Source organism: Acinonyx jubatus, chromosome A1, assembly GCF_027475565.1.
Source record: "Acinonyx jubatus isolate Ajub_Pintada_27869175 chromosome A1, VMU_Ajub_asm_v1.0, whole genome shotgun sequence".
NCBI classification, from domain to species: Eukaryota; Metazoa; Chordata; class Mammalia; order Carnivora; family Felidae; genus Acinonyx; species Acinonyx jubatus.
In genome coordinates, this window is record NC_069380.1 from 123,480,516 (window position 1) to 123,552,604 (window position 72,089).

A 72,089-nucleotide genomic window follows, 5' to 3' on the forward strand; every position below is an offset into this window, starting at 1 on the left:
GAATAATATATAGATTTCCCCCTTTTTAATGTAACTTTGGACCATTTGTATTTGATTGCACTCACTTTTAATGCACTTCTCCATTGTTTTTCAAGATCAGACACTTTAAGTGCAGCCAATTAAGTTGAAAACACTTAACAACATCAGGAAAGATTTATTGACAGTATAATACTAAAGATACCTAAGCCATCAGTATTTCTCACAACAGCTCTGTATTTTACAGTCAAATAAAGTTTATCTCCTATGAACTGTTTGTTTCTTCTGATTTTAAGTGTTACAATGGCTGGCTTAGTTGTGTTGTGACTTGTGATGGCACTGTATCCCCAGCTATCGGCTAGTCATTTGCAAGTATCTGAACCCTTTTATCCCATTAGGTGGCATTTTATTAGCATCACACCATCCAGTTGTTCAGAAAAATTTGGATAACTGACTGTATTATCAGTAGGACTTAACTTTGTTTTAATAGCTATTCTTCCCAACATCTGGTTTCAAACTGGTTGTCTGGAGCTCTCAGAAAATATTCTCCCAAAAAGACAAGCTCTAAGTGGTAAATAGCTGACAAGGACCTGAGGCACAGTAGGCCCTGCCAGGAGCACCAGGTAACACTATCACAGTGATACTGGGGGAGGATGAATTCAGGCTACAGTTGTGGGATCAGTGCCTTTTGTTCTCACCTTTCACCTCCGCTACCCAGAAGCAGGAGTAAAGATTCCAAAGGGCAACTTTGGGGCACTCAAAGAAGCAGAGTGGTGACAGGAAGGCTCAAGGGCTCCAGGGAAAGAGGGCTCCACTCTTTCTCAGTGTGTGTCAGGTTTCAGACACTCTGCACTGTGCACCTGCTTCAACTTTCTACCATCACCATCTTTTGACACCCTCAAGTTTTGCCCACTTCCCAAATTCTCTCAAGCCTTCCTTTTCCTATAGCAAGTTCAAAATCCTTTTTGAGGTTTTCTAAGAGTATGTGTTGCTAGGGCTACTAAGAAAGTTAAAAGCTCTCTCCTAAATTTACCCCATAATTTTTATATTCTATAGTGAAAGACTATATAGGGAATAGGGTGGCATCAGAGTACACAGAAGCCTAATAGAAAAACAGACATCTACATTTCAGAGTAACATTCCATGCTAATGACTCCCTTGATCACTGCCCCTGCCTCTTCCCACCCCCACCCCCACCCCCACCACCCGAGTGAGGAGGGAGATTTAGAGGATTAGGTAGAGGTAAGGATTCCTATATGTGAATAGCAAAGGGAGAACACCTACAAAAGAATCAGCTTCCAGTCTTCTTTTCCTCCTTTTTGCTATTTTCATTTCCACCACTTGTGTGGGAATAGGGTGTATTAAACAAGGAATGAGCATTTCTTAAATTCTTATCAGGGTTCAGGCACTGGACAATTTTACAAATGAGAAAACTGAGACTCAGGGAAGTTACTTGAGAAATAAGAACAAAGGGAAGCAGGAAGAGGGTGCAGTTTTTAGCAGAAGCAAAGCCAACAAAAGATAGGGAAGGCCAATGGAAGTCCCAAAGAGTGTCAACTGGGAGGGAAAAATAGCCCTCTGTACCCTGAGTGCCATTTCCTGATCCCTGACTGGAATGAGGCTGCCACTCTGAAGACTATTCCTACATATGGATGTAAGGCATGCATCTGTATTCTAATTTTCATTTAGATGTTCTGGCATCATGTACACACCACCATGGCATGTTTCAGTTTCTACCAAAACAAAAGAGACTCACAAGAAATTATTTACAGTTTAATGTTTCCAACCAGAGAGCCACGCCTCCCTTTCCAGCCTGCACTGTCAAGCTCTGAATTTGGTTCCAAGACCCTATTCTAGTCTAACAGTCTTCAATGCTGAAAATAAATTGCAATTTAAGCATGAATTCTATCATTTTCAAATAGGATGGTGCTTGGCTTACTTTCAACTGTTCTTACATGAACAGGATTTTATTTCCTTTTTGCAGATCATTCAATTCTAAATTTCTTCTTTCTTTTCTCTTTAGTCGGTTATATCAGTTTTTTCAATGTTTTAACCTATTTCAATGTTTTAACCTAAAGCTTTCCAATAAATCAAAGTTAGAGACACTTTCTATATGATCTGTGAAAAAGCAATCTTTCCCACAGTAATTTAGAAGTTAATCTTTTCATTTTACTAAATCTCTTAGCATTTGTTGTTATTCTCAGGGACAAATAACATTAGCAACAAAGACAGCAACCACAAAACCATTCCTAAGTAAAGGAGATGGATTAGAAAGTTCAGGCAAGAATTGATAATATCCTCTCATACTTAGCAAATTTCATGTGACTGCTCAGTTCAGAATGTGGCATTACAAGCGTTGTGGAAACAAAAATATAAGCATTCCTGGGAGACTCTTGTTTAAAAAAAATTTTTTTTAATGTTTATTTATTTTTGCAGGAGAGAGAGACAGAACATGAGTGGGGAAGGGGCAGAGCGAGGGAGACACAGAATACATAAGCATTCCTGGGAGAATCTTGTGTAAAAAAAAATTCTTCTTAATGTTTATTTATTTTTGCAGGAGAGAGAGAGAGACAGAGCATGAGCGGGGGAGGGGTACAGAGAGGGAGACACAGAATCTGAAACCGGCTCAAGACTCTGAGCTGTCAGCACAAAGCTGTACCTGGGGCTTGAACTCACAAACTGTGAGATCATGTCCTGAGCCAAAGTCAGATGCTTAACCAACTGAGCCACCCAGGGACTCCAAGAGAATCCTATTTTAAAAGCACAAGAAAACATGTGACAACCAAGCAGGAAAGGTCTAGAGCCTTCAGCAGTGAAACAGGAGGAAGGTGAATTACCAGCAGCAAAGCCAACAACAAGGGATACCTCAGAAGAGTCCTTGGACTAATATAAAGCAAAAATTTTTTGGGCTTCTTCTTGTGCCTAACAGTCCGCTCGGTGTGGAATATAAGCAAGTACTTCATTAGCACCACCATCAGTTAGAGGTTCTTGGCAATCTAAGCGCAGTGGACGACTTTACTGCTGAAGAGAAGTGGGATCTAGGTCCCTGGTAATAGCCATGCCAAATCTCAGAAGCAAAACAAGATTTTCTTCCTTGTTCTGATGAGACACAAGATGTTTCTGAGGTTAGAGTTCAACTTTTACAGGCACTTCCCTTTTGCCTGCAGAACTAGTTTACATTTACCTGTCAAATACCCTATGATTTCATTTATATGTGGAATTAAAAAAAAAATGAACAAGCAAACAGAAAGAGACATAAATATAGAGAACAAACCAGAGCACAGGGAGTGGGGGAATGGCAAAATAGGTGAAGGAGATTAAGAGGTACAAAATTCTAGTTATAAAATAAGTAAGTAGTGATGAAATGTACAGCATAGGAATATAGGCAATAATATTGTAATAACTTTGTATGGTGCCAGACGGTAACTATACTTAATGCAGTGAGCACTTCATAATGTGCATAATTGTTTAATCACTATGTTGTACACCCGAAACTAACAGAACACTGTATGTTAACTATACTTCAATAAAAAAATACATAAATAATTAGGTGAACAGGAAATCTTACAAGTATTTATAGCATACTAGTAATAGCCTAATATGGACCATTGCTTTAGTTTCACTATTTAATCACTAATAATTATATCTTAAAATAATAAATCCAACCTTACATCATGTATGTTATTTACAAAGCACAATTTCAATTTCAATAACTATAGTTTTCCCTTCTAAAGTTTTATGTGATATTTTTCAAAAGAACCTGCTCTCTATTAGCGTTCATTCCATTTTTATGATTTTCCCCTTATTTTATTTTTCATTATTTTATTTCTTTCTTACGCCATAGATTTTTTGATAACTTTTTTTTATTGAAATATATTGAAACACAATGTTACATTAGTTGCAGATGTATGAAATAGTGATTTGACAAGTCTACGCATATGCTATGTTCACCACAGTAAGTGTAGCTACCATCTGTTACCATACAATGGTATTACAATACCATTGACTATATTCCCTATGCTGTACATTTATCCCCATGACTTATTCATTCCATAACTGGAAGTCTGTATGTTCCACCGCCCTTCACCCATGTTACCCAGCCCCCACTTCCCATTTCTTTCATTCTTTTACATTTTTTTAATGTTTATTTATTTCTGACAGAGAGAGAGAGAGAGAACAAACAGGGGAAGGGCAGAGAGAGGGAGGGAGACATAGAATCAGAAGCAGGCTCCAAGCACTAAGCTGTCAGCACAGAGCCCAACCTGGGGCTCGAACTCACGAACTAAAAGATCATGACCTGAGCCAAAGTCACATGCTCAATCTTTCACTCTTTTAAGCATACTTCTTTTATAGTATCCTAAATTTCATATTGCTTTAAGTTCCGGGAATATAAATCTTCACACGAGGCAGTGGGGGGGGGGGGGGGTGTCTGTGTGTCTGTCTAAGTGTGTGTGAATTTTGTATGCTGTGAACTGAAGAAATGTACTTAGAGAATGAGTTCTTCTATAAAGGAAACCCCAGAGATTTCATTACTCCACAATCAGTTTCCATATTAATTCAGTTTGACATTCCTCAAGATGCAGGTAAAGTAAATTTGGATTCTATACCCATGCACAGCACACTCATGGTGATGTTATTTTTTCCACCAGAACCCAGGTACTCATGAGCTTTTTTAGAGCTTTGCTGGGCCAGTGGAGAGTTTTTAAAGTTCACCTTTTATTGAAAGAGCAGACATTGTCCTAGCCTTAAGCTAGGATCTCAGGAGCCTTGAGTAAGCCAAGGACAGATCTTTGGGCATTAAAACCCCACCATCTACCAAGGCATTTGAGGCATATATCAAAGTCTAATTCTCTTCTGGGCCATGGAAACATCTGTTCATTAGCTTACCATTCTGGGTTTGTGTTCCCTCTTTGTTTCTGGGACTTGGAGATTTCACTTTCTTCCTTTTGAGTACAACTTTCTATTTTTATTATTTTTTTTTAATTTTTTTTAACGTTTATTTATTTTTGAGACAGAGAGAGACAGAGCATGAACAGGGGAGGGGCAGAGAGAGAGGGAGACACAGAATCCGAAACAGGCTCCAGACTGTGAGCTGTCAGCACAGAGCCTGACGCGGGGCTCGAACTCACGGACCGTGAGATCATGACCTGAGCCGAAGTCGGATGCTTAACCGACCGAGCCACCCAGGCGCCCCACAACTTTCTATTTTTAATATTTTATGAGGTTTTTTTTAATTATTCTTATGTGTTTCTTGCATGTAGTGCTGCTACAATAGACTGTCATGATCCTGGGACCAAAAATCCAAAGAACTTTTACGTAATTTTCTCATTTGCTCATCATGACACTGAGGTAAACAGAATTTTTTTTCACAGTTTTACAGATGAGGGAATAAAAAGATACTCAGACCTATTAAGTCACATAGCCAGTGCATGAATCAAAATCTACTACAGCTAGACTTATATTCTTTCCACTCTGCTAGAGATTCCTAAACAGGGGTCCTTCAATCCTTTTGGGTCTAGGCATTGTTTTCTGGCTGAAAAAACAATGCCTAACATATATATTCTACTACACTTCAAATATACCTAGATTTTGTGATTAATAAATATAACTTCATTCATTTTTTTTTAATTTTTTTTTTAACGTTTATTTATTTTTGGGACAGAGAGAGACAGAGCATGAACGGGGGAGGGGCAGAGAAAGAGGGAGACACAGAATCGGAAACAGGCTCCAGGCTCTGAGCCATCAGCCCAGAGCCTGACACGGGGCTCGAACTCACGGACCGCGAGATCGTGACCTGGCTGAAGTCGGACGCTTAACCGACTGCGCCACCCAGGCGCCCCAAATATAACTTCATTTAAAAGGAAAACGCCCAGCAAGTCCATTTCTTGGTACCTACCCCCAAAGAACCGCGGACTACACAGTCCTAAGGTGGCATATATACACAAGGATTTTTTTTGCAACAGTTTTCAGAGTAACAAAATGTGAGGAAAGATAGAAATGATCAACAGCTGGGGAATGGATAAATAAACAATGGTATTGGGACGCCTGGGTGGCTCAGTCAGTTGAGCGTCCGACTTCGGCTCAGGTCATGATCTCACAGTTCGTGAGTTCAAGCCCCGCGTCAGGTTCTGTGCTGACAGCTCTGAGCCTGGAGCCTGCTTCCGATTCTGTGTCTCCCTCTCTCTGCCCCTTCCCCACTCATGTTCTGTCTCTCTCTGTCTCTCAAAGATGAATAAACTTTTTTCAAAAATTAAAAAAAAAAATGGTAGTACACATGGGTTAAAAAGAATAAGTGGGGTTCTTTATGAACTGACATGAAATAACTTCCAAGACATAGGGTTGAGTTGCAGCATAATACATACAGTACGGTACAGTGTGTGTTAGAGAACACATGTACCATACATAAAAAGCAGCACCAAATATAGAGATTTTTATATATTAATAAGATAGCAGAGAAAAGGCATGGATAGATACAAACTATACAGCTAATAGCAGTTTCCTCCAGGGAGAGGCCTGGAATTGGGGCTCAGGTCAAGAAATGAGAAAGAAGGTACAGTTTTGTGGGTTGTATCTAATTTATTCAATGAAAATATAGACATATGTTAATTATATAACTAAAAATTAATAAAGTTATATTTAAATGCATTTAAACAAATACCATGTACCTCATTTCTCAATAGCTTTTTTTTTTATTTACATTTTGTAATTTCTCAATCAACAGACACTAAAAGATATATGTTAATGAAAACTGTTGAAGTATGATGGGCCTCACAATCACATAACTGGGGATATCTGTCCTTAGCCACATGCCTCTTTTAAGTAATAATGGCTATGCTGGTAGCATAGCATTATGCATTATTGTGAATATGGCATTATTGTGAACCGGTAAATCCTGGATGTGTCAAATCCATGACTAAGGCCAGTAGATGACAATGAGGTGTACATTAAGTGAGAAAGTGTCATATGCACCTGCCATTGCCACACATGCTAATGTAAGAAAGGTAATATATCAGAGGCCTTTACTGTGAAAGCTGTGTTTACTTGCACATCAAGCAATAAAATGGACCAATTGCAAAGATCAAACAACCAAAAAAATACATATATTTCTTATGTCTTTGGAGATTCTTGTTACCTGATGTGGGTTAGGCATGCTGGGTATTTCTCTTACTACTGAAAACACAGCACCTATCTTGTTTTTCCCTTAGCTTCTTGAAGTTTTTGTTTAAAAAAGGGGTGGGTAGCCCAAACCTATTGAAATCTGGCTCTCCTTCTGGGAAAAATTCTTACAAATACAGGTTGAAAACCTTTAATTTCAAATATTTTGTAGCTACTAAAGATTCATTGATACTCCAGGAGGGCTCATGGTAAAGAGGCCCAAGAAAGCACAACAGAAGAAATGCACAGCCTTAAACAATCAGACATTGCTGTGAAACAGCAATACATGAGCCTATGTATACTCACTGCTGACAAACGGGTTCAGCCTCCCTCATTCCAATAAAGTTTTTCAGACCACTATCAATGCACCTTTGTCACGAGTATAAAAGGAATCCTGGCCAACACATACTTTTAAAATGGGAAATGCCAGAGTGTCTGGGTGATTCAGTTGATTAAGCCTCATCTCAGATCATGATCTCATGATTCATGAGTTCGAGCCCTACATGGAGCTCCTCGCTGACAGTGTGGAGCCTGCTTGGGATTCTCTCATGCCTTCTCTCTCCCACTCTGCCCCTCCCACATGTGCTCTCTCGCTCTCTCTCTCAAAAATAAATAAACTTAAAAAAATAAAATAAAATGGGAAATGTCTTTAAAATGGAAAGGTCAAATTCTCCCATAAATACAAATCCATTTATAGATCTGCAATTAGACAGAAGGAAGTTATGCAACACTAAGCTAAAGCACTAGGGTAAAATTTGACTCTTGGAATGATCTGCCAGCTCCTCTCCAGAGTATCAAGAGGACTCAGAAGCATACAAGAGTCTGGCCTATCTGACAAGGCCTCACAGAGAACCACTCTTCACTTTGAATCAAACCCGCTAAAAAACAAAACAAAACAGATCTATCATGTCAATGGGCAAGTCAAAACATTCGTGGATATCAATGTCTTTCAGTGAGGTTTAGATCCATGTTTCTAAGCAAATCCCCAACGCACAGGATTTAGAGAAAGCAGTTCTTATCAAAAGAAAGAAACGCATTCAGAAATCATGGGAGCAATTCTCTAAATGCTTGTTTTAGAAGATTATTTCCCATCACTTAAAAAAAGAAAAAACATATTTCCTGGTACATGAAACATTTGCATACAGATTTAAGTACTTTATTCAATTTGCAAATGTAGTCAAAGTCATTTCTCAGACCTGTGTCTATGAACACAGACTTCAGAACCTTGCAGGACCATGGATATGCAAAATCCCTGTTTTTTAAGTAAGATGCATTAACTGTAGAAATGCCAACAAGGCAAAGCTCTTAGCTGTTTTTTACAGTTCTGCCATATTAAGCACCACTGTACTCAAACTTTAATGAGTTTTAATACTATCCCTTCAAGCAAGGGCAAGTCTTATATCCACAGAAATATCCTTATGAATCTGAAGAGAAGTCTCTCATTTACTTTCGCCCGCCCACTAGAGAGCATCTTGGTTCAAAGGTGACAGTGAAAAGTTGTATTGCATAGGGATTTCAACCTTGAGTTCTCATCCCTTCAACATGGCTTAGCTGTTCTCAGTTGTGCATAAGATCTCCACCTGATGTCAAATGGGTTGGCAGTTTTGGCAGATATAGCTAAGTATAAACAGGGAGTAAAAATTAGGTCCAAGATTCCATCAAAAGCATGTGTCATTATACAAGTCAGACTGCTCATCACAGGAGTGTTATTCCTGCAGAGGTCCTTACAGATCGACCTAATTTTTTCCATTTGACAAAGAAGGAAACAAATTATAATAACTATAGCTATCATCAGTGGAGCATTTTGCTTTAGTGCATTCTCTCATTGAATTTTCAATGCTACCTTGTGAGAATATCATTATCTGAGACTAGAGATACTATCATTACCCCTTTGTAGATGAGGAAACTATGGCTGGGAAAAACTAAGGGCTTCCTTTGGATTTCCACTGAAGTGTCATCTTATCAGGGAAGCGCTCCTTTTGTAAAACAGCAATCTTTCTGTGGCACTCCCTCTCCCTCTCAGATTTATTTTTCTCCCTGTCACTTATTTCCAACCAATACATTTACATTTTCAATTGTCTATATGCCCTTCTAGAATTTAAGCCTCACTGGGAGTAGGCTTTGCTTTGTTCACTGCTATATTCATAGCACAGAGAGTACCTGGAACATAGTTGGTAGTCAATAAATATGGGGTGAGTAAAAAGTTATTAAAGAAAACTGCCCAAGGCCACAGAACTAGTAACCAGTAGAGCTAGAATTTGGGCCCAAAACTGTAACTCTGAAGCACACACTTTTAACCATTTTGCTCTTACTCTAAGCAATCAGCTTACTTCACAGTAAGATATTTTGCAGGAGTTCCAGGCCATCTTTAATTTTCTCTGGTTACCTCCCTCACCTCACTGTGGCTATGCTATTAGGATATTTATTTGAAGGAAAGAGGACACATGGGCTGAGGGTCCTAGAGGACAGTTTTTGCCCAGCTAACTGGTTACTGAATCTTTCTACATCTCATTTCTTCATCAACAAGGAGTATTCTTTCTGCTTGAGCTCTAACTCTATTATTCTAAATTCTTAGAATAAAATACTTACAATGTGCTAAAGAATCCCCAGTGACTCCAAATGATGGCAGAAGCCTCCTAATCCAAATTAATTTTATTGAATTAAAATTTTAAAATAACAGTGTGTATTATATCCACATTCTGCCTGCCCAAACCCCTCTGTGCCAAAAAATAAACAAATTTTTTTAAAAACTCTTGATAGAAAAGTCTACAAGAAAATGTAAAAAATATTAACAGCAGTTAATATACCTTATTTTAAAAATAAATCTAAAAACAAAATAAAGGTATATCCAGTATAACTTGTAAGACAAGTAGCTTTATCAAGGATGTAACAATTCATTTACTCCATAATTTATTAAGTACCATTATGGGATAGGCAATATATTATTCCTCCAAAAAATGACTATCAGGCTTTATTTTATAAAGTTTAGTAACAGCAAGATTCCAGGATAAAAGATTTTGTTAGATTTTTTTTTCACTTTACAAAAAGATTTTGTTAGATTTTTTTTTTTCACTGTTAGATTTAATGAGAAGATAGGAAGAAGAGAGACTTGGCCACCTACTCTGATCCTTTAACATTTACCTTTGCATAGACACCCTAGAACTGCCTCAAGTTTCATTCTAATTCAGGTGAGTCAATGGAATCTAATTCATGTTAAGAATCAACTTAATATTGATTCAGTGCTAGAGAAAGTCATGGATCTTAATCAGAAGGTGGACATCTTTCTAATATCGGGTGGAATTCTCAGTTTGGAATCTTTCCCCTTTCTTTTTTCACATTTTGGTGGTCCCCCTGACCCTCTCATTCTCCTAGTCCCTGGAGTCTCTGCTCACTCTGATATTTTTTTTTTATCCACCAGTGCTCTCAGCCATATCAACAGCTGACTTCACAGTGCCCATCCTCTCAGATTTGGCCAAAGCAGAACAATGTGACTAACAAGAGAAGGAGCAAGAAGAAAGTAGTCAGGCTTTTCTGTAGCCCCAATTTATTGAGTCATTAATGGTCTTGGTGTCACCTAGTCTTCCACAAACAACAGGGCAGTAATTAGCTTGGCTTGGCCAGTTAGCAGCCCTCAATAAAAGGCAATAAAATGGAAAGACAAAAAATAATATAGGTTTACAAGCAACATACCTTTAGACATTTTATTATCATTTAAAATGAAAAGGTTTAGACTTTTAATTATATAATTAATAGCCCAAGAAGCTACTTGTCTGAACAGAAAGCATACCAACTTCAAGAACCAGAGTGAGGGTGCCTGGGAGCAACCTGGGCACAGGAAGGTGCAAATTATAAATTCTTTTACAGACAGCAACAATTTCGAAAATCCTCTGATCTTCCTCATGAATCTTATTCCAGAGAGAAGCAAGTGGTCTGCTGTTCCTGAAAGAGCCGCCAGGACTGGCAGCCTAGGAAACTCACAGGGCACTTAGCAGATAGTCTTTTACCTTCAGTAAAACAACATTTTATTTCTGGAGTTGGCGCCCACTTCACAAACACCCCTGTTGTATTTTCAGTAAACATATATAATTTACGTACATATGTATTTACTTATATATGTAATTTATATATGTATTATATACATGTTATATATATGCTCTATATACATACAATACACACAAATACAAATACATGAACCAATGAGCAAGCCAACATAAATGTCACTTCAGGTTAGCATCAGTGCTGAATTTCCATTTAGTTATTCAGATTTTTTTCTGTGGGTCATCTTGACTTGAAAAGTTAAGATACAGAACTAAAGTCTTAGATGTTTCAAGCTGTAAGTGAGACAGTTAGGTCTTCTCACAACCACTGTCTAGTTCATCTCCAAATCCATTTCCTCATCATCAAAAAATAATGTTACTATTGTTATTGAGAATGGTGATGGTCCTGGCAACACTGTCTCCATAGTCATATTTGAGTGGGTACTGCTACTACAGTACCTTGAGCGAGGGTAGAAGTAGGGAGTTGTGCTGAGACCCTAAGGCCAAACCAAAGGGAAAAGAAAGAAAACCAAAAAAGTGAGGGAGCCAATGCTAGGGAACATGACCAAGTAAGATATGAGCCCTTAAAGAGAGTGGCCAGCAGTCTAAACCACAGTGTGCAAAAGGACCAGGTGATCTCAAGCTCAGTGCAGAGCAATATGTACGGCAGTCTGAGATGCTGAGTGGAAACCCCAGACAGACAAGTATCAACACACTAAATCTAGAATACCTTAGTTCAAAGCAGGATCCAGTCCAGGAAAAAAGTCACTAGAAAGCGTTAAGGAGCATGTGTACACTCCAGCTAAGTAGGCTGCACTTCAAACCTAGTTCTAAGAGGACAAAAAATCAGGAATGGGAAGAAAGGCTATGCTCATACAGCAGTGCTTAGGCTCATGGCCATAGCAAGGGCAGGGTAAGTCAGGTGCAAGGCAAGAAGAACCCTAGTTGCGAATACCCTCGAAGACTTGACCGAGATTGGCTCAAGACTGGAATCTGTTCATAGAAATTTCCTGGTATTATAGCAGAGTTGGAGGACTAAGGGAAATCAGAGACTATCTTGAGACTCACTTAAATTCATGGGTGAAGTTTCTCAGCACTCTGGTATTGACTTAAAAGGCCCTAATGGGGAAAAAAATGTGTTGAAGTAACTATAAAATAGTTATCAAAATCCGACATCTACCCTAGCCTAAGGATTGGTGGACACTGCTTTTAAACCCTTTTGTCTTTCCTAAAAGTGAGCATTTGTGTGACAATCAATACTATGAATTCCTCAGTGCATTTCTGCTCTAAAATACAAGGAACATGACTCTTCAGGGTACAGGCCTGGGTACCTCTACTTGGACATCAAAAAGATTAGGGGCAAGGTCAACCATCTTCCCAGTTCTACCTGGAGCCACCCTCCAAAGCCAGAAAAAAATACTTACGACTAGGAATTTTAACAATCTGTCTTCTTAACACTTACAAGTGAATCCAATGGTTACATCTGGTCTTGGCCAGGATTTCTAACCAGCTTCTGGATAAATGCTTAATTAACATTATTTTAACTTTGTCTACATCTGTGGCTAAAAGGTTAGTCATGTTTTGTTTTACAACATGAGGGGAATTTGGTGCCTTGGAAACAGAATGGCTAACCCAGACTATAATCCAGTGGTTTTCAACTCAGGCAGCACACAGAATCATCTGGAAACTTTTTTTTTTAATGTTTATATATTTTTGAGAGAGAGAGAGAGACAGAGAGACAGAGCGTGAACAGGGGTGGGGCAGAAAGTGAAAGGGAGACACAGAATCAAAAGCAGGCTCCAAGCTCCGAGCTGTCAGCACAGAGCCCAATGTGGCACTTGAACTCACAAACCACAAGATCATGACCTGACCCAAAGTCGGACATTTAACTGAGCTACCCAGGTGCTCCTAGAAACTTAACAAAAACAAAAACTAAAACAGTGCTAGGGCTCCACCCCTAGAGATTCTGACTTAATTTATCTTGGCTATACAATATGCTAGGGAATGTTTTAAAAGCTCCAAAGGTGATCCTTCCATCCAGCAAGGTTAAAAGCAGCTCTTCTCAAACTAATGGGCATATGAATCCCACAATATGTGGCAAAACCAGCAGATCTTGATCCAGTAGGTCTGGTGTGGAGCTTTCCAGGTGATACCTAAGGTGTTTGCAGGCCACACATTGAGATGTTAAAAAAACAGATGGAAAAGTATGAGGAAAGAGAGTCCACACTCGTGTCCTCCCAGGAGTGTTAATAGGTGAGCCCTCCTTAACCAAGGCAAAACACACCCCCACTCTGCCTTAACCGTCAAGTTGAGGAGATGTTCCCAGAGCTCAGAGATGACCTTCTGAGTTATGAAAATAAGCAATTATCCAAATGTCCAGAAAAGGCCTCAAATCAACCAGGACAACACTAATGGGAATCCCAGAGTGAGCAAATAGGAGTCGAAGCAGTGAACTTTAAAAAAATGAATCTGCCTTTGTTTCACTTTGGCTCTGTGTTTGCAGGGAAACTCCATAAGCAGAAGCTTATGTGACCCTACTTTAGCCACATGGCAAGCAGGGGCTGTAAAGGAGGAAGAGAGACATCAAGGAAGGAGGGCTCTGTTTACACAGGGTGGCTTAACAGAATACACCACACAGTCCACTAAATTCCACAGACCTAAGCTTTGGTCACTGTGAGATTGTACCCTGTGAGGTCCTCTTGCAGTGACTGCCACTCTCTTCTGTCTTCACTTTCCTGATATACTGCTTTCCTCATCTCCCTTCCCTAATCAGAAATGTCCAGCAAGATGAACTCCAAACTCTGTGTGACCTCTAATCTGTGTAATTCCTCAGCCTTACCTGCCAAGACATTCTTCTTTTCTCTCCTCCCAAACACAGAGGCCATCTCTTCGTCAGGGCTATCAGCATGACATTTCCCCACCTGGAATACTCTCCTTTGCACATTTCCTGTTACTGAAATTCTCCTGCTCTTCTCAAGGCCCAGTTCCAGCCCTATCTTTCTCGTCAAGGCTTCTCTCACCCTCCAGCCACCACACCTTCGTGGGCACTTCTAGAGCTTTCCCTTGTAGTCCATGAATTTTACTTACCCTGCTACTCCCAGACTTACTATTTTTTCACAAGAATATAGTGTGTCTTTCTAACCACATCATAAACTTTTAGCTGGCAGTACTATACCTATACTTTCTTGTACCTCCTGTACCCAGTATGGTTCTATGTAAATAATAGATGCTACAGCAAAGGTTGTCACACATTTACCAGAGAGCTCACCACAGCTGATGAAACTGAGATTCCCAGAGGCAAGATTCTCAGGAGTTTCCACTCACAGACAAGACTTCCCACAACTAACAAAAGTGTCAGTTGCTTCAATGCCTCAGATCCCTTTCTACTCCAGTTATGTTTGCCATTATGTGGCACCAAACAGTCCCTGTTCTGGATTCCTGCAAAGCCCAATGCTTTATACTCCAGGAGCCCTCACACCCAGCCAACCCTTGTGCTAGGGTGAGCATTCAATTCAATAACATAATCTTTAGGCCTGTCCAGTTTTCAGTCCTTGTATGGAAGTCAAAATTCCTTTCAGGATCAGGCTCTCAGTCTGTTCCTCTGAAGAGAAAAACAATAGGGTGTGGTCAGGAGAAAAGTAGAGACCTAGCCAAACTGTCTCCTGGAAAAACTACTCGTATAGCTACAACAAACAGGTATGGCCACTCCACTAGCTCGGAGCGGAACTATGCCAATGCAAGACAGCAGATACATATGAAGGAATGCTATCCAATACCATCCATACAGGAACCATTAAACTTTTCTAGTCTGGGGGGGGGAGGGGGGAATCCTGTCCAAAAAATAAATAAAAACAATGAAAACTATGGATGTGATCATTACAATGGACCATGAGATTACTCCAAAAGTAGACTTTGCCTAGGGGTCTTAGAAATGTCCTAGGGTACTGGCAGCCTTGACAAACAGCAAAAGAAAAATGAGATTCATTTGCTGCATATTATGGATTCTCCCCCAGGGCTCAGTGCACAAAGACCCTGCTCCTTTCTCCCCTAAGACACACAGCCGAAAATGCTAGTCTCAGTGGCACACCAGACTTGCTTTAGCTAGGTTCTGTGTTGGCCATGGGCACTAAATGCTGCTCTGAATCCTCCCCCACTGCCCTCAGGCTCCTCTTTTGTTTCGATCATACTTCTCACAGGTCTCTGTCCTCCTACATTTCAGACAAGAGAGTTAAGTTCAGTCAATGTTGAGGAGGGAGAAGAAGACTTTGCAATTAAATTGCTAATTAAGGAAGTACCAACCTGAAGAAGCTAATTTGCACTGACCTATTTAAAATATCTAGCAGCAGATCAGGCATGAATTGAGGTACAGCCCTTTTATGCATCAGCCAACTGGCCTTCTTTCAGAGCAGCAGCTATCAATAATTCCATGCTGAGGACCATCTGATAGGAAATCAACCATGGGCCCCTGGAATGCCAGCATTCCCCACTGCTCTGTTTTCCCAGTTGTCAGATCTGTTTATAAATTGTCCATTTATAGCAAATCCAGCACCTGCTATGAACACCTCATCCTGCCAAGTGTTGGAGTGCATCTCAGAAAGAACCACTATAGACTTTTCCAGTTCCTTTTAACCTTTCCCAACCCAGGAGTTTGAATATTTGCCTAGGAATTCTGAGGGAGGACATATTCTATACGGAAAAAGCTAGTCTATTATAAGTTAGCATTCTGCTCCACTTTTAAAAAAAAGAAAGAAAGAAAAGAAAAAGAAAGAAAATCATCATTCTCTTGGGAGACACAATGCTCTCTTTCTGAACAAGTCTGACATTGGGACACATTTAAAATAACCCCGAAAAAATTCAGCAGGGTACAAATGCTCTGGGGGAAAGTTAAGGGAGGCTTTCTTTTTAACTCTATTATGTAGTTTTTTAGCTCACTGTCAATACTTCCACTTAGCAGACAATGCTGTCTGCTGCTCAAAACCATTATGTAAAATGTATTTAAAGACACCTTCCCAGGGCTGAAAACCCTACATATGACCTAGATTTGGGTTTTTTCTTGCCCATTATCCATTTGCAAAGTGCCTAGAATTAATTCTCAAAATTCCATCCCTCCTCCAATCCCAGTATGCTTCCGTTCATTTTATTCTTTGCAAAACAAAATAAAATCAATGGCATACATATAATATTTTTGAAGTGAGGGTTCATGGTTTCTAGAGAATTATGAAGTTCAAACTAGATGCTGTGGTAGACAGAAATGTGTGGGTAACCTCCAGGAGGTGTGGTGACCCCTTGATGCTTCAGTTTACACCTTCCCTCAATAATCCTTCTCAAGCATAAAACTGTCACTTTTTTTTTTTAAGCCACAGAGGGAGACCCTAATTAAGAGCACGTGGCAGAGGCCGCTGGTGTGAGGGGGTGGCATTTCTCACCTCCAGCTCTGCATTCAGCCAAGGGGGTAGCCACATATTTTTACTGGAGGACTTGAGCGTTTAATATTTCTTTTTGAAAAATGTTGAGGTATTTGGAGACAAGACAGCCTTTGTAAGGTAACTGTTATTAGTGGGCCAGTAAAGTTAGGCAGTCACGAGTTTGGGCAAAACAGAAGCGACTCAAGAAATAGAATCAGAGAGCATGGAATTAAACACCTATAAAATTAAAAATGCTTGCTCTCAGCTATGGGTTATCCTTTGCAGGGGCCAGGGCTTCAGCATTCCAGTCTGGGATAGTTTATAGCTTTTTGTTGGAGTTTATACAGATTAAGCTTATCTTAGATTACATACGCATCCATTATTTCTTTCCAAAATGGAACTGTGTTTAATCCGTTACATGTTACTCCAGTGCAAATCATCTTTGCTTACTTTTTGGTCATTTGATGGCCATCTGTTTTACCAACCTGGATTCTTTCACTCATCACAGAAGTCAGGCCCCATTACTTGAGATGATCTCTGAGATGCCCCTGCTGGAGAAAGGAATGTGCAAATTAGGAGACTACAAATCAGTTTGAAAACTCAATGACTCCTTCCCATAAATCTGTGTCCTTAATATTAAAAATCATTTGGAGGTGCTGAAAAGAGAACTGATAGCTAACAGAACACAGCAGCCCTACTCTCTTCAGGGCATGGATTAGCAGTTGAGAGGGACTATGCAGATCTAAATCCATATTCTGCTACCAAAAATAGAAAAGAGGAAACCTTTGAAGCCAAAGAAGGCCTAAGAATAACTGTCAGCAAAGAGTTAGAGCTCCATGGGCAGGAAGCAATGCTCAAGTGGCCGTTTTGTGCTTCTTTTTTTCCCCCCTCCCCAGTGGCTTTCACATTTATCCTGTTAGAAAGATAGCTTTCAAAGACTTCCCTTTAACACAGACACATGGGCCTTCACAACCCGCCTTTCTACAGCGGCTCAGGGGCCTGGCGCTGCACATCACTTCCACACAGCCCCTGGGTTTGGTGTGATTTCCCCCCACGATCACTTCAATCTGTTTAAGGCTGAACAGAGAACTCTTCATAGACCACATTACACAGAGAGCCTCAGTAGGAAATGGCTGACCAAGAAACACTTGTTTCCTGTTTTGCTTTTGACAATTTTACATTTCAACTCAACCTGGGTTTCATCCTTTTAATTTTTTTATAGTCACAAAAATCAATGCACCAAACCAGTGAAATTTGTTTTATGACACTATAAAATATACACTTGAATCTATCTTATAAAAGGTTTTCGAGTTAGAAGAGGTTTTCTGGAAACAAGACAGTGAGGATGCTTTAAAGAGGCCTGTGGGACAACTGGAGAGGCACAGAGGCTGACAGGGTTACTAGAAGGAGATCTGGCAGATGTATGGCGATAAGCAGCTTAAAGGCCAAGGGATAGAAAACACGATATGAAGGGGAACAGAGAGAAACAAGACACTGAGGAAGATGGCAGAGTTTCCTCTAGCCATGCAACACCTTATGCAAATAAGGAAAAGGCACCCCTTGTGAGCACACACAAACTGATGCGAAGGCGCATGGCTTGATTTCAGCTCTCACTCTTCCCTTTGATCAGATGCCCTTCTGCAAGGCACAGCCTACACCATACCACACCTGGGGTTTGTGAAAAATGCAGGCAAGAGACTGAAAGTCTCAAATGGGGAACTTTAGATAAACTGTCAAAAAAAAAAAAGTCACAGATGCTTATGGTAGCATACAGGAAATCCTGTTTTGAATCAAAGAATTTTGCTGGTGACTGAGGTTGGGGGAGGATAGCTGGAAAAATTTATTTCTCCAAACTAGCTATATCAAAACATCCCAATGGAACATTTTATCTTTTGTCATGTTTCATATGATGCATGTATTTGTTCATTTTTTAAAAAACATTTATTTATTTTTGAGAGAGAAAAAGAGTGCAAACAGGGGAAGGGCAGAGAGAGGGAGACACAGAATCCTAAGCAGGTTCCACACCATCAGCACGGAGCCTGACACGGGGCTCAAACCCATGAACCGCAAGATCATGACCTGAGCCAAAATTAAGAGTGGACACTCAACTGACTGAGCCATCCAGGCACCCTGTATTGTTCATTTTATGAGAGGTTTTTGGGTTTTTTGGGGGTTAATTTTTTTTAATGTTTATTTATTTTTGAGAGAGAGGAAGAGAGAGAGAGCAAGCAGAGGAGGGGCAGAGAGAAAGTAAGACACAGAATCCGAAGCAGGCCCCAGGATCTGACCTGTCACCACAGAGCCCAATGCAGGGCTGGAACCCACGAACCTTGACATCATGACCTGAGCCACCCAGGCACCCCTAAGAGAGCTTTTTGTTCATCACATCACTATATTTGTCAGGATCACAATCTGTGCCTAGACACAAAATGCTAGAACTAGTTATAATCTGAGCACAGCTCATAGGATGAACCATTGGGGATTCTTAATTGCCTTTATCTCAAAGTTCTTGAATGTTTTATTGAAACAACTCGTTAAACTTCAGCCAAAATAAAAAATAAAATAACCCCCACCACTCAGACAGATTGTTTTTTCAAGGTCATGGCCTTAGTTTGTAATATAATATTTTATCAATCTGCTTTAGTTAGGTCCATGAGTTGCATCAGTCAGCAAAACTAAAATGGGCAAAAATCATAATCGCACAGAAAAGAGGGAATCAAGAGAAGAAAGAGTAAAACATGACATCACATACCTATTATTAAAACACAATCAGTATGTAAGAAATGGTACCACTCTTGCTTTTGCTCAGGACCTGGGCATTCAGTGACTATGAGGGAACAATGAACATTTATAACAATGTACAGGTTTTACAGTTCTTCAACAACTGTTACATGCATCATCTCATCAAATCCTCAGAATCCTTACAAGTAAGTATGGTTTTGTCATCACCTTTGGGTAGGTGAAAAAATTGTAAATCAGACAAGCTGAGAGACTTACTCAAGACCAACCAAAATAGTATGTGACAGAACCAAGACTCAATCCCAAGCCTTCTGGCTCAAAGCAAGGACTTACTAGTATACCGGTTCTCTGGTTCAAATGGAGACATCTCCTGATAGCTTTTTGTATAATGGATAGGTCTACCTATTTCTAGGATGACAAACAGCCTGAGAGGTGATGAGATCAGCCATTATTTATTCTAGCAATCTGAATGACTTAGCTTTTTAATATCTATTTTACTTTCAAAAGATTTTTTCTTCATGCACTCCCTCTGCCAAACACATTTTTGGAGAAGTTAGAATGTTAACTGATTTCAGTTAATAACAGCCTCTGCATTATCTGCTTTTATAACACTCTCTCAATTCTAATGCAGATTCCTGATTAAAAATGAGAAACTATTTTTAAAAATTAAGGATGTCTTTGTACTTATAATTGTATGTTTCTGAAACCAACTTGATTAGCTTCAGAGTATCAGGGTTTCAAGTTGTCTAACAGTGACAAAATAATTTGGGAGGTTTTAAGGTCAAAGCTGGCAGTGATCCATTAGAAGACCTGCTTCCTAAAAGACTTCAGCCATGTGACCAAGTGATGACACCAGATGGTCAAACTCATCCATCATCACATTTTTACAGTAAAAACAGCAACCCTTAGAATAAACTTATTGGAAATAACACATATAATCTAACCAATTAACTAGTGATAGTTTAAAAAATAGCCTCTAATGGCTTATATCCACCTAAGTCCTAAATGTTTAGGTTATACTGGTAAAAGTTATCATTTCCCAACATATTCTATAACACCAAAAATTCTACTTCTAGTTTTCTACCCTAGAAAAATTCTTTTTTTTTCAATATATGAAATTTATTGTCAAATTGGTTTCCATACAACACCCAGTGCTCATCCCAAAAGGTGCCCTCCTCACTACCCATCACCCACCCTCCCCTCCCTCCCACCCCCATCAACCCTCAGTTTGTTCTCAGTTTTTAAGAGTCTCTTATGCTTTGGCTCTCTTCCACTCTAACCTCTTTCCTTTTTTTTTTTTTTCCTTCCCCTCCCCCATGGGATTCTGTTAAGTTTCTCAGGATCCACATAAGAGTGAAAACATATGGTATCTGTCTTTCTCTGTATGGCTTATTTCACTTAGCGTCACACTCTCCAGTTCCATCCACGTTGCTACAAAAGGCCATATTTCATTCTTTCTCATTGCCACGTAGTACTCCATTGTGTATATAAACCAGAATTTCTTTATCCATTCATCAGTTGATGGACATTTAGGCTCTTTCCATAATTTGGCTATTGTTGAGAGTGCTGCTATAAACATTGGGGTACAAGTGCCCCTATGCATCAGTACTCCTGTATCCCTTTACCCTAGAAAAATTCTTACACATGTACAAAAATGTTTGTGGCAATGCTGTTTGACATTTTTCAAAAGTTACAAATAACTGCCCCTCACCAGAGAAATGGGTTTAAGTACTTACAATCAATGTAAATACAGCAAAATGCTATACAACAAATAAAATGAATGAATTGAATGTACATATTTTAAGATTAGATAAATCTCAAAATATATTGTTGAAAGAGAAAAGCAAACTGCAAAAGTTTATTTAGTACGCTAATTGTCTAAGTCTGTTTGGTCTGCTACCACAGACTGGGTAGCTTATAAACAGAAATTTCTTGCAGTTCTGGAAGCTGGAAAGCCCAACATCATGGTCAGGTTCTGGTGAAGGCATTCTTTCCAGTACAGACTACAAACCTCTTGCTGTGCTCTCACTTGGTAGAGGAGCAGGTGATCTCTCCGGGGTCTCTTCTAATCTCATTCATGAGAGCCCTCATGACTTAATTACCTCTAAAGGCCCCACTTCCTAATACAATCACCCTAGGGGTTAGAATTTCAACATATAAATGGAAGGGGGGGCACATACATTCTAATCATAGCACCAGTATTTAAGTAAAAACTTTAAACATACAAAATAAGTTATAAATGGGTCCATACAAAGATATAATAAATAAATGTATGAAAATATTCATGGAAATTACACATATCAACTTCACAAATGGTTACCTCTAGAGATGGAAAGAGACAGAAAAAAAGAGCTTTGCTCTACCTGTAATTCTTTTAAACCTTTAGATAGATTTATGTTTTCTTTCAGTTATCAAAATAGTATAGCACTCACATTAAAACAGGCATACAGACCAGTAGTATAGAACAGGGAGCCCAGAAACAAACCTTTGCATACATTGTCAAGTGATTTTTGACAAGGGTGACAAAACCACCCAACAGTCTTTTCAGCAAATAATGCTGGGAAAACTGAATATCCACATGGAAAGGAATGACTCATAAAGTTGGACTCGTACCTTATACCACATATTAAAATTAGTTCAAAATGGACCAAAGACATAAACATAAAAACTAAAATCCTAAAACTCTCAGAAGAAAATATAAGGGAATAGCTTCATGGCATTGGATTTGGTAAGGATTTCTTAAATATGACTCCAAAGACATAGGCAACAAAAGAAAAAATAGATAAATCAGATTAGAAAATTTACATTTTGTGTATCAAACACTATTGACAGAGTAAAAAGACAACCCATAGAATGGAAGAAAATATTTGCAAGTCATATATCTGATAAGGGATTAATATCCAAAATATATACAGAACACCTACAACTCAATAACAAAAAACAAAAAAACAAAAAAACAAAAAAACAACCCAGGGCACCTGATTGGCTCAGTCAGTTAAGCATCCCACTCTGGATCTCCATTCTGGTCATGATCTCACAGTTTGTGGGACTGAGCCCCACATCAGGCTCTGTGCTAACAGTCAGAGACTGGTTAGGATTCTCTCTCTCCCTCTCTCTGCCCCTCCCCTGCTGGCATGTATGCTCTCTCTCTCTCTTTCTTTCAAAAAATAAATAAACTTTAAAAATAAATATATTTAAAAAAAAACTTAAAAATGGGTAAAGGACTTGAACAAATAATTTCCCAAAGAAGATACACAAATGGGCAACAATCACATGAAAAGATGTTCAACATCACTAATTGTTAAAGAAATGCAAATCAAAACCACAATGAGACACCACATCCATCAGGATGGTTATTATATAAAACAAACAAACAAAAATATGTATTATTAAGTATGTGGAGAAACTGGAACTCTTGGGCAATGCTATTGGGAATATAAAATGATGCAGCCACTGTGGAAGACAATATGATGGTTTCTGAAAAAAATTAAACATGAAGTTACTATCTGATCCAGCAATTCCACTTTTATGTATATACTCAAAAAAAGTTAAAGGAGGGACTTAAACAGATATTTGTAGACCAACAAATAGCAGCATTATTCACAATAGCCAAAAGACAGAAACAACCCCATGTCTGTTGACAGACAAATGAATAAACAAAATGTAATATATACATGCAATGTAAGTCTTAAAAAAGGAATGAAATTCTGATGCACGCTACAGTCATGGCTAAAGGCAGACTCTTGAAAACTTTATGCTAAGTGAAATAAGCCAGACACGAAATGACAAATATTGTATGGTTTCACTTATACAAGTTACCTAGAATAGCCAAATCATAAAGTAGAATAGTGGTTACCAAGGTCTGGTGAAAGGGGGATTTAAGAGTTATTGTTTAATGGATACAGGATCTCAGTTTGGAATGATGAAAAAGCTCTGCTGATGAATAGTGGTAGTGTTGTACAACATGGGTGTATTTAATCTTACTGAATTGTACACTCAAAAGGAGTTAAAATGGTAATTTTTACGTTATGTAGCTTCCATCTCAATAAAAATGTTTCTTCAGTAGGGGGAGAAGGAGGCGAATCAAAATTGGCAAAATGCCAAAATTGCTATCTCTTTAAACCCAGTGGTAGGTTTACAGATAGTCTATTAGTTTCTGCATTTTTTTGTGTTTTTGAAATACCTCAGCTTAATTTTGTTAATTTATGGTAAGTTTTGAAGAAAAGTTTTCATAAAATTATTCTGACCCTGTCAAGCAGAATGATGAGACTCTGGGATAAGATACTGAAGGCTGAAGCACCTTTCACATTATTTGATTAGTTTCTCCTGCTCTATAACAGAGCTCCTCAAATATAAAGTGAATACAAATTACCCAGAGATCTTATTTAAAAAGCAGATTCTGATTCAGTTGGTCTAGAGAGAGCCTGAGAGTCTCCATTTCTAACAGGCTCCCAGGTGATGCCTATGCTGCCAGGCCACAGACACACTTTGAGTAACAAGGATCTGAAGAATGACAGCATTCTACATATACTATCTTTCATCTGAAATTGTCTTAAATGTGTATTTCTAGATGATAAAGGGCTAAAGCCAGTCTTGAGTACTCTTAAATGAAAAATTCATCATCTTATAATTTGTTTGATAAAAACTATCATAAAGCAAAATAACAATTAAAGCCTAACCATTATTGAAAATATTTCACAAAGGGGCACCTGGGTGGCTCAGTCGGTTGAGCGGCCGACTTCGGCTCAGGTCACGATCTCGCAGTCCGTGAGTTCGAGCCCCGCGTCGGGCTCTGTGCTGACAGCTCGGAGCCTGGAGCCTGTTTCAGATTCTGTGTCTCCCTCTCTCTGACCCTCCCCCATTCATGCTCTGTCTCTCTCTGTCTCAAAAATAAATAAATGTTAAAAAAAAAAAAGAAAAGAAAATATTTCACAAAGACTACACCTCTTTTGAAAATCCTAAATTAGAAACTTTGACTCAGCTATCAAAAAATATAAAAAATGCCTAGTTTAAGACATATTAATGCCTCTTCCCCAAATGAGTTGTGAAATAGGAATTGCTATAGCACAATTTTCCACTGATGGCAAGTTATTTCACTTAATTATACAGTCCTTAAATAGTCTCTTTTTACTTTGTAAATTCCAGGATAATCCTAGGTTGGGAGCTAATAATTTCACCTACTATAAAATCACTGATTAATTGCCTAAAATTAAAAAAGCCTCTAGGACAAGATTTCTTGCCAGAATGGTTTAGAATCTGGTCTGTCTGGTGGGCCTCAAGGGGCCATTCTAGTTAACTGAATTAAAGCTTCAGGAGATACAGGGGCATCTGGATGGCTCAGTCAGTTGTGCATCCAACTTTTGATTTCAGCTCAGGTCATGATTCCAGGGTCATGGGGTCGAGCCCCTCACTGAGCATGGAACCTGCCTGGGATCCACTATCTGCCCCTCTCTCTGTCTCAAAATAAATAAATTAAAAAAAAAAAAAAAAAAGCTTCAGGAGATATAGTGCTCCCAGAATTGGTATAAATGTGATCCACCCCATTGCCAAAAAGTAAGAAATCCTCTATATCCCCCAGTTAACCACCAAATCATCAAATTCCTCCTTGGACTCAAACAGTATGATTCCCTAAATAAGTATAGTTGATTAAGAATAAGCAGACTTCAGGCATAATTATCCCACTGCTGAGCTTGTTTTAAATAACATAATACTACAGAATTCACATGATTCACTAATCTTTCACCAGTCTATCATTTCAGAGGCATGAATTGTCTTCAGTCCAAACAGAAAATTTTGACACATTTTCTAGGTCAATGGTTGTTTAGAATCTGTATCATACTCTTCCAGAGTAATAGTTACATCAATAATACATACACAGATAGCGCTAACTTTTATGGTGCCTTAACTCTGTGTCAAGGCCCATTCTACATGCTGTATTTACATGGATTATCTCCTTGAATCCTTGTAACAACCCTATGAGACACATATTATCATCTCCAACTCACAGTTAAGAAAACAGACTCAGAAAATTAACAGGTCCAAAGTCACAAAGTAAGTGGCAGTTTCTGACTCCAGAATACTGTTCTTCACCATGATGCTCACTTGCTAACTTTGTTACTACTACTCCCCTTTGTAAATGGCATCAAACAGGGCTATTCCAAACTGCTTCGTAAAACTACGGTAAATTCAAAGAATGTCTCTTGCTTATAACAAGTATCCTCCTCTATGTCTTTACTCAATCTCATTTAGAGGAGTCATTAGAAACATATGGGCCTACTGGCTAATACTGTCAAGACAAAGGTATCATTATACTTGGCAGAATGTCTGCAATATTTAAGTGGAAGATCACTAATGCCTCTAATAAATCACTCAGTTCAGTTTGCCCACTTAGAGTAGTTAGCAGCAGAGCTAAAACCTAGGGGTGTCCTGAGATTTCATTCTGAAGGATGGCTAGTTGTAATACAAGCCTGAAAAATAAAAAGCTGCGTTTGGGAAAATATCAGCACATTTTCATTTCTAACGCAATTGAATTCCCTCCCAAATGACTTATTTCCCTCCACAAAAACTAGGCTCTTAATTCCTAGGCTTGATATTTCATCACAGATAGAAAGACTATATATACGTACAAAATATTAATAGCCCCAAAGGAGGTCACATTGATTCAAGAATTATCTATTTACTGTGCCAGTGTCAGAGAGCTCACACTCTGGGTGGGTCAGATGAAGGAAAGGCTGAGGATACTGACAATATGTCAGAAAACAGAAAGCCCAATCTATTTCAATCCCATTTGCAGTCTTAAATCACGACTTTTACTGACAAAGTCAGTATTTAAGACAGATATTTCTCAATAAAATATAATTCAAAGGTAATTTGTTTGCCAGAAGCCAAATGGCTATCTTTTTCTTCCAGATTGGCATAGCATATTTTCCTCAGGACCTGAAGGCATTTAAGATATATTTAACTTGAGAGAGGAAATCAAGAGACCACGAGGCTTCCTAAAGATACAGAAGAATGAGTGATGGTTCTTTCAAAATTAATAATTGCAAATCAAACTACCAAAGAATGGAAGAGAAGAAAAGCAATTATTACATCAATCAAGGCGATTACTTATAAAGGACCTAAAATACATTTCTTTTATTTATCTTCTTTCACCTCACAAACATAGGGAGTTATGGCAAAGCTAAAGGTTGCATCATGAGTGGGGTCAGAACTACAGGATGGCCAATTAAGTATGAAACATACTTCTTTCCCCCATAGGTTGAACCCCCTCGATTACTTCTTTTGGGTTGTGCTAAAGGCACAGGTGTACTTAGTGAAAAGCAGAGTCACAAATCATTTGAGACTACTTATCTGAGATGCATGTGCAAAGATTTATGTAAGTATTTGGTTAATGCATAGGTTCTTTTTAATTTTGCACAGAGCACTAAACTATGTGTTGCTGACGAGAACACAAAGAACACATCACGTATCATAATATAATACAAACATCATTTATTATGTATACTTGACATATGTCCAACTTTATGATTACCCTACAGAATTCAACCAATTATTCTAACAGACTAGTGCCTTTGAAATATTTCAGTCTTGGGAGATTTTCACACTGTTAAAAACTAATGAAGACCTTAAATAACTTTTTTTATGTAGGTTATATCTATCAATATTTACTGTATTGGAAACTTAAAAAATGAGAAAATTTTAAAATATTTATTCATTAAAAACCATATGTTAATGTATTTTAACAAAAAGTAACTATATTTTCCAAAACAAACAAAAATTAGTGAGAAGAGTGGCACTGTTTAAATTTCGTCAATCTTTTTAATGTCTGCCTTAATAGAAGATAACGGAGTCTTCCTTTTGCATTCAATCTATTCTGATATGTTGTTTTGGTTAAAGTATATGAAAAAGATCCACTCTCAGACACATATGCAGTTGAAAAGAGAGGAGCATTTTAATAAACTTTGCGGATAATTGTGAATATTCTTTTTTGATGCTATACCAAAACACAATAAATAGGTTTTTAAAAATTAGTTGCAATGTGGAATCTAAAACAAAACCCTAACAACAAATTTTTCATAGTTACATTACAATCCATTGATTTTTTGCATTTTAATGGATCTTTTACCCATGTTATAATGTAAAACCATGCACTATCATTTGGAAACGGTTAGTTCACTAGTTATGAAAATCTTCCAAACAACAGAAGTTTGTTTGGAAGTTTGTTGATTATAATAATGCTAGCATAAAATATTTATTAAGGTAACACTAATCTCATAAAAAATCTCCAAAAAAATCTCATAAAAAAATCCCATTAAACATTGGGAAACTATCAAACTCACAGTGATAGACACAAGTATTTTAGAATTTCAATTTTTGTTTGAAATCTCAGGTTTTAACACTGGCAAAGATACTGCCAGTTGTTTTTCCGAAAGTAGCAGTCCTCCTTTTTGTTAATTTGGTTAATTAACAAAGAAAGAAAATGTCTGCCAAATACCTAAACTTAAATATCTATTATTTGCCAGTCATTCCTTAGGTAAAAACAGGGTTCAAAATTTTAAAACTTATGTAACTTCCTCTTTTCAAGATGACATACTTCAATTTATAGCAGAAGGGTTTCATGAAGCAGACATCCATTTCATCACAAAGAATATTTAAAAATTGTGCCAACTGCAGAGTGGTGAAGAATAAATACCATTACAACTAGTCCAATTTTGTACTACTGCCTTTATTTCTGTTGAGGCACTAGCAGCTTTTGTGCCATCTGTGCAAATGTCAACACAGATAAAAAGTAAGCTCTTACTATAATAAACATTGTTTTCACCTTGCTGGCTGCAGAAAAAGTCTTAGAGACCCCAGTGGTCTGTGGCTCACACCTTGATAACCAATGGAGGATACTACAGCTCACATAAAAACATCATCTGTAAACTGTGTTCTCTAGGAGACAATAGCTATGCAATTCTGTAGTGTGGTTACTGAGCAGAAGGCCTACCAGAATGAAGACTCTTGACTGAGGATCAAATGTTATGTGTTGAAATGCCATTTTCATTTGAAAATATTTCGCTTTGTACATCATCATATGGTGGTTGATAGTAGCCATGAGAATGGAGAGGGGGTAGTTGCAGAAGAAGGTTAGGAAAATGAGACTGGAAGAACCCAGGAATCCCAATGACTACCCTGACCTAGTTGATTCACAGCCGGTGCTTAATCACTCAATCGCCCAATTACCACATCTGGCAGGCAGTGGAAATGCCAGAAGCCCCAAGAAGAAAGAGAGGCCTGGTATCTTGCATTCCAGATAGCCTCAGGTGAAAGGGAACTTGGGCAAAATATTGCTGGCATCTGTGAGTTAGGTTTTTCCAATGAAGACACTGCAATGCCAGATATCACAGGGGGTCCCCTCCTTGTCCCTGTGGCTTACTTGGCAAGACTTCTTTGGAGCACATATTTCCATGCTCTAGTCCCATATTTACAAGGAAGTTTCAAGAGAGGAGCTGAGTAGCTCCTTACCTCCCCACATTCCAAAATTGGACCCCTAGATCTTGAATAAATATCTCATGGTATGGCTCCAAGAATTCATGTTTGTAGTATATATAACTTTGCACTTTTCATTTTTGGTATGAATTTTTTTTGTTATCTTGTATTTTTAAAACCCTCGTTCTTATTACTCAGAAGTGGCATCTCTCATTCCACTGATGCTGATGAGATTATTGGTGCTGTTTGGGTAACAAGAAGGAACAACTGGGGTAAAGGGTATATACACAAGGTCTTTTCTTGTTGTGTACAGAAAATACTGAAGAGGCACTGTAATAGTTTCCCCACATACCCTACATGATTTATCTACCAGCAGTTCCTGTGGTATTAGTAATATCTCTAAGTAATTCTACTTTACAGATGGAGAAATGGAGGTACCCAAGGTTTAGCTAATTTAGTTAAATCAGTAGACAAATTTAAGATTTGAATACTCTTAACCTGATGTGTTTTCTAGGCCAGTGGTTCTGGGGGATTTCAGGATCCAGGCTCATATTCCATCTCTGTACCCACCACTAACCTTGCACTCTACCCCCACCAAAAAAAAATTTTTTTTTCATTCCAATTTGTTATCCATATTGTTGATATATCTGAAGAGTTAATTAGGAGAGTGATAATGACAGTGAATATTAAGTGAATATTAAGTGACAGTGAATATTAAGTAAATATCAGCAGCTAGCAAGAAAAGTTTACTAGAAAAGCTTTTCCATGGTGGCTTTTACTTATAAAAATATGTTCTTAACATGTGTTTCATTGCTTTTTTACTTCTTTAAATTTTTTAATTTTTTTTTTTTTTATTTTTGAGAGAGACAGAGACAAAGTATAAGCAGGGAGGACCAGAGAGAGGGGGAGACACAGAATCTGAAGCAGGCTCCAAGCTCTGAGCTGTCAGCTCAGACCCCGATGCGGGTCTCAAACCCACAAACCATGAGATCATAACCTGAGCCAAAGTCGGACACTTAACCACCTGAGCCACCCAGGTGCCCCACTTGGTTGGTTTTTTAAAATAAATTTTGAATACTGATTCACTTGCCCATTTTACCCTACCCAGCAGTATACTCATTTCACCTATAATTAATGTCTGCAAGTAGAACTCTTAACTTCTTTCAATTTGATTGTTAGGTCTGTATTTATATTATAGAAAGTACTCTATAATTTAATACTTACTTTTTTAACTGTGCTACTTTGAATTGATTTGTAACCTCAGTTGCCTTGTTTTCCTTGTCTTTGTTCTATAAGAAAAACTTCTGTTGGATTTCGATTTATAGAACTAAATATACTCTGACAGAAGTATGGGGCAAGCCCCACTGTTATTAAGGCTTCATTCAATTATAGGTAGAAATGAAATTTAAAAACTTTCTGCAGTACAGAGAGCATTCACATTGAGTGAACCATTTTATTAGAACAGTGATAGTTTCTGCTATTGCTTATTTCTACTTTTGTCACTGGACCCTCCATCTCTGGCTCAGGCAATTAGCTCATTATGGATACTTGAATTATTGATAATAACTACTTGGCACTTAATTAGGGCACTGTGCTAATGAGGCCAAATTGCAGCTGCGTGTCTGTGGCTGTCATTGGTTTCACTCCATTCGCCCCAACCTCAGCTCACTATCTTGCATCATGCTTTCTACCAAGTTCACAAAGGAGACTTAGCAAGCAGTCAAGAGTTGAGTCAATAAAAAACCAACAATGCTGCCAAATAACGTTCAAAATGCTTATTCTACTGATAGGGAATAAAAAGCATGATTTAAATTAGTACGTACGTAATTCTTATTACATCCTGAATTTGTACAAGGCATTTTGACTAATGGAAACTGAAGTATTACTGAAGTCACTTTAAATTATCTTAACAAAGATTCAGTGTCTATAATGTTCATGACATTATGCTAGCCATGGTGAGTGATTAAAAAAAGGCCTTGTCCCTACCTTATTATAGCCTAAAATAGAGGTGGGAAGATAATTATAATGTGTATGTCATTATTAAACAGTTATGTTGAAGATAATGTTCTAAGTACTGTATATATATTACCTTATTTTCTCCCCAACCATTTAGGTAGGTATTATTATCCCCATTTTGTTAACAAAGAAACTAGGCTCAGGAAGGGTAAATCATTTACTGAAAGACATTAAGTGCCTGAGCTATGATTCAACTCATGCCTCTTTGATTCCAAAATCTTAACAGTTAACTACAATACTATAAAGTACAAAGACTTAAAATGATAAAACAAGACACCAAAAAAAAATTTAATATACTTCAAATGTTACTACACTTAACCAAACCACTAATACAAAAAAAAGTCACAGAAAAGTCAAGAATAATACACAAATCCTGCTTTTGCTTCATCTGTTCCCATGGAGTATTTGGTTGCCTTTGTGAAATACACATCCCTCTCCAGTTATTTTGGGGAAACCACAAAGGAGGTGCAGTCTCATATGTTCTCACAAACAATTTTTTCAGCTACAGTCCTCAGGAGGCACCTAAGTGAGGGTTTATGGAACATGAAGAGTTAGCACTAGACTTTGTAGACACAGAGTCTTACCCTAAGTAGAATGGAGGAAACAGTCTCAACTGGCTACCACAGTGGTGTTTAGAAAACACACAAATAATTCTTTTAATCTGTACTTAGTTTTGGGATCCCTCAGAGATGGTCACCCACATATACACTCACAGATTGAACCTGGTCCCCCAAATCTCTTAGTCATTATTAAGGGCATTCAAAGGGTCATGTCTGGAGCTTGAATCAAAAACAAGCATATGCAAATGTGGACTTGAAGAAGTCGCTTTTGGGAGAGGGGGACAGGGAATTTGGGGTTTGATTTCTGTTACAAAGACAGTATTATATGCTCACTACACCATTTTTTGTGAGCACACAGAATATATGGCCCAGCTTTCTCTGCACATAGGTTGGAAATTAGTGGAATATAGATGAATGTACTGAAACCACTTGTTACAATGGTCATCAAAAACATCTCCCTCAATAGTCTAGCATTCTCTTCCCACTTCGTGGTGACCTGGGAAATCATGTATCCAGATAACATAGTTAGATGAGGAAAGTCCAACTGCATCCTTAAGTCATAGCTTTAAGATGAGCTGCTAAAAAAAAAAAACTACCTGACCTGAGTCAGACTCTGATATGAGCAACAAATAAATCTGTGTTCCATTAAGCAAGGAGATTTGGAGGGTTATGTTACCTAGGCATGACTTAATCTATCTTCACTGACATGACCCCTGAGTGGAAGCTCCAGGACTCTTAGTATATATCAGCAAATTTTCCTCCCCCCAGGGATATCACTGTGTTTGATATTTAGGATAACAAACAACAGGTTAGGGATTATGGGAAACAAGTAGTTGTGCCATCCAAATATTCCTTGGTGACAAACTAATAAAGGAGGAAAGGGACTATAGGAACCATACCACAAAAGACTGCCAAAAACTAGCTATATGTACCAGCAGGTCTGGGGGAAGATATGTAGGACTGGATTCTGAGGGTACTTGATCAAGGGCCTGAAACATAAAAATGGGTAGTAAATAGTGTGTGCACTTGGGGTTGTTTTTCTCAGATCTAGGATTTAACACCTTGGAGAAGATCCTAGGAAATGGTAAACTCACTACTCCAATAACTCCCAGAAGTTTGGAAAAAGGGATGGACATGCTGAGTGAAGTTGAAATGACAGAATTACCATGGTGGATAGTGGACAAAGGGATTAAGAGCTCAGGGAAGTGGCCATACTGGAATAGATATACTATTTATGGCCAGAAGACCATCAGAAGATAGTGCTCCATAGGAAACCCAAAGGACGCACCATTTGTAAAGCCATAAGGTATACACCAGTGAGAAGAGTAAATAAATAAATAAACAAACAAACAAACACAGTGTTGGCTCCCCTTTGTAGGCCAGGGCAGACCAGGGTAAGAGATACCATTACAAAACTGGACTGACTGACAGCAAAGGAAATCATAGGGCTCCAGAACACACAGTCCAAAACCCAGCAGTTTACAGTCATTACAGGGATCAGCAGAACTGATGTGGCAGTCTAGACTGCCTAACTCAAAGCACAGCATCCAAAGGATGCTGCCAAAATAATAAATGGCAGACAAAAATACTATTCAACTTGTACTAGTAGAAAGTTAAGGACAGATACCTGGCAGGTTGAGAGCACTCCTCCCAATAAATTGTCATAGTTCTTGCCCAATTTCTGGGCCTGAGCCAGTTTTCGGCTCCAAACCCATTGCCTGAAGATGTAGACAAATTCCTAGGAGAAAGGACTATACTACACCATTAATAAGGAAGCACAAACCTGGTGAGCCTCTTGAGGTTCTAGAGACAACATATCCACATGCAAGGATACTTTGCCAGCCCACATACTGGGTGATACAAAAGGCTGCTAGAGCCACTCTGGAAAACAGTGTGGAGGTTCCTCAAAAAATTAAGAATAGATCTACCCTATGACCCAACAATAGGCACTGCTAGGAATTTACCCAAGAGATACAGGAGCACTGATGCATAGGAGCACTTGTACCCCAATGTTTATAGCAGCACTCTCAACAATAGCCAAATTATGGAAAGAGCCTAAATGTCCATCAACTGATGAATGGATAAAGAAATTCTGGTTTATATACACAATGGAGTACTACGTAGCAATGAGAAAGAATGAAATATGGCCCTGTGTAGCAACGTGGATGCAACTGGAGAGTGTGATGCTAAGTGAAATAAGCCATACAGAGAAAGACAGATACCATATGTGTTCACTCTTATGTGGATCCTGAGAAACTTAACAGAAACCCATGGGGGAGGGGAAGGAAAAAAAAAAAGAAAAGAAAAGAGGTTAGAGTGGGAGAGAGCCAAAGCATAAGAGACTCTTAAAAACTGAGAACAAACTGAGGGTTGATGGGGGGTGGGAAGGAGGGAGAGTGGGTGACGGGTAGTGAGGAGGGCACTTTTGGGATGAGCACTGGGTGTTGTATGGAAACCAATTTGACAATGAATTTCATATATTGAAAAAAATTAAAATTAAAATTAAAAAAAAAAAAAAGGCTGCTAGATTTCTGGGTGGCCTAGAATAGAAAAGACTGTAAAGCAGGTCCAAGTTATGGTAAAAATAGTCCTGCCACTAAGGCCATATGATCTGCAGACACTATGGTTTTTAAACTGTCAGTAATAAGAAAACATGCCATTTGGAATTGATTGCAAGTCTCAGTAAAAGAATTATATACTATGGAAAACTACAGGTTTTAGTACCTGTCTCAGTGTCTGCTTCCAGAGAACCAATCTATGATCGGGTAAATTGGATATTTCCAACTTTGCCACATGATGAGGATGCATTACAGAAGGAAATAAGGAAAAAATATGAACTTCATGGGAAGCATATACTGAGTGTATCTGTATGTTTCTATATTTTTACAAAGGGAAATTAGCCCCCCAAACAGGCAATTCATTATGTCCTCCATGAAAAATTTTCTGAAGAGTACTGCCAAGATCCACTCCATGTACCTTTCATAGGAGGAAGAGGCCACTGTCCTTCCAAAGTCATGCAAGACCCAACACTCAAGTAGCAGTGTCAGAGTCTTATCCTTGTATTCACTGAAGAATAACATCAAGAAATGTTGGAAATTGAAAGGATTTTTCAGGTCTTTACCCTCATTGATAGAGCCTGACATCATTCTATGGAGGCTTCAAATGTCTGACAGTCACTTTCCTACCTTCCTTTGGGACTATGGCATGGAACCTAAAGAGAAGTCTGCTGAAGTCTTCTATGAAAGGTTTCCTACCTGATTTAAAAAAAAAACAAAAAAAACCAACCTCACAAGGAAGTAATGCTCTTGAGGCCTCAAACCATGGCACCCATATGCAACCATTAGGAGACACACCAAACTAAAGATGACAGCAGAGTAAGACAAAAGAGCTTGTGTCCTTGATAATAACATGGAGCTGTTGAACCAATTCATGAAATAATCTTAAGTCCAAAATTTTTATTTTGACATAATGCGCCCCTTATTTTTAAGGTCATTTTTACTTGGATATTATGATTTTCAGCCAAAAGTATTGTGTTCAAGCATTTTCTAATCCAGTAACTTTGTTTCACAGATAAAGAAACTGATATTCCAAGTAAGTAACTTGTTCAACACTTACAGTGATTAAGTGAAAGAGCTACAACTCAAATGCAGATGTCCTGATTATTGGACTAAAGCACTTTCTGCCAACCCTTGGAGAACATTCTAGTTGGAATCAAAAGGAAGTAGGAAGACCAGAGAGAGGCCTGGTAGGCTCTGAGGGGAAGCAATCTCAGGCACTCAGGGACAAGAGGATTTGTGATAGAGTACAGACCAAAGGGATAGGATTCCAGCCAATTGTGAGTGACTTCCCTGCCTTGTTCCTGACCTCATACCCCACCCTTGTGTCCCCAGAAAGCCAATTAAAAATAAGCACTGACCATGTCACTGTCCTAGATACATAAAAATAACATTACTGTACATGACCAAAAGTGAACCAGATTCTCTGAATTTTTTTCCAACTTCCAAAAATAGTTAGGACTTTCTGCCAAAGAGAGTGGGGTTTGAATTCCCATGAAAAAAAAAAAAAATCAGTTGATGGCATTTGCTCCAGTGTAGAGATAATTAAACACACACTCAAGAATGGAATTCTCCATGCTCTCTCACTGTATCAGCCTGTTTTCTGAAAATAAATAATGGAAAAAAAGAAACAACCAAGATGTAGTGAAGAAAGCACTGGACTTGGAATCAGGAAAACTGGATTCTAGATTTTAGGAAACAGATGCCATTCTTTTTAGTGACCCAGCATCTAACCCTTCCTTTACAGGTTAGAGGAATCTCTCATTTTAAGACACAGAGCCCATCCTTCATTGTATCAGCTTAAAAGGCCAGATATTTATTATTCCAGGCTCCCTTGCAGCTAGAATTTGGGTACTTGATGGCTCACTGTAATGGCTTATTTGATGTGTTAACTTACCGAGTCACAGGCTGCCAGATATTTGGTTAAACAATATTCTGGGTATGTGTGTGATAGTGTGCCTGTGAGGATGTTTCTAGATGTGATTAACATTTCAATCTATGAACTGAGTAAGACAGATTGCCCTTTCCAATGTGGTGGCTCTTGTCCAATCCATGGAAGGACTAAATAAAAAAATTTAAAAAAAAAAGGCAGAGTAGAAAAAATGTGTTCTTTGTGCCTAACCTTCCTCAAGCTGAGATATCTGTCTTCTCCCACCTTTAGACTCAGACTGGAACTTATGCCATTGGCTTTCCTAGTTCTTAGGACTTTGACGTGGAATGAAACTATACCATCAGCATTCTTTGGTCTCCAGGCTTGCCAACTGCAGATCTTGACACTTCTCAACTTCTACAACTATATGACACATTCCTCATAATAAATATTATTGCTTATTATGTAATTCTTACAATAAATCCTATATATCCTACTAATTCTGTTTCTCTGGAGAATCCAGACTAAAACATCCACCAATCAAAGGCACTATCCCCAGATTTTGAACAGGATGTCAAAAGAAGGATGTGGCAAAGAAGGATACAGAAATAGGGACTGATGAAGAAAAGGGTAAGGAAAAGAGAGTTGATTAGACCTTCTTAGTTGAGATATGACTTAGAATCATAGGAAATAACCCAGGGGCTTCACAAAAAAATATTTAGGGTATGGGGCTTTTATTTTATCTCTTACTGTTGAGGCACTGAACATTATTGATTCAGGGTCAGTCTTTGACTCTTGGCCAGACTGCAAACTCCATGAAGAGAGAAATGTTCATTGGCCTGTTCAACACTGTACCCTTGGACCTATCCTAGTGCCTAGAGACAGCAACTACTCAAAACTGTTTGTTGAATGAAGTCATTTTTGTAAAGGAACACATCAGTCATTATTTGCAAATAGGACCATTTTGTTTTGAGCTTTATCCTGACCAAATTAAGCATTGCTCAGTGTAGGAACTTAGAGGAAACCCCAGGCTAAGAGAAGCATTATAATAACCAAAGAGGACTTAACTTCAGGTTTGACTGCAATTGGAATAATTCACAACACTGGACATTTCTCTAACAATGAAGGATCTAGTGACTGACATTTTGGCTATGAGAGTGATAACCTCCAATCATAGAAATTCTCATACACCATGCCAAGGTAAGCTGGGATATAGGTTGATAAGACCTGCCTGGACCTTCTCTGACTAGACAATTTCAGCAATGGCTCAACTCACATTCTGGTTTTATTACATCTTGCTGTTGCCATTAAAGGGCAAAGGGGGGATCGAAGGAGCAATCTGTAACTCTAATAAAATAATTACACTTAACGTCTTTATTATATTTTAAGAGATTTAGTTCAAAAGGTAACAGAAGCCTACAGTTAAATTTGTATTAAAATGGAAAATGCAGCTTCGTTTGTCAGAAATGTACTTCCTGAGGCCACTGTATGCTGTGGCAGTGTGTAGGACAGGGCACAAAGGTATCCTTGACAGGGCTTAACTGGAAGAGAAACTTCTCTGGGATAATCCTGGGTACCCTAACAAGCTGTAGAGTTATCACTTACAAGCAGATATTACGAGCTGGTCACTGTCTAAGCGCTTAACATGCTCTAACTCAGATAATCCTCACAAATCCCAGTGAGTATGTTACCATCATTTCACCCATTTTACAGATGAGGCAAAGCAGGCACAGAGAAGTAAATAACTTGTACAAATTCACAAGCTACAATGTGAGGAACTGAGATACAGACCTAAGCATTTGGGTCTGGAGTCTGTGCCCTTAACAATTATACAAGTGAATACTAAATAAAAACTCAGTACTTCCCGCCACAGATAACATGGTTGGTGCTCACTGCCAAAGATGAGTCAGGGCTAAGAATTAGTGAGGGGCCGATGAACAAAGAACAAATTTAAGGCCTTTAAGACACACACACACACACACACACACACAAGTTACCTTTGGTGTTATTTACTAACTATAGGGGCGTCTGGGTGGCTCAGTTGGTTGAGCATCGGACTTCAGCTCAGGTCATGATCTCATGGGTCATGAGTTCAAGCCCTGCATTAGGCTCTGTGCTGACAGCTCAGAGCCTAGAGCCTGTTCCAGATTCTGTCTCCCTCTCTCTCTGCCCCTCCTCTGCCCACGCTCTTTCTTTCTCTCAAAAATAAAATAAACTTTAAAAAAAATGCATTTACTGACTATAAAAATAATATGTTTGGGGCGCCTGGAAGGCTTAGTCGGTTAAATGTCCAACTCTTGACCTCAGCTCAGGTCATGACCTCACGGTTCATGAGTTCAAGCCCCATGTAGGGCTCTGCGCTGACAGTGTGGAGCCTGCTTGGGATTCTCTCTCTCCGTCTTGCTCTCTGCCCCTCCCCCGATTGTGTGTGTGCACTCACACAGTCTTTTTCTCTCTCAAAATAAACTTTGAAAAATAAATAAAAATAAAATTAATATGTTCACAGGAGAAAATGTGGGAAATATTAAGTATTTAAAAAATTAAAATCTCAGGGCTCCTGGGTGGCTCAATCGGTTAAGCATCCAACTTCGGTTCAGGTCATGATCTCATGCCTTGTTAGTTCAAGTCCCACATCAGGCTCTATGCTGACAGCTTGGAGCCTGGAGTCTGCTTGGGATTCTATGTCTCCCTCTCTCTCTGCCCCTCCCCTGCTCATGCTCATGCTCATGCTCTCTCAGAAATAAATAAACATTAAAAAAAATTTTTTTAATTAAAATCTCATGTCAGTTTGAGCCTTTTATACCCATCCACAGATCTTGTTCATCTGCCCAAGTGTCCTATCAATTATTCAGTATACTTTTGCACTGTGCTGTACCTGGCTTTGTGAAGCAATTATACACATCATATAAACTAACTCAGCTTTGGTTTACAAGAAGAAACAAAACATACCTAAGAAATGTCCATTATCTACAATTTTAGGCAAGTTGTTATTAAAAGTGATGGAGCACCAAGGGTTTTAAGGCAGCAAAACTAGGCTGCATGATACTATACTAGACATTTGTTAAAACCCTCAGAATGTGCAATACCAAGCATGAACCCTAATGTAAACTATGAGCTCTGGGTGATAATGATATATCAATTGTAGATTCATCAATTATAACAAATGTGCCACTCCAGAGAGGGAGGGTGATAGTGAGGGAGGCCATACATACCTGGAAATCTCTGTACCTTCTGCTCAATTCTGTTGGAAACCTAAAACTGCTCTAAAACAATAAAGTCTATTTAAAATTTTTTAAAAAAAATTAAGTTTGAAAAATTGATACAAAGTTAAAATAACTAAGGCATGGTATTTATTGTGTGCCACACATAGTTCTAAGAAGCTACATGAATTACCTCGTTCAGTCCTCACTATAACTAAATTGATGAGACTATCCTTAAATAGCCTTCTTATAGATGAGGGAGCCAAGGTGCAGAGAAACTACCCAAGTTACCAAAACTCATAGCTATTAAGTGGCAGAGGCAGACTTTGAATCTGAGCAGTGAGCTCCAGAAGCTCCTAATCACTATTGTCCCCTGTCTTCATGAAGGTTTGAGACAGCTAAGGACGGTAGGATTGCTTCGGTGGAGGGCAGGGGTGAAGGGAACGGGGGAGCTCTAGAGGGATACGAGCAGGGAAGAGGAACATTTGAGGCAGATGAAGGAGTCCTCATTTCTCCTGTTCCTGAAGTATTTCAGAGCCTCCGAACATCTTGTGGGTGCATTTCCACCAATGCAGAATGCTAGATTTCTGATCCTTCTGTGGAGGGTGCACACCAAGCAAAATGACCACCATTTCCAGAAAGACAGTCATAGTGGACATATGCCCAGCACTACTAAGCACTGTAGATAAATTGTATCTTCAGGCCAGAGTAAAGTATCTCTGTCTCTGTCACCCTGCCCTATACCTCCCTCCTCCCTCCCCTCACAGCCCTCTCTATCTCAAATCTCTTCCCAGTGACAGTTTGCCCTTGTCCCTCTAGGGCTGCCCCAGGACACTGCCCTGCCAGCATTACCCCACCCTCTCTCCTGGCAAATCTGCTCAGGTTGTGGTTTGGCCCTGGAGGTCTACACTGGCCAGGAACAGCCTGAAACAAACTTCAGATAATGAGAAAGTTCCATGTTTGCCTGAGGCATGACAAGTCATTCAAGACAATCTCATACTATTTAGTACTCCATCCCAGCTGTGCCCTCACTGTCCTGTATATTTAGGCCTGCTGAGGAGAGCCAATCTTGATAGGCCTATTTCTCTCCCTCATCCTTCCTGAAGGGGCATTACTAAGATTTCTTTCTGACAGAAATTTCTTTCTGTGGAATTTTGTAAGTATTCAAAGTATTCAACCATTTCACAAGTTTGCTTAAAACTGTATCAAACTAGAGAGCCTGGGTGGCTCAGTAGGTTAAGCGGTTAAACATACAACTTCGGCTCAGTCATGATCTCACGATTTGTGAATTTGGGCCCTGCACTGTGCTCTGTGCTGACAACAGCACTGACACCACAGAGCCCACTTGGGATTCTCTCTCTCTCCCTCTCTCTCTCTCTCTCTCAATTTGCCATTGATGCTTGCTATAAAAGAGTAGAAAAAGTATAATACAATGGTCAAGTAAACTATATATACAATTTATTATGTAGCCATTTAAATAATGCCTAAGAAGGGTTTTTAGTATCACAAAATGCTTAAAATATATTTATCCAAAAAAAAGGAAAGAAACTGAGTGCCCCAAATTATAAGTAGTATATATATATATATATATATATATATATATATATATATATATATGTATATTCACTTAATAGACATATAGAAAGATGACTGGCCAAAATGTTAGCATTTTTAGCTGAGTGGTAGCTATTGGATGATTGTTACTTTCTTCTTTATGCTTCTCTGGATTTTCCAAGTTTTCTATGTTGGACATGATTATGAGAGTAACTAATGCCTATTTTGTAAACAATACAAAAAAATCATCAAAATAAAGTGATAGTCAACCCAAGCCCACTTTATAGAAGATAACCACTGTCAACATTTTGGTGTTAACATTTAGGATTTGTTTTCCTCTGTACATTTCCATGTATAAATGTCCATTTTAAAATAGGCAATGATATTATACATGGTGTCTTATACTCTGATTTTTGTGCCGGTTTTATACTAAGAAAACAAATCTCAAAACATAAAATTGATATTATTTTTCTCAGGACTTCTCACTGCCTTTTTATCCTTCTTCTTTCATACAGGTTTGCAGAAATGTGAAGATATACATAAATAATGTAGCCACAGGAACATAACATACCATGCCCAAAAATAACAGTATAAAAAGTGTACCAATAATTAATGTATGAGGAAAATTTATATTTAGCAACTTGGAGAAAAGGGCTTCTTGGTACTCCCCCTTCCCTTAGAGTTGCCTTGGAGGACCTTGAACCTGACAGTGACCCATAGCAAGTGAGGCCTATTTAGCAAAGAGGTTACAGGCAGAGTTATGTCTGAGTTAGTTAAAATTCCTCCTCCTCCATCTCACGCGGGCTCTCTGACCTTGGGCAAATGACTTGACTTCTGTAAACCTTCATTTCCTTATCGAAAAAAAACAGAGGTAATTCTATTAATGACCTCAAAGGGATGCTGTAAAGATTGAATTGGGCAGTCCATGTGAGGTGCTTAGCATAGTCAGTTATTATCTAAGTGGTGGTGATGTCATTATTCTTTCTTCCCAGAAAGGGCTGTCACACTTCATCTGGCTTAAACCACACCCAGACAAACAGCATTTAGTCCTTACACTATTCTGTCCACATCAAGAAAAAGAAAAAAAATCAACAGGCAGCAGACATTATACCTTATATGCATATCACATATATGGATATCATAATAAAATAATGTTCCACAGTCTTTTACTATCCCATAATTAGCATTAACTAATAGAGTTTAGAAATGGAAAGAAAGTTTAACATTTAGGTTTTTATACATTTTGTTAGGCATTAGATATAATAAGAGTAACAATAAGAGGTGGGGGGAAGGAAAAGAATAGCTACAATTTTTGCACGCTTTCCATATGTCAAATAGCATCCTCAGGGTGGTTACAGAACTAAATGTTACCAACAAGTATTTTTTGTCCCCATTTTACAAATAGGGAAACTGAGGCTTAAGGAAATTAAACAATTTGCCTAAGAATACACACCTGGTAATTAGACTTGAATCCAGTGTATTTAATTACAAACTTCTGAGCTTAACCACAAGGATAATCTTCCCAACAATTCCACAAAGTAGGCATTACCTCAAGTGTTACCCAAGGTTAACACCTAAGAGTCTTTCCATGCTGGAATTTACAAAATCTTTTCTGGAATAGTCACTCCCTCAAACCCTACGTGTTATTTCCATGATCAGAAGCTGATTTCATGTTTGCACATTAAAATTACCAGGACAGGCTTTTAAATACAGCAAACCTCCCTACAGAGATTCTAATGTACTGCATCTGAGCAGCTTCAAGCCCAACTCAGTCCAATTCAACCAGCATGGAGAAGCATTGCACTAAATGGTGCTGGGAGCACCCACTGCTTCTGAAAGGACTCTCAAGTGGTTTCTCCATCCTCTCAGTTCCCCAGAATTTCTACTCCATCCAGCAGCACCTACAGCTCTTTTCCTAGGTTTGCTCTTCTCCCTCTCTCATTCATTCTCTGCTCTGCCACGAAAGACCTTAAGTCACTCCTGGATGATCCACCTCCCCCGCCCTCACCCTTTCAAAGTTTCCTAGAAAGCTTTGGTGAAAGCATGATCTATTCCTTCCTTTCAGTGAGTTTGGGAAACCACTCTTTCTGTGGTTTCAACAAAAAAGGGAGGAGGGGGATAAACAACAACAACAACAAACAAAAAACAAAAACAACAAGAAAAAGGATGCTCACAAATTACCATTCATTGTTCCTGGGAACCAATCCTTTGATTTTTAAGAATTAAGAAATGAGGGGCACCTTGGTGGCTCAGTTGGTTAAGCGACTGACTTCAGCTTAGGTCATGATCTCATAGTCTGTGGGTCTGAGCCCCACATCAGGCTCCACACACTAGCAGTGTGGAGCCCGCTTGGGATTCTCTCTCTTTCCCTCTCTTGCTGCCCATCCCCAACTCACATTTCCTCTCTCTCAAAAATAAATTAAAAAAAAAAAAAAGAATAAAGTAAGGAAGACTTGTCAGACCCCTCCTGCCCCAAAACTGCCTGAGAGGAATTTTGCTGAGTGTGTTCTTCTGAATACAGGGTCATCTGTATCTTGGGGACCAAATGACCACAAGAAGTTGCAGCTTCTGTTTTCTAAAAGTTACATTACATAGTCTGTGGAAGACTTTTATTACATGGATCTTACTGTTCAAAGAGTGCTCAGTTCTTAAAAATCTCAGACCTTCTAACTGCTAAAAGGAAAACGACACTGATTTTGTTCACCAGCAAAAACATATTAACATATGGCCCCAAACAGACATATCTAGGGTTTTTGCTTAAAATGATATACCACTGTTCTTTCTACTGACTACTCCCTTATTCTTGTTGTATACTCACATATGGAATACAATTCTGAAAATACTTCTTTTAAACTATTTAAATCTTTATCTTTCCATGTTAGTTGTTTATCTCCACTGCAAATAGTTCACAGAGACATGAGTCAATGTAAAACTTGCACTAGTTTTCACTGATAAATCCACAGAAAAGGACTTTTGAGATGAAATGACTGTTCTCTCTCCCCATATTTGAGTTGAACAATTATGTGGCCACAAGAAAAAGCTTTAAGTAGCTCAACCTTCACCTCTGTTTCTGGTGAGAATCAAGAATGAGACTAATGATCTTGTCTGAACTACCTGAAACCAATTCCAACGTCTACTTTTGCAGTTTTACACCCAAAAAGAATCTGAGACTTTAAGCAGAATGTAAGAACTGAAACCATGATATTGCTGTACAGTCTCCTCTTGAAAGGACTTTGGCTTGATTCATGAGCACCTCATTATTAATTTACCTTTTGCTGCAGAGATGGAAAGAAAAATGCACAAGAACCAAATCTAAAAAAAGAGGCCTTACTGAATGAAATGGACATGGTTTACCCTGCTGTTTCTCAAAAGGAATCCCAGAAGAGTACAGAATTAAGAACAAATTGTTTCAGCAACACAAGGCTGCTTCTTATCCAAAGTGGTCTTCAAAAAAAATCAATAAATATACACATAAAAATGAGTTAAACAGTTCACAAAGTTACTAAATTAAACAAAAGCATCTAAACTGGGATAAGTAGTCATTTAGGGATAACTTACTGACTGAGAATTCTGAAATCCTAATTTATAAGTTATATAAATTATTTATAAAAAGTCATCAAAATGATGCTTATTATAATTATTATCACCTTCTGGAAAAGATACAATAAAATGAGTGAGATGTACTCAGTTTTACAGGTGAGGTGGAATAAAGTGAAATCAGAATCAGACAATAAAAAGGTAGACAAGGTCTGTTTCAGTATTTTAATACACTTGTTTAAAACTTCTCCATGGGTACAGATATATCTGCATGTGTGTAAGATACACATGCACAAATTTTTCCTGGACTGATTGATAATCATGAACAATTATGCTTAGTTTTAATTTCATGTTCAGTTTAAAGCTGTCCAATTGAGTTTCTAACCATATACTAGTGACAGTTTCTTTTTAAAAAATTTTTTTAATGTTTATTTTTGAGAGAGAGAGAGAGACAGAGAGAGAGAGTGTGAGCAGGGGAGAGGCAGAGAGAGAGGGAGACACAGAATCCAAAGCAGGCTCCAGGCTCTGAGCTGTCAGCACACAGCCCGACATGGGGTCCGAACCCACAGACTGTGAGATCATGGCCTGAGCCCAAGTCAGACTCTCAACCTACTGAGCGACCCAGGCACCCGACGACAGTTTATTTTTAATAAAACAAGTGTCACCTGGGCAGTGAGGATATAGCCATTCTAATTTTTTTTCTGTTTTCTTATATTAAAAACTGAATATATGCTATTCTAAAATTAAATATCATTACCTGTTCTATTTTTAAAAATTGGGGGGCTCCTGGGCGGCTCAGTCAGTTAAGCATCTGACTTCAGCTCAGGTCATGATCTCGCAGTTCATGGGTTTGAGCCCCACATCAGGCTCTGTGCTGACAGCTCAGAGCCTGGAGCCTGCTTTGGATTCTGTGTCTCCCTTGCTCACTGCCCCTCCCCTGCTCATCCTCTCTCTCTTTCTCTCTCTCTCAACAATAAACATTTAAAAAAAATTTTTTTTAATTGGAGAAGGAGACAAAGTCATCACATTAAAGTTAGAGCTGGTTTTAAAAAGCATTATGCAAGATATTCTCTAGGAATTCAAACAGATTTTTTCCTGTTCACATATTTATTTCACCACTCATTCATGACCAGATTTTAGTTTTGTATTATATTCTATTAAAAAAAAATCTGAAAAAAGCACCCCAAGACCCACCAGAATACACAGTTTTTATCTTATTTTCTTTTGTTTCCAATGCTAACAAGTTATTATATGGTCTTATTTTAAGTAGAGCCATGAAAGTGTCAAGGGTTTGGGGGGGGGGGGGGATCTACATTTTCATGAACTGTACTCAGATTTTGAGTATAGTATGCTGTTCCTCACAACTATGGGTACTTTTGTACTTCCTTATTCCTCACAAAGTATAATTGTTTCATGTTTTCCATTGTCCAGTCCCCAAGAACCTTGACTGAAGAACCAGCATTCTGTGCTGGGTTTGAATTCATCATTAGCACCCAGGGTAACCTCAGTCCACAGAATGTAAGAAGACAAGTGAGGCAATGTTTGTGGAGTCCAGCGGCTGAACCCGCTCCACAACAGAAGAAATGCCCCAATTGTCCTTCCTAAGCAAAAATTGCCATGATTCCCCATAAATAAGCAGTTGTCCGTTGACTGTTATAAATAGACTTTAATATACAACCAGCTGTCTCAGAAAGTTTATAACTGTTGACCAAAGACACAGTTGGGAAGAGAAATGGGATGTTTCCACATAGCAGGAGAATAGCCTGTCTGCAGTGAGTGAGGTTGCACACAGATTCCCCATTTAAAACATGTTAGCATGCCTGAATTCAAACTAAAATTAGGGGATAGCACAATGGGCTTCATGTGGGAGTCTTTTCAATAGAGACTGTATTCTTTTCTGATGGGCACCCTTGAATTCAGGATTGTGAAATAAGTAGCAGTTACCAGCAGACATCCTACAAAGTGCTGGTCAGAGAAGATATTTTAGAAGATACAGAGCAAGATGCACCAGTTTGGCTGTGATAAGAACTAACCTCTGTCCCTGTCTCTTACCCATTTCCTGTACTGTTTTCTTTATCGTTTTCAAAATAATTCTCCTTCCTTGCCTTCTTTCTCAACCTCCCCAGATAACGACTCTATGAGCAAGTGTTTTGAACAGTTTATTTTAACCAGATCCAATCCCTGGGGCAAGATGTAGTCTCAAAAATCTGATGGGGTATGACAGAGAACAAGGCCCAGAGCAGCCAGCCAGGGCACATGCCTCTCTGTACTGCAGAAGGATCCCACCCACGGCTGCTGTGAGTTCTAACCAGCCAGCCAGAGATAATTGGATGTGGCTGAGACTAAAGGTAGATGTGCTACTGTTGCAAAGCTCAGTAAAACAACTCAGGGAAGGACAAACATGCCTCAGAGAAATATGGAAATAGAAGGGTGAGGACAAAAGACAGACAAAGGAAACCAGAATCTAGAAGGAAAGACATATCAGAATGTTTCTCCCTCTACTAAAATAAATAGGGATGAAAAAGAATAGGATATTTTAATACAAAATAGTATACTGTGTACTTTTTTAAATGTACATCTTCCCAAATATCTCTGAAATATGCTCTGAGGATGATTTTCCTTTCCAAATGGGTTCCTAGTTTGATCCCCACCCTCTAAAAAATTTTAAGAGGATTATAATTTTCTAAAATCACTTAGATTAAAAAAAAAAATAATAAAGACTACCATGATTGCTTTTGAACTATCCAGAGCTAGCAGATAATCCTATGATCCCAACTCACCCTGAAATTTACATGAGTGAGAAAGTTTATGTTTAGTTTAAATTGGAGATTTTTTTTTCCTTCTGGTTGAGACACATGTAATTTAACACCGAGTCTTATTTAAGAATTACAAGTTCTATTTTAAAGACTGAAACACTTTAAACTGAGTAGACAAGAAAATGTACCCTTAGAGATGTACACCCAGAAGATTTGAGATATTTGAGATCTCCTACTACAAACTTGTAAATAATTACTTTTTCCTTGGAAACTGCTGTTCCTCAATATCCTTTCATAAAGCAGCACCTCCCTCAGAGTGTTGTAATAGAGCTAAGTGAGTGGGAGTTGCCTTACACATGGCACTCAGTAGTTTACTCTAGCACAAATTAAAGCACTTCATAACTTGACGTTGCTTTCTTTTTCTTCCACGGTAACTTTGCACTGTAGTATACAGACACAAGTGCATGTCAGTATACAGCTTGATGAATTTTCATGAACTGAACATACCAATAGGACCACCACCCAAATTAAGAACATTCCGCACACCTAAAGGAGCTCCCTTCATGCTCCACTGTGGTCACTATTGACCAACCTGCCAGCTCACAGTAACTACTATCCTAACAGTATCAGTTTTGCTTTTTTGAAGATATATATTTTTATTTTTGCTAAATAGACAAAGTAAATTTACCATCTTAACCATTTTTAAGTGTACAGTTCTGTGGCACAGAAGTATGTTCACATTACTGTGCTAATACTACCAGTTTCCATCTCCAGAACTCTTCATCATCCCAAACTGAAACTCTAATTCCAATTAAACAGTTTCTCCCCACTCCCTTCCTTGACCAGGCCCTATCAATGACAATTATATTTTCCATGTCTATGAATCTGACTATTCTAGGTACCTCATATAAGTGGAATAATATATTATTTATGCCAGTTTTGCCTAGGAGATACATATCCAACATAAGGGACTACAACCTTGGTACTACGGTTAAAGAATGTTATTAATGATAATTAAAAATCTTAGTAAATGATGCTGACATGTTTTCCATACCTCATCAGTTTCATTCAACAAATAAAATTAAAATAGCTAATATAAATAATATTAAATAATTAAATAGCTAATAATAGAAGTTAAGCAGTCATTAGTCAGAAAGCTCCTTAAATGGTGAGAAACTTAACCTTTCTGTGAGACCAAAGGTCCACCCCTCAACCAGTGGTCATTCTCTAGCAATGTCCTCCAAACCTGGGGATTCCCAGGCTCTCACCTGACAGTGACCAGTAGCTAAGGCCTTAGTGTCCTATACCCAAGCTAGCCAGTGACAGAATATTCCAAAGAGGCTGGGAATGCTAAGGGTGACGAACTGACATCCCAAAGTCCAGGTCAGCTTTGGAGCAGCCCTAAGGCAGATGATACAAAGAAGGTCAACAACAGGGGAATAGGTTGTATCCCAACCAGAGACCTGTTCAACAATACAAGTTTGCCCAAGGGCAAACATACGCCCATTCCAGCTCCCCCTTCCTCACTTAAGTGACCTCGAAGGTGGCACTAATCCTGGCCAACACACAATCTAGGGCACAGCAGTATTCAGACATTCAGACAGAACAAGGCCCAGCTCCCCTCCGTGAGGAGGAGGATGAGAATAGCGGTAGAGGGGCCGCCATCGTGTGAGACAAGCATCACTCCCATAAACCCATCCTTCTGACTGCTTTGAGAAACAGAAACCAAATTTCACCCTCCCTCCAACGCTCTCTTGTCACTGTCAGAACTAATGCCGATCCCTCACTGGAGTCCTGAGACTTGAGTGGCTGCGGGGCCAGCAGGAGCCTCCAGAGTATTTCCAAAGCAGCCACACTTTTCTATCAGGGATGTGTTCACGTGTTACACACACATCTCGAGTTTATCTTGATCCTGGACCATCAAGGAGAAAAGTCTGAGTTAAGGGATGACAGGCCTGGAGGAGCCAGGAGCAGGTAGAAGCAGCCCTTGAAGGAACACAGAACAGGAGGGCGGACACTGACAGCCACAGCCCATACTTACGGGCATCAGTAGACTTAGGTGCTTGTTTCCACGATTTCCCACCCCCATCCTCACGAAATGCTACCAGAACGCTTCTGGAGCATTCCTTCCCTGACAGGAACCAGAGCACCAGCTACTTACTTGTGCACCTGAGAGTAAAGCCATGTCACCTGACAGAAAAGATCTCATTCACGTGTGAAGGCAGACTCCAGCTGGGATCATCCAACGGCTCTACCCAGCAAAAATGCATAACCAAAAACCCAGAGCCATTCGCTCACGGTCAACCTCCATTGCGTGGTGCTGCTTCAGACACGTCTGCGCTGACGCTGCGTGCTGCCTGAGAAGGCGGCTTACGCATGCGCGGCTGCTGCAGCGCCCAACGTTGTGCTAGACCAGGACCTGCTTGAGGAGAGAGACGATGTGGGCGTGCTGCGCTCCTCACTTGTCACCTGGCTTCCCGTTGGCCCGCCGGTGTACCTCCTCCTTTGGGAGGCTTTCTTTCTTTCTTTTTTTTTTAATTTTTTATTTATTTTTGAGAGACGGAGCATGAGTGGGAGAGGGGTAGAGAAAGAGAGGAAGACACTGAATCCAAAACATGCCCCAGGCTTTAAGCTGTCAGCCCACAGGCCGACATGGGGCTCGAACTCAAGACCTGTGAGATCGTGACCTGAGCCAAAGTGGGACGCTTAACCGACTGAGCCACCCATGTGCCCGAGGATGGGAGGCTTTCTAATGGGAATATCCTGAGTGTTGCATAGGTGTAAAATTCATTTCACTACAGATGTTTGAAACCAAAAAAGCCCTCAAGAGCCAGTGTGGGAAATCAGTGCCAGCTTATGACCAGGACCAGAGCATCCCAGTTGAAATCCTTCAGCTGCTCCACCTTGGAAGTGCCTCCAAGTGGGAGTTCTTGGCCAATGTGCACATCACAGCTCTGCTAAATGCCTCACAGTGGACCTTGGAGTCCTGCATGACCCACCTGCAGTACAAATGGATCCCGTGTAAGACAGCCACGTGGCTGACCTTAGCTGTCACTTCAAGAAGCAAATGGGCTTCAATGACTATGTCAGGGAAAGGGGAGGCAAGGTCCTGGTCTACTGTGAGGCTGGGATCTGTCATTCACCCACCATCTGCATGGTTTACCTCATGAAAAGCAAGCAATTCTGCATGAAGGATGCCTTCAGTTACATCAGGCAGAGGAGGAGTGTGGTGGTCACCCCCAGCTTTGGCTTCATGGGCTAGCAGCTCCTGCAATAGGAGTCTGAGATCCTGCCTTCCACACACCCAGACTCCCTCCTTCCAATGAGAGGCAACCAGCTCTTCATTCATAGCCCATTTGCAGACACTGAGCCCTGATACGTAGGGTTCCTACTGCACATTTCCTACCTCACTGCTGGCTCCAGTGCCCACCCATTCAACAGTCTCAGACCTCAGTGGAAGCCCCACGGCCATATCTACAGCCTACAAATATGTCTGGGAGAATCAGCCCAACCCCAAAAAACTATGATTTTAATTTTTTTAATTTTTTTAATCTTTATTTTTGAGACAGAGAGAAAGACAGAGACACAGTGCAAGCAGGGAAGGGGCACAGGGAGAGGGAGACACAGAATCCAAAGTATGATCCAGGCTCAGAGCTGTCAGCACAGAGTCCAACGTGGGGCTTGAACTCATGGACTGTGAGATCATGACCTGAGCTGAAGTCGGATGCCCAACCGACTGAGCCACCCAAGCGCCCCTGTGATTTTATTTTTTAAACTCATACCTGTGCAATACTAAAAACCTCACTCTTTCCCACTGTAGGTGATAGTAAATGGCCACCGGGATTGCAAATGAACTTCAGACCAACCTTAGGGATAGGTTTTTGGAACTAAAGGAAGTTCAAGCCGTTAAGAAAACAGCATCTGACTACTGTACTTCCAGATCTGGTGACCTCTCAGGACTGCACAGTCTGTACACCTCCTAATTCGCCTTTTCCTTTCAAGCTTAAGGCAATAGATAACCTATAGCAAAATGAAAGAAAGTAGGTGCTAGATCAAGAGAAAAAGCAGTTAAGCCAATTCATTTTGAAGGAAGCACAATTTCCACCTTATTTTAACATTGGCAATCTCAGAATCTCTCTCCGTTCCTTCAGGACATAAGCTTATCATCATCCAGTCAGAAAAATAACCCAACAGGGTTTGTAAGGACATAGTCTATATGCTGATTTGAAACCTCAATTTGTGGTGTTTTTTTTTTTTTTGAGATTCTGTCATGAGTCCAATGGAGGCAATTAGTTGAAGTAGTGAGACATCAACCTTTCTGAGTGTCCTGTCCCCTGTGTATTCTTCCCTGACTTTTGACTTTGCATGATTCTTATTCATACTTCAATTTTTCTTATTGCATCTCTCCACAAACTGTCTCTTGTGTCATTTGAAAAGAGTTCTGCAGAGCTTAGACCAAATCAGGCCTTTGAGGTGGTGGCAGGAGATGGGAGGAGAAAAAGAATACCTACTGTTTAGGTCAGGTGGCATTGAAACAGCCATTTGCCCCAGCTAGTTGTCCTTGTATGTGCTTGTCTCGTCTTTTACAACATGTGTTTTCTTCCCTGCCCCTGGAGGTTGTCTTCAAGCTGTTGACTTCTGGAATTTTATAGATTTCTTCAAGAGAAAAAAACAGTAGTTCCCTAAAATCCATATGAATATGAAGAAGAGCAATAGGTTACTGGTTATTGTTGTTGTTATTGTTTATGGTGTAAAATCAAAAAAAGTAAAAAGAAAAAAAAAGAGAGCCAAAAGCACAAGAACAAACCAAGGGCCACTGCTTCCTATGGCCACCACTCCACATGAGGCTTGCGCTATGAAGCTGGGCTGCCTTCCTCACAGCCTTCAACTATCTTTCTGCACGGGTGTGGGCACCTGGGTGGCTCTGTCTGTTAAGCATCTGACTTTGGCTCAGGTCATGATCTCGAGGTCTGTGAGTTAGAGCCCCGCATCGGGCTCTGCGCTGACAGCTCAGAGCCTGGAACCTGCTTCGCATTCTTTCTCTCTCTTTCTCTCTCCTCTCTCTCTGCCCCTCCCCCCCCAAAATAAATATTAAAAAAGAAGACAGTACAGTCCTTTTTATGCATCCCAACAGTTTTATGAATATCATAAGAAAAGTCTGTCAATTAAACATTCATGGTAAGTCATACTTCATTAACAAATTAACCAGCAGTTCATAAAATTTGTTTTTCTTAAAAGACCAAATCACACTGGCAGACCTATACAATCAAAAGAAGAGAAACTTGACGTTTGTTTACTCTCATCAAAAAAAAAAAAATTCAGACTATATATGCAAAATTATATAAATAAATATAACACAAGTAACGATAATAAGCACATTCCATCTTTAGAATGCTTCACCAACGTTAGCTAATGAACTCACACAAAAAGCTTGTGAGGTAGGTGTTATTATCCTTGTTTTGCAGATGGAGAAACTGAGGAAGGAGGAGGTAATGACTGGCCCAAGGCAAGCATGAGTCAGCATCAAAGGCAGAGTAGACTCTATGTTGAGACAATTGCTTTGGATTTTTGTCTCTTAAAAACCAAGAAAACAAAACAAAACCAAAGGAGAAAATAATTCAGTTTAGAAAAATGAGTTTTAGTAAAGGGAATGGGTTTTTTTAAACTAAGAACAGAATTTCCAAACCTAATAATTTGTATGTCCCAAAGTTTCCCGCTAATTACCACCATCTCCTCTGTTTTATCTTTCTAGTGAGAAGTTGATGATAACTCTCTCTTTTGACCAGAGAAACTTTACCTTTTAATGAACAGGCTCTTATGGAACCGTAGTTAAATATGCAGTGAACTTATGGAATTTCTATCAAATATAGTTTTTCTTTTTGTTTACATAAATTAATCTTCAAATTATCAGTGAAAGAAAAAGGGGTTAATCCAGTGTAATCCCTACACCTTCTCTAAATGCCTTCAAAAGCTATATCAAGTGTGAATATAGTAAGTGAAATCCTTCATGAATTTGTAAATTGCTTTAAATAAAGACCTTCAATAATAATTTTGTAGGAGAGGCTTGTTTTTGTAATTTATAGCTAAGCAGCTGTTGTTTTGGTGGCATCTTCAGTTTCTTTTACACACAAAAAAAATCTGAAAATGAGTCATGTGGACAGGAAGACCAGATTGCTTTACATGGTAAATGTTTTGGTATGCTTGCCTCTTAGAATTTTTAAAGTCTCAGGAAAGTAAATACCAGAAAAGATCATTCATTAACCATCACACAGGAGAAAATGTTAACCAATGATATGTTCAACTTATACTCCAATCGATTTTTATGTTTCATATAGATTGACATGCAGTAGCTGAGTGTGTGCGATAAGCAAATAGACTAGCAAATACAAGAGAGCTTCTCTGAGGCCCTGCAAAGCCTAGCACATGCCTCATCAAGGGTGTAAGAATTGACTTTTCAAGTGTTTTACTCTGGTATGCCTGTCCTTACCATTCACTTTTGTCCCCTTGGATGTGGCAAGAATCAGGAGCTGATGAAAAGCACATAGTTACTGGGGTGCCAGGGTGGTTCAGTCAATTAAGCATCCAACTAAGGCTCAGGTCATGATCTCAGTTCGTGAGTGAGAGTCCCACATTGGGCTCTGTGCTGACAGCTCAGAGCCTGGAGCCTGCTTTGGATTCTGTGTCTCCATCTCTCTGCCCCTCCCCCCCACACACTGTTTCTCTCCCTGAAAAATAAATAAACATTAAGAAACTTAAAGTTTAAAAAAAAAAGAAAAAATACATAGTTACTAATATACTCAGTATATTCTTGACACTTGAGATGATGTATGTAAAGGTGCTTGGTAAATTACAAATTATAAGTCCCTTCTGTATACAAAAGTGTCATATATTTTGGTAATGTGATCATATCTAAGCTTTTGAATGAATATCAGTTAAAAGAAATTAACATTTACCCCAATATCTGTATATATATTTTATTCATTAATAAACTATATATGTGTACTTCTCTACTAATACAGTATACATATGATAAGACACACAAAAATAGAAATTGAAAATGGTTAAGAAAGATAAATATAAAATGATTTCTAGTATTTTCTTCCTCCTACCAATAGATTACCTTTAGAGACTATTGCTGTAATGGAATGTAAATCTATTTTCAAAATAAGGAGTGACAATTATAATTAATGTTTAGAATATACGTAAATACTGCTAAATATTACTAATTCTAGTGCTTTACATTTATTAACTTGTTTTATCTTGGTATCAGCCTCATGCAAGAAGCAATAATTATTATCTGCACTTCACAAATGATGAAATCAAGTCACACACTAGTTACCTAACTTGTCTGTGGCCACACAATTACAAAGGAGAAGGGATGGGACTTAAATCCAGGAAACTTAGAGTTAGACTTTAGCTAATCTGAAACTCTGAATGCCTGGCACATTTTTATTATACTATACCAGTAAGAAATAGGGGCTTCTATGCATTAGTTTCCATAACACCTTCACAATGGCATGTTTCTTACCATATTATAACTGTTGTTTTGAATATTTGTCTCTCCCACAAGAATGAAAACTCCTTGAGCTCGAGGACTGAGTACTTTTATATTTGAATCACAGTGCCTGGTATCTGGAAAGCATCTGTTGAATAAATGGCTAGATGAAGGTGAAAACAGATTTTAAAAATGGGCATATGGATGGATTGACCCAGACTGTCTTCTTCTTTTTTTAATGTTTTTATTTATTTTTGATACAGAGAGAGACAGAGCATGAGCAGGGAAGGGGCAGACAGAGAGGGAGACAGAATCTGAAGCAGGCTCCAGGTTCTGAGCTATGAGCACAAAGCCCAACGCGGGGCTCGAACTCATGGACCATGAGATCATGACCTGAGCTGAAGTCAGATGCCCAACCCCCTGAGCCACCCAAGCACCCCTACCCAGACTTTCTTCTTAATGGGATATTGTTCCATTGCTAAGCAAACACATAGAAAAATAACTTGATGTTATCTGAGCTCTTTCAGGTAGGAATACTGTCCTACCCATGGGCCTTCCAATCTTTTGATCCTAGAGAAACCAAAAAGGTGAAAGTAGAAAGATAGGAATATTGTTTATAGAAATAATGTCTCTTGGGAACCTTATTCATATTTTATCTCATAAAAAAAGAAAAACAAAAACCAGAGGTACCTGGTTGGCTCAGTCAGTTAAGACTCTTGATTTAGGCTCAGGTCATGATCTCACAGTTCGTGGGTTTGAGCCCCATGTCAGGCTCTCTACTGCCAGTGTGGAGCCTGCTTGGGATTCTATTTCTCTCTCTCTCTCTCTCTCTCTCTCTCTCTCCCTCTCTCTCTCTCTCTCTCTCCCCCTCTCTCTCTCTCTCTTGCTCTCTGCCCCTCCCCCACATATGTATACTTTCTCTCCTCCCTCTCTCTCACTCAAGTAAGTAAATAAACATTTAAAAAATTTAAAACAAAACAAAAAGAGAATCTGCTCTCATGCTCTGGAGTCAACAGGAAATCTATTTCATTACAACCTTAGCCTGGATACCTACAGGAAAAAAAAAAAGATGGATGAATGAATGAATGGTGGACTTGCCTTCCATGAAGTGGAATCCAGATATCCAGGTCTCATTCCAGTCTTAATCAAGCATATGTGGTTACACTTCCATTAGCAATATGATTCACTACAACACAATTTACCCAGACTGCAAGACTGATATCCCCAAAACATGACATTTCATGTTTCCTTTTCTTCATTTTGAGTGACAGAAACCAGCACCAGGATGTTATCCAAATCTTGAAATATTCCTTCCTGTATTTGAAGCTGGAAAAACTGCAAGGCACTCTGACCCAAACACACACTGTAGTAAATGTGCGCTATTTTCACCCCAGTTACTACTGTATGTAGCTTAAAATACAAAAGCCTCTAATAAAACAATGACTGTTTAACAAATCTAATGATGTACTTAATGTAATGTAATGGGCCTCATCTAAATACTATATAATTGTGTCTGTTTTTCATTGCTTTATATTCTTTCAAATAAAAGATGATTTTATAGAAGTTGAATTCTGGACTTTCTTTGCTATAATTACATATGTAATAATATTAACTATATATAATTACATTATATATAATTTTTTTATTTGAGCTGATTAGTGTTGTTCTTTGGTGCTTCTTTTAGCAATCAAATGCAATTACCACTGTTCTGTAATACTGCCTCTCAAAGTTGTTATTTCACTCTGAGAGCTGTGACTGTCTTGTCTTTATTTTTCCTCTTCAGGACAATGTCCACAACAGTGTTGCTAAATCTTTGCTGAATCGGATCACTATTAAACTACTTAGCAAAGGTAACATCTGTCAAAGATATGATTCGTTTTAATGAGTAGAAAGCGAGTAGAGTCCTACTTAAGTGTGGTTTGCTGGACCAGGAGAGCAGCCTCAACATCACCTAATAGCATTGTAAAAAATACCTTCACCAGGGTATCCTGAGTGGCTCAGTCAGTTAAGCATCTGACTTCAGCTCAGGTCATGATTTCATGGTCCGTGAGTTCAATCCTTATGACAGCTCAGAGCCTGGACCCTGCTTTGGATTCTGTGTCTCCCTCTCTCTCCGCCCCTCCCTCACTTGCACTCTGTCTCTCAAAAATAAATAAACATTAAAAAAAAAAAAAAAGCCTTCACTAATCTAAAGCAACATTCCCTGACCCATTTCACCTATAGTAAAGGTGATATTTTGATCACCATTTATATCTGCAATATAGCAATTTGGGAGGGAAAAAGAATTATTTAATTATCTCCTAAAACCCCAGCACTTCATAATAATTGTGAGTGCTTACTATGTGCTGCACACTATTCTAAGTTACACTTTGTGAATTAACACTCTCAACCCCCCCAAAAAAACCTCTGAGGTAAGTATTATTAATCTTCATTTTGCATATGAGGAGAGTGAGTCAAACTAAGTAAATGAAAGGATACATCATCTCATGGATATAAAGACCCAATAAAATAGGTCAATCCTCCCCCAAAATTAATCTACAAATTCAGTGCAAACTCCAATCAAAATCCCCATTGAAAAATCATCGAACTCGTAGCAGATCCTAAAACACATATAGAAGAGGAAAAGCAAGAATAAAAACAAGAATATCTAAAATTTGGGGGGCACCTGGGTGGCTCAGTCGGTTGGGCATCCAACTTCAGCTCAGGTCATGATCTCGTGGTTTGTGAGTTGGAGCCCCGCATCCAGCTCTGTGCTGACAGCTCAGAGCCTGGAGCCTGCTTTGGATTCTGTGTCTCCCTCTCTCTCTGTCTCTCTGCCCCTACCCCACTCGCACTCTGTCTCTCTCTCTCTCAAAAATAAATAAGCATTAAAAAAAAAAGAATATCTAAGATTTTGAAGAAGCAAAAAGAGCAAGACGATCCTCTGTGATAATATAAACCACTATGGCAGATAAATACATTAATGGAGCAGATCAACAAGTCGTGTCTATGAGAACTTTATGTAGACAGAGAACGATTACAAATCTGTGGAAGAAATAGTGTAGTATTCTAATTAGCTCTCCATATGGAACAGTAAATTAGGCCTCAATAAATTAGGATCAATAAATTAGGCCTCACCTCACAAAACCACATATTTAAATCTATGCTGATTAGAGGCATAAGTATGAAAAATAAGACTTTTAAAACTTCAAAAAAATTAAAATTAGGTGTTTAGGCAACAAGGATATCACACACCAAAATTAAATGACAAATCACACACTAAGAGAAGATACATACAATGTATTTAAAATCCAATATCCCTAGAGTAAATTTCTTAGAATCATACAAATCAACTTAAAAAGGGCTATCCGGTTTTTTCAAATGGGCAACGGATAGGAATAGAATTTACACAAGAATGATCAATAAATATGTAAAAAAAAAATTATCTTTCTCAATCAGCAAACAGAAAAATATTTTATATACAAAAGATTAGCAGAACATTAAAAGTCTAATAATGTAAATAAGGAGCATGAGGGGACGCAAGCACCCTCAATGCACTCTATAAAATTTGCTACTAAATTTTAGTAAATATCTAGTGAAATTGAAAATGCACATATTATACAAACTAGCAATTCTACTTCTAAGAATTGATCTGGAGTCCCTCTTTCAAGACTTCACTGGAAATCTATATGAGGATATTTCAGCTAGCATCCTTTATCTCAAGAAAATATTCACTGAAAGATCAATAGGTTCAAAAATTGAAGTATATTTATACAGCAGAATGCTATAGAGTCTTAAAACCTATGAATATTTCCACATGCATCAACATATTTAAATCTCAAAAAAAAAACCAAATCTCAAAACATTTCAAGACACATGTACGGAAATTTTTACAAACCATGAAACAATATTATATTTTGTTTATGGATACAAACACATGTATTAAGAGCATAAAAAAATAGACCAACTGCAGGATGGTGATTACCTTTGGGGTTCAGGGAAGGGAATAAGAAAAGCAGGCCTTTATCTTTATCTGTTAGGGTTTTTTAACACTTATTTATTTTGAGACAGAGAGAGTGTGTGTGCATGCTCGCAAGCGGGGGAGGGACAGGGAGAGAGAGGGAGAGAGAGAGAGAATCCCAAGCAGGCTCCTGTGCTGTCAGTGCAGAGCCCAACTGGCATTCGAACTCACAAACTGTGAGATAATGACCTGAACCAAAATCAAGAGATGCTTAACTGACTGAGCCACCCAGGTGCCCCTATTTGTTAGGTTTTATTACTTCAAAAAGAAATTTTTGAAGCAAAAGTAACAAAATATTAGCACATATTACACAGTATCTAACTCTACTATTGCCACCAATTTTGTAGTCTTATATGGTTTAATAATTTAAGAAATGAAATACTACAAGCTTCATTTATTTGTATTCCTAAAATTTTGTTCCAAATAGTAATCAACAACTAAATTTACAAGTATGTATGAGAAAAGTATTCTTCTCTAAAAAATGACAAAAAAGTAGCAAACTTTGTTTTTCTCAATTGTCACTATGATATCAGGTATCTATAAAAATGTGAAGAAAAATATTTAAATGTGTAAATAAAATGTTTTTATTTTGTATAAATTTATTTATTATGTATAAGTGTATTTATTATGTATAAATAAAATGTTTTTATTGAAGTGGGATGAATGGCAAAGAGAATTTTCTGTGTCCAGAATAAACATGAAGACTATAAGGAAGAAAAGAGGACTGTAATTTATCCTCATGAACCCATCAAGATAGAATGCACTGCTTAAATGAAGCTAGAAATGATTGTTCAGTGCTTCGGGGGGTTTTTTTAGAGGACTTGAGTGACTTACTTGGGTATATGAAGCAAGATAGCAAACTTGGAGGCACATTTAGACTTCATTCCAACAGATATTTCTTTGGTAGGTAAAGTTGCCATATGCCCAGCTGCTAAAACATTATCTCAATTTCACCTGCAAAAATTAGATTATCTGATTTACATATGAGGTGTTAGAGAATTTTTATTTGACTTTGTACATACAGTGTGTGACTTCTTACAGCCAGTGCCCTTTGGAGATTCTAAACATTGAAAAGATTATGGATTCCTCCCATCCCACTCCACTGGTAATTCAAAATTTCATTATGGCACAAAACTTCCATGCATGCCAAAATTACAAATTCTTTTCTGGTGAGCACAGCATAATGTATAAACTTGTCAAATCACTGTGTTGTATACCTGAAACTAATGTAACAGTGTGTGTCAACTATACTTCAATAAAAATTTTTTTAAAGATAAAAAATAAATTAAAAAAATTAAGAATTCTTTTCTACATTTTTGAATGTGAAGTTCTGGACAAAAATGTCGAAATTAACTTGTTTATTTTTAGAAGAGAAGGTGCCCTTGCATTGCTGGTGCCCTGAACACGTCATAATCTGTTGGTTAGTCCTGTACTGTCTCAGTTACCAATAAACTAAAGGGTTCTTTATGGCAACCCATTATTCCAAACCTTCTAAGTAACTAGGAAAACTACTATAGGTTTTAAGTTTTCTCACTGGTTTCAGGACTCAGATTCTAGTCTGACACAGCAAAAGCTCACATAATTGAATGAGTAGTACCATGCGACTGAAGCCTAAGATAGAAATTTCTATTTCTCATTCTCTCCCACAAAACTAGACTGTAAGACATCGGTGGAATTTGGACTTACAACCTTCTGGATATGCTACATGAACACTTTTTGAAGAGACCATGCTCTTCAGCTTCTGGACAGCTTTTGTTGTGTTTGCTACAGTGCAATTACTAAAACAAGATGGCTGAAATGCCTTTCCAGCCAGTGCTACAGATCTCTGGAAATAAAGGTCATTCAGGAATATGCACACCCAAGTTTCAAAAATAAGGTTAATTGTAAGAAGTGGGCATGGCTTTAACCCAATTAATTTTAAGCCCATGCAATCTTGCCAAAGGGCTTTACATTTTTATAAACTTATTTAGCAAACTCAATAAAGTCAGGAACTCTATGATTTTCTATACAATTCCCAATTAGGTGATGGAGGAAGTGTTCATTTGTTACATTGCAAATCATAGTAAGTAACTTGTTTTCCAGTTATCTAAAGACATAAAAAAGTATATATGTTAAAATTCACAAAAATTCTAAACAGGGGTGCTTGGGTGGCTCAGTTGGTTAAGCTTCTGACTTTTGGTTTCAGCTCAGGTCATGATCTCAAGGTTTGTGAGTTTGAGCCCCACATCAGGCTCTGTGCTGATGACAGTGTGGAGGCTGCTTGGGATTCTCTCTCTGTCCCTTTCTCTCTGCCCCTCCCCTTTCTTGCTCTCTCTCTCTCTCTCTCTCTCAAAATGAATAAATAAACTTAAAAAAATCTAAATAGGTCAATATACTGATTTTTAAAAAGAAATTCACCAAAGGAATCATACACAATAGTATAGTAGGAAATACCACTTGGGACCTTTTTTGTCTTTTTCTTTTCTTTTCTTTTCTTTTCTTTTCTTTTCTTTTCTTTTTAAGACTATGGTTTGGTAAATCCAAGAACACTATCAATCTGTCAATTAATCAGTGTTATTGAGTACCTATTACATGAAAAGAATCATGATATTGTTGTATGAACTATAAAAGAGCATGAAGTGTAAGTTTTGCCTTTAAGAGATTTATAATTTGGTCAGGAAGAAAAGATTTAAGTACATTGAAACATAAATTACAATATATGAAAATAACATGAAAGCAGACAGAGGCAGTTTATGGCCAGTGGTCCAATCAGTGGTATAAACTCCAAATAAAAGTAATGCGTTAGTAAATGGAAGAAATCATTATACAACAAAATTTTGTATGTGAACATGTTGTTATTTAGCCAAGAAACACTGAAGGACAGGCAAGTCACAGATCAGTTAGGCAAGAGGGTTGGTTCCCTTGCTCCAATGTTGAAACAAACCATCAGGTCAAAACTATTTGCAGATAAAGGGGAGGGCTAGTGGGTCAATCTCAGGAAGACCAAAAACATCTACCACTTGAAATATTGGAAATACGGTGCCATTAAACTCAATTCTTAAAATTCTCTTTTCTCTTTTTTAAACACAGTTGTAGAGGGCTGAGTTCATCACACACCTTGGTTCATGCCCAATATTGTGCACCAGGCAATGTCCCTTGCTCATTTTGTTTTAGTTTATTTATTTATTCCGTCTTGTCTCCATGTTTCACTCCCTTTTCCCTTTTCCCTTTTCCCTCATAGAAAATATTTGACATATTTGACCTGTTTAACGTGTATGGTCACATTTGCTGGTGTTCTTACAAAATGGATATTATTCTTTTGTCTGCATGTATTTGTTACAGCTTTATCAAGATATAATTCACATACCATAGAATTCACCCATTTAAAGTGTACAGCTATATGGTTTTTAGTATCCTCATAGAGTTGTGCAACCATCACTACAATCAATTTTACACCAGTTTTATCGTCCTCAAAAGAAACTCTGCACCCATTAAAGAATCCTCATCCCCTTCTGCCCAGCCCCTGGCATCCACTCATCAGCTTTCTTTCTCTACAGATTTGCCTCTTCTAGACATTTCATATAAGTGGAATCATAAAAATGTGTAGACATTTCATATAAGTGGAATTAAAATGTGTGGCCGTTTGTGTCTGGCTTCTCTCACTAAGCATAATGTTTTCAAGGTTTATCCATGTTGTAACACAAATCAGTACTCCATTCCTTTTTATGGCTGGCTAATATTTCATTGTATGGTCATATTTTGTTTTAGCCATTCATCAGTTGATGAACATTTGGGCTCTTACAAATAATACTGCTAAGATCACCCATGTACAAGTCTTTCTGTAGACTATGTTTTTGGTTCTTTCAGATATACAGCTGGGAGTGGAATTGCAGGGTCGTATGGTAACTCCATGTGTAACATTCTGAGGAGTTGCCACACTTTCAGGGTGGCTGCTCCATTTTACATTTGCACAGCAATGTCTCCACAATCTCACCAACACTTGCCATTTTCTGTCTTTTTTATTATAACCATCAGTAGGTAATAAGTGGTATTTCATTGTGCTTTTAAAAAAAAAAAAAGATTTTATTTTTAAGTAATCTCTACACCCAGCATGGGGCACACACTCACAACCCCGAGGTCAAGAATCGCATGCCCTAATGTCTGAGCCAGACAAACACCTCCTCACTGTGCTTTTGATTTGTCTTTTCCTCATAGTTACTGTTAGGCATCTTTTCATGTGCTCAGTAACCACTTGTATATCTTCCTCGGAGAAATGTTTATTCCAATCCTTAGCCTCTTTCCAAATTGGGTTGTCTTTTTATTATTGTGCTGTAAAAATTCTTTACATATTCTAGATACAAGTTCCTTGTCGGGGCTGTCCCTTCAATTTCTTGATAGTATCCTGTGAAACAAAAAGGTTATTCATTTTTATAAAGTCTAATTTGTCTGTTTCTTCTTTTGCTGCTTGTGCTTTCGGTGTGATATCTAAGAAAACGATTATGAAATACAAGCTCACAAATATTTACTCCTACGGTATCTTCCAAAAGTTTTATAATTCTACCTTTTACACTTGGCCTTTGATCCATTTTGGGTAATTTTTGTATCTGCTGTGAGGTTTGGATCCAACTTCATTCTTTCACATGTGGCTGTCTGGATTATCTCCACTGACCTATATGTCTGTTCCATATACCAGTACCATAATATCTTGATTATTGTTGCTTTATGGTTAGTTTTGAAACCAGAAGGCAGGAGTCTTTCAATTTTGTTCTTTTTCAAGATTGTTTTGGTGCATATATTTTTAAATTTATAGCATGTTTCATTTTTATCCACATATCCTTTTTATAGCTGATTTTGAAAAAAAGTCCTAATGATAATTCCATGTAAAACTGCTTTTTCCTCTTTATGGAGGTGCTCTGCCCTTCCCTTCTCTGGGTTGATTAAAAGTCAAGGCTCCTCTGGCTCAAACTGACTGAGGCAGTTTCCAAACAAAGCCCTCTGTGAGGTTGGCAATTCTTCCTTCTTCCTCAAAGTTCCTCAGACCAGGTCTCATCTCTTTGTATTGTTGTTGTTGTTTTTAACTCTTGAGACTTTTTGAACAACTGCTCTATCTCTGATGATTCCAGTTGAGCTGCTCAAATTGAAACTGAGTGAATGTCTTAATAATAGGCTTTGGGGGGTATATTTTTTTAAAGCATGTGTATATAAAGCATTCACAAAGAGATAAGCATAAGTCATAATAGTACAGGAGTGTACATTTATTTTTAATTTATGCAAATGACATTGTGATAGATGTAGAAATATAGAGATATATCTTATTTTTTTCACATAAGTTTCTATACACAATTGACAAATTGTGTCATAATTGACAAAATGTAAACAAAATGGTTTCACTCCCTCACCAGAATAGAGTATAAATTTTAATTTAAAAGTTTTTTTAATGTTTTATTTATTTTTGAGAGAGAGAGAGAATGAGTGGGAGAAGGGCAGAGAGAGAAAGAGATAGGGGATCCAAAGCAGGCTTGGTGCTTGAACTCACAAACTGTGAGATCATGACTTGAACGAAAGTCGGAAGATCAACCAACTGTGCCACCCACATGCCCCATAAATTTTAATTTAAAAACAAACAAACAGGGGTACCTGGGTGGCTAAGTCAGTTAAGCATCAGACTCTTGATTTCAGTTCAGGTTATGATCACATGATTCCTGGGATCCAGCCCTGTGTAGGCAGAACCTGCTTGGGATTCTCTCTCTCCTCTCTCTCTGTCCCTCTCCCTACTCACATTCTCTCTCTCTCTCTCAACATAAATAAACACTTTAAAAAAAAAATACCCTCCCTTACCAGGCATTAAGCCAGCTCTGTTGGCTTTTTTTTTTTTTAACGTTTATTTACTTCTGAGAGATAGAGAGAGACAAATCACGAGCAGGGGAGGGGCATAGAAAGAGGCAGACACAGAATCTGAAGCAGTCTCCAAGCTCCAGCACAAAGCCTGAAGCAGGGCTTGAACTCACAGACCATGAGACCATGACCTGAGCTGAAGTTGGATGCTTAACCAACTGAGCCCCACAAATGTGCTGAAATTTATCAGAAAATTCATCGCAGCTATGTCACCATATGAGCCACCCACATGGCCAGGGGCATAAGGGACAGAGGTATCTAAATTGTGAGATGTGTAATAACCAACATTGATAATTTGACAAGTCTAGCAAATCTCTAGCTGCAGGACTATAGCAAAGCTTTAAGGACACTAGAATGTGGGAAAAGTCCCCAGTAAAGCAATGAAGTAATGGGTCAGTGAATAAATAATTTGTGGAATCGACTTTTGGTGAACTAGCTTGTGGCAAATTCACTCATTATCAATGAATTGACTTTTGCTGCATGGGCCTGATACAATACATAGAACTGGAATGTATAAATGTAGGTTAGGTCCTACAGTCTCCACCACAATGATCTTGAATCCTACTTTACTGCAACCTGTGGTAAGGAATACACTTTGCAGCAAGACTACATGCACACACATGCATACACACAACACACACAAAAGATTCACATTGCCTTCACTCCAGGCAATGCACTCTGATATTTTCTATCCTATTTATTTTATTTTTTTAAATAATAGTTACAACCTAATAACATGATTTCTTAATCATTCAATTGGTTTTGACCTGCAGTTTAGAAAACCTTGTAACAGAAAACCTGTTGTAATTTTGAATCTATAGTACAAGGTTAATAGTCCCATAGCACCAAACTAACATGTTTAATACTGTTTTGGAGAAAATAATGGATATGGTTCCAACTGAGTGTTCCAGGATACAATTCCCCACTGCAAAGGAACATTCTATCTACTCTAAATCCTATTGTGGGACCATAGGGAGACCTTGAAGCTCCACATTGCTGTTGTGGCTGCTCTGGCCTGATGGGTCACCGAGGAGCTAATTAAAAGGCTGAGGGGAGAGAAATGCCTTGGTCACCAGATGCCTCACTAATGGAGCCCTTTCTTTTCCTCTACCAAACCTGTTTCACTTTGCACTGCCAAAACTGGCTGGCTATCTGCTGTCCACAGGAATTGCTCTTTCCCTTGCTCTGCTAAAACAAACACCATCTCAACCTTTTCACTTCTTCTGTCCTGCAATCAAGTCAGCAACCATATGAGGTTTCCTAAAGGGTAGAGTGCTGGCAATGAGAATGCACTTATTGGGTAGAAAAGCCTCATGCCTTTTCTTTCTCTCTTGTGCTGGGTAAGAAAAAACAGAATTGCACATAGATTCTTGTTGTGAGTTTTCAAGTGCAGCAGCGTTGATTTACCATCATTTTAAGAAAAAACAGACTTGGGTTGCTCTGATGGGGCCTTCATGTCATCTGCCTGAAACCAATATTTTATGATACTATTTCTAATTCGATGACATATGAATATTAGAGGGGAAAATGATAAAAACATACGCCATGTGCTATTGTATAATGTCTCATCATTTAGCCATGAATTTAAACAAATTACATGCTGATTATACTTCAAGTGTAAAATGCTGAGGGCCTCTTCTGCCCTTTTGAGTTCAATTAAATTTTTAATTACTTGGTAAAGGGAAGCACTTCAGGAAAGAGAGGTGACATTTCACCCAAAAGCTTTTGTAAAATTAAGAGTTGAAGAACAATGATATTTTTATCTGCTATTGTTCACTGATGACCAGCCAGTCTATTTGTTTGTCTGTTTTTGTATTTAACCATCTCCATATGTCCATCCCCAATGGACTTGTATCAGCCATACTGGATGCTGATAGGAAAGATTAGAATCAAAGATGAAGAATAAATAAAACCTCACCTATTTTCAGGTTTTTCAAATTTCTGGGACTCATCCTTTGTCGCTGGAGCTTTCCATATTGAAGTCAACCCAAAACTTAATTTAGGGAGAATGTTTGATTAGCATTCCTTCAGTTATGAGGCCTTTACAAAGCACAGTGTTTTCTTGGCATCTTTGTTAGATTTATTTTCTTCCTTATCCATGTGAGCATCTTTAGAAGAAGATGATGAAAGAACTGAACTTTGAAATGGACTTACTGAGAAGGTAAATGTGAAGCACTCAATTTGAAAAACTAAGAAAATACAAAACTGAGAGTGTTATATGAGTATTTGAGGATTCTGAAAGCCTAGGGTGTGTGCTGGATAATTCTACCGAAATGCCTAAGAATCTGTTTTGGAATTCCAGGCCTACATTGGAGAGGCTGATAACTCAGTGAGTTAGAACATAATGCTAATGAGCTGAGATGACAATCATCGTCCTTGTTTGAGTTACTGGGAGTCATTAAAAGAAATTTTGTTACTTTTACCCCCCACTAAACTTCTAACCCCAGTGACCTGCTGGAAAATTTTCTGCTACTGCTCAAAATAGGACTGGTTGAGGACCATGAGTGATCATACTATCGTTACTCAGAAAACCTTCAAATGCCTGGTACCTGATAGGCACTTGATAAACATTTGTTGACTGATTAGAGATGTCTGATTGTTACACAAAGAATACATTTATTCTTCCTGGAAGCAGTGATGTATAATGGGAAGAAGACCAAACTTAGAGTTAGCAGCCTATCCTGCCAATTTTCCAGCTACGTGATTTGCAGCAGGATTAAAAAAACAAACAAACAAACAAAACAAAAACAAAAAAACTCCCTATGGCTCCATTTCCAAGTCTGTAGAACGGGGAAACTTTGTCTCCAAAACGACCTGTGGAAGAATTACGTGGGTAATAGTATGCAAGAACACCTGACAGACTGGGGCCCTTATCAAATGTTGGATGAATCAAATCCTAAATTTTCTGTTGTTGTGAATGAGTTTGTCTTCAATTTTAGTCTTTCCACCAATAATTTTAATCTATTTATTTTGTTCTCTGGATTATGTAGTATTCTTCCTCCCTTAAAAATAATCAACTCATTTTTGGCAAAGTACAGATGGAAGCAAAAATAATAGGAATATTAAATATTACAATGCCAATAGAAGGGATTAAGACCAACTTTGAGGTATTAGTAAGACCACAGAGTACCGCCAGGCTCCTGAGTGTATGTGGGTAAAGAAGGCAGGGAATCCAATAGTAACTTCCCTGGCTAAGTACAACTGCAGCATTTCAGAGAGAACTCAGTCGATTATGATTTTATGCCATCCTCTGGTCAATGATGGCCTCTTGGCAGTTACCTAAGCTGATGTTATTGTTGTTGATTAGACTAATATGAAGAGTTATGACAGCTGCTGGGGTACTTTGCTTCAAATAAAATGAAAATAGAATCCAAGGAAAGAGAAAAAGATACAACTGAAGGAGCCAAAAATCACCTGAGTTAGAAGAGGCCATTTTGAACATATGCTCAGCTTCTAAGGAGGCTGACAACTCCAGTATGAGACAGGCCAGGCTGTTCGGGAGCTGCCCCTTGTCCTCTGCCAGACGTGATGATCAGTAACTGTCACATGAATAGGCAGAGCTGGGCCTGGCCCTGAAACTGCAGTGAGGAGCACTGGCCCAGCCAACAAGGCTGCAAAGCAGTTGGAGAATAGAAAAATGCTAATGTTCTGGGTTTCCTCAACCCTCAATACACAATCTAAGTTCCAACGTATGGTCAACTGTTTTAGAAAGGTAAAGAATTGCTTTTAGGAAAATCTGGCCATTTGAAAATCAGCTTAGAAAAGTTCTTACAGTTCAGAAGCTTTTTAAAGTTTATTTATTTATTTTGAGAGAGAGAGAGAGCTGGGGAGGAGCAGGGAGAGAGAGAGGGAGGGACAGAGAGGATCCCAAGAGGATCCACGCTGTCAGCACAGAGTCCAACATACCGGGAGATCATGGCCTGAGGGGAAATCAAGAGTTGGATGCTTAACTGACTGAGCCACCCAGGCACCCCTATTTCAAAAGCTTTTGATCTCAATGATATTTCTGTATAATTTTCATCACTGATCATTTTAATATTTGAAAATTTTTTTAAAAACCTAGCTCTTTGGATTTCTTCAATTCACGTTGCAATATCCTATTTCTAAAGAAGGACATGAATCTTAAAACGTAATTTTGAGACCCTCTGCAATATGAAAAGTGGTTTAAAATAAGATGAAAAAGGGGCACCTGGGTGTCTCAGTCAGTTAAGAATCCAATTCTTGATTTCGGCTCAGGTCATGATCTCACAGTTCATGAGTTCGAGGCCTGAGTCAAGCTCTGTGCTGACAGTGAGGAGCCTGCTTGGGATTCTTACTCTCTTGGGGCACCTGGGTGGCTCAGACAAGGGTCTGACTTCGGATCAGGTCATGATCTCACGGCTTGTGAGTCTGAACCGCAGGTAGGGCTCTATACTGACAGCTCAGAGCCTGGAGCCTTCTTTGGATTCTGTCTGTCCCTCTCTATCTCTGCCCCTCCCCCACTCACACTCTCTATCTCTCTGTCTCTCTGTCTCAAAAGTGAATAAACCTTAAAAATATTTTTTAAAAAAGATTCTCACTCTCTTTCTTTCTCTGCCCCTCCCTCGCTCTCTCTCTCAAAAATAAACATCTAAAAATTAATAAATAAAACAAAATGAAATGAAATGAAAAGTTTGTTTCCATGGTCTGACCCTGCCTAGTCCAGTGTTTTCTTATCTTAAGTTGGCATTCCAATGTTTTCATATATACTGGTAAGCTATAACAACAATGCCCACCCACTTTACACTGATAAAGAAGATAGTTCTGTGATTTTTGCCACCCTTTGGAGTACTTCTCAAAGAAAAGCCGTTGTTAGTTTACCTTTGCCTCTCTCAGACTGGGATATGACTCGACTTGCTTTATAGTCTACAAGTTGAGGAGAGTAAATGCTTCTGCTTAGCTTCCTCATCTTGCCATGTTTTCCTACAGCTTGGCCCAGCAGATTCTCTGCCAAAAAACATCTGAAGCAACAGATGTATACTGCAATTGCCAATAAATATGTGTGAAGGGGAGGGCGCTCTAGAGAGATGGGCTGTGTTTTAGAGTTGTTGATACAATGACACTTACTTTCTCATCTTAGAAATTATTTTTCTTTGTAATTTAATTAAAGCTGGAAGTCAGTGATAGGTGTTCTCTTAAGAAATGCAGAGAGGTACTAAACTTAAGTCCAAAAGTGAAGATTGTTTCCCCCATCACGTGAGTTGTATTTCTTTTTTACTTTTTTTTTTTTAAGTTAGCAAAAAACACTTTATTTAGTTACTTACTGTGCTGAAAAATATGCTGTGTCCACAGCATACACTGAATATATTGCAAGAATTACTCTTCAGTGTTGTAATTTCAGACTGAAGTGCAAAGGCTTCATAACCAACCAACTCAGTTTTAGCACTAAAGTTTGGGGAAATTAAGTCAATAAATTTTATGTTTCCAAAAGAAAACCTGGCATTCTAGCATTTAATTTCACCCTGACTATTCCTCTAGCTAAAATTTAAACTTCATAATGTATATAAATTAGTGCCCTTGTTATAGAAACACCTTTATTTTCAAAAGTTAGGAAAGTTACAGGAGTCTAATGAAAACTTAGCCAAAGCAAAATCACTGGTAATAAGGCATACTTTTTTGGGAAAGATTTATTCCTTCATATTTGTATGTATTATTTAAATTTATTATTGAAGAAAGATCCATGTCTGTTATAAGGTGTATAAACAACATAGAAGTAAAAAGTGAAAGTTCCTTCACCCAACTCCCAAGAGTTAGTGTTAACTATCTTACATGTATTTGAAATATATAAAAATTTGTCACATTAGCATTATATATAACATATATAAAATAAGTATAGACTTTACAAAAATGTAATTGTATTATAATCTGCTACTTGCTTTTCCACTTTACTACACTTTAGACATCTTTCTTTGCCAGTACAAGAAATAAGTAGAAGAAGCTATTTCACTCTTCCCTGTGACTAAATATTCATTTAAGTAGCATAATTTTTAACAATCTAAACACTACTAATGGGATCAAGTTTACTGTTACTCTTTCATGACTATCAACACTGCTCTGTAGAATAGAAATCAAAGCAAGGGCACCTGGTTGGCTCGGTTAAGCACCTGACTCTTGATTTTGACTCAGGTCATGATCTCACAGTGCATGAGTTCGAGCCCCACAACAGGCTCTGTGCACTGGCAGTGTGGAGCCTGCTTGGGATTCTCTCTCTCTCTCTCTCTCTCTCTCTCTCTCTCTCTCTCTCTCTCCCTTTCTCTCTCTCTGCCCCTCCCCTGCTCACTAGTTCTCTCTCAAAACAAATAAATAAACATTAAAAAAAAAAGAAATCAAAGCATAGTTTTGTTTAAATTTTTAAAAGCAATTTCACATTGCCCTCTTTGGTTCTGTATTCGATACCTCTTGTGTCCACCTGCATCTTGCACATCTTTTATTTCCATTATTGCTGCAGCTTTGTGCTGCTGTCTGCACACTCACTGTTTTAATTTGCAAGTCTGAATAGTAGTAAGTTACATATTAAAAAAAAACAAACAAACTTTAAAACATCAGCAAGTAAACCATGATCAAGAGTCTGTCATTTCTTCCAACATTAAAACCCTAAGGAAAAATACTTTGTTGCCTTTTTCCCCCAGATGAAGGTAGTACTTTCTGATTTTCACACAGTAACTGACACGACAAAGATAATAACAAGGATACAACATGACCAGAAGTCTTTTCTTACTGTCTTACAGACCTTGACATATTGAGATAGGACTAGCAAATGATGGCTACATAATTTGAACTGGGTCCTTTGTCCACATGTGTCACACTTTGATAAAATGCTATTTGTTAATAATTCCTATGGTGTAAACACACCTATCCATCCATAAAATGTTAGAGCTGAAATAGACCTTAAATTCCATCTTGTTCAGTGTCCTTACTTTGAAAATGGGGACACTAAAACCCAGGGAAGGGAAGTGACTGAATGACTCACCCAATATGACACAGACGGAGAGAGCAATAATCTGGGACTCCTGACTCTGGGTTCGGTGTTTTTCTTAATAAATTATGTTCTCCTTTCAGAAACTAATAATTCGGCTTCTCCAAAATGTCCTCAGCCCTTGTGTCTGGTAAGAGCCCATTTACTCTTGAAATATAATAAGGTAAATAATGCTATTCATAATTTCACCATAGAGACATTACAAAGGACTACAGGTTTCCCCTCTAAAAGTAGAGCTTTCCTATGAAAACTTTGTAAGCCAAAATGGCATAAAGCAAAGAAGCACTTAAAATTAATTTATATGGGTGGGAATGCAAGCTGGTGCAGCGTCTCTGGAAAACAGTATGGAGTTTCCTCAAAAAAACTAAAAATAGGGGCGCCTGGGTGGCTCAGTCGGTTGAGCGCCAACTTCGGCTCAGGTCACAATCTTGTGGTCAGTGAGTTCGAGCCCCGCATCGGGCCACTGTGCTGACAGCTCAGAGCCCGGAGCCTGTTTCAGATTCTGTGTCTCCCTCTCTCTGACCCTCCCCCGTTCATGCTCTGTCTCTCTCTGCCTCAAAAATAAATAAATGTTAAAAAAAAAATTAAAAAAAAACAAACAAACAAAAACTAAAAATAGAACTACCCTACGACCCAGAAATTGCACTACTAGGCATTTATCCAAGGGATACAGGTGTGCTGTTTTGAAGGGACACATGCACCCCAATGTTTATAGCATCACTATCAACAATAGCCAAAGTATGGAAAAAGCCCAAATGTCCATTAATGGATGAATGGATAAAGAAGATGTGGTGTATATATATATATATATATATATATATATATACACACCACACACACACACACAAACGGAGTATTACTTGGCAATCCAAAAGAATGAAATCTTGCCATTTGC

The 72,089-nt window shown here is 38.5% G+C and overlaps 1 pseudogene; it reads left to right on the forward strand.

The window, feature by feature from the left end:
• The first annotated feature begins 28,449 nt into the window (after positions 1 to 28,449).
• On the forward strand, positions 28,450 to 50,397 carry LOC106975242 (dual specificity protein phosphatase 5-like; annotated as a pseudogene).
• Positions 50,398 to 72,089: the final 21,692 nt, after the last annotated feature.